This window comes from Helianthus annuus, chromosome 14 (assembly GCF_002127325.2).
Source record: "Helianthus annuus cultivar XRQ/B chromosome 14, HanXRQr2.0-SUNRISE, whole genome shotgun sequence".
NCBI lineage: Eukaryota > Viridiplantae > Streptophyta > Magnoliopsida > Asterales > Asteraceae > Helianthus > Helianthus annuus.
Genome location: NC_035446.2, coordinates 79,914,468 through 79,986,556, shown reverse-complemented (window position 1 = coordinate 79,986,556; position 72,089 = coordinate 79,914,468). Strand labels below are relative to the sequence as shown.

At 38.8% G+C, this 72,089-nt stretch overlaps 1 protein-coding gene, 2 long non-coding RNA genes and 1 other non-coding gene across 4 annotated transcripts; 3 read left to right on the top strand and 1 right to left on the bottom strand.

Annotated features, from left to right (window-relative positions):
- Positions 1–28,001: 28,001 nt before the first annotated feature.
- LOC118486967 lies at positions 28,002–28,108 on the bottom strand. Its single transcript, XR_004880134.1, has one exon. It is a non-coding gene; the product is annotated as a small nucleolar RNA R71 (small nucleolar RNA).
- Positions 28,109–38,566: 10,458 nt separating this feature from the next.
- LOC110910219 lies at positions 38,567–40,109 on the top strand. The gene is made up of 3 exons (XR_002575944.2): positions 38,567–38,753; positions 39,288–39,344; positions 39,853–40,109. It is a non-coding gene; the product is annotated as an uncharacterized LOC110910219 (long non-coding RNA).
- A 2,823-nt stretch (positions 40,110–42,932) lies between these two features.
- Positions 42,933–43,721, top strand: LOC110914118. Its single transcript, XM_022158937.1, has 2 exons — positions 42,933–43,127; positions 43,203–43,721. Exons 1-2 carry the CDS (start codon positions 42,933–42,935, stop codon positions 43,719–43,721), a joined length of 714 nt encoding a protein of 237 aa, XP_022014629.1.
- Positions 43,722–47,402: 3,681 nt separating this feature from the next.
- Positions 47,403–48,885, top strand: LOC110910220. The gene is made up of 3 exons (XR_002575945.1): positions 47,403–47,537; positions 48,072–48,128; positions 48,637–48,885. It is a non-coding gene; the product is annotated as an uncharacterized LOC110910220 (long non-coding RNA).
- The last annotated feature ends 23,204 nt before the right edge of the window (positions 48,886–72,089 follow it).

Sequence of the window (72,089 nt, the reverse complement as noted above, 5' to 3'; positions counted from 1 at the left end):
TAAATCTCCACTAACTGGGTTTGTTTTTTGTCCGACCTGGCACAAGTTTGTTGAGTTGGAGCTGATTACGTGGCGGTGATGTGTCTTTAACCTTCCTCTCCTTCTTTATAACACCAGACAAGTCCAAAACAAACCCTAACTTCCTCATAATCATCTGGCGAACTTCCGATGATCAACCAGTAATATAACCATTCTTACTCTTTAGTTTTCGTTAATTCACAGATTCTATAGAATCTCGTCGGGAAACTTTCATTTCTCCGGCAACACCGCTTTTATATCACAGCTTTTAACAGTTAATCGGTGATATAACTGTTTTTATCATTCAGATCTTTGTGAATTCACTGATTCGTTGAAGATTTCGTCGTAAACTTTCATTTCTCTTGCCACATAGCTTCTGTATTACAACTTTTAACGGTAAATCAGTTATATAACCGTTTTCTTGTTAAGATCTTTGTGAATTCACCATTTTTCTTTTTCGAAGTTGCTCAAAAAGATGTATTTCTTGAACAAAAATGCAAAGAAGCAGTTGAATTTGAAGAGTATTTTAATCAAACTCATTAAGAAAAAGGAACTGTTTCTAATACGAAAATGCAAAGAAGTTCTTGAAAAAGAAAAGGTTTTGAAATAAAAAGAAGATGAGCTGATACAAAAATGCAATGTTTTTGAAAAAGAAAATGAAATTTTAAAGCAGAAGTGTTCAGCAAAAATAAGAATGTTGGGTGTAAACAAACTAAGTCGAGTTCGAGCTTGTCTAGGTAGGCTTGAGCTCAGCTCGTTAACTTTAAGAAAGCCCAAGCTCGGCTCATTTCCATTTCCAAAGCTCAAGGTTAGCTTGAGCTCGACTAGTTATTTATTAGTTATAATTGTTATTACCTTTAAATTTATAATTGTAATTTTTGTAAATAATCATATAATATGTATCATTTAATTACTTTTATATTTTACATATATTCATGACCTACTCTTCCTAATATATATAGAACTTACTAGGGTTGGAAACAAACACGCCTTAACGAAATAAATGTTTGTTATGGAGTTAGGAGCTCGATTGTAAATAAGCCGACCCGATTTGTCAACCGAACAACTTCGAGCCAACCCCAACTCGGTTCAATAATTGCATTAGACTTTAATGTTCTTTTATAGATCTTCACTTTATTAATGTACGCATTTATAGTATTTAAAAGAAACTTATTTTAGTATACAAATTGTTAAAATACACAAAATAGAAAATAGTTAAAAGAAACGTATTTTGGGTGTACAGATTGTTTAAAGACAAGCTATAAGAAAGCATTAGTTTACAAATTGTTTAAATACACAAAAAGGGGGAAACACTCTTAAATACACCAAAGGAGCGCCAAAACCAACGAGCAGGGAAATGAGGGTTAATTAAAAATCATAAATTTAGATAATCGTGCTCTTAACTTCATGTTATTCTTGAAGATGGTGAAATCATATTGGGAAATGAGGATGAAGATGCTGACGAAAGGTTATAACCATAGCATTAAAGGTCAAAATCATCTTCTCTCTTTTCTAAACTTTACTACTAGCAAGTTTGATAGCAATATAAATAGAAAGATGATCAAATATGCTGATGAACTTTTTGATGAAATGGTTGAAAGGGATCCTCTCCTTCCTGTTCAGTCATTCAACAAGCTTTTGAGTTCAATTTTGAAAAAGGAGCATAGGGTTTTGATTCATGTGTTTAGAAGAATGAACATGATTAACCTTCCCATAGACATGTACACCTAAAACATGGTTACAAAAAGCTTGTCTGAGTTGAGAAGAGTCAATTATGGATTTAGCCTTGTTGGTTTAAGCTTTAAGTTAGGATTTAAGCCCGATGTGGTTACTATTGGGACATTGATGGATGGTCTTATAAAGGAAGACAGTCTTCTTGAGGCTAGTAATTTGTTTGTGAAGGTTTTTAATGAAGACATGTGTGAGCCATAGTCACATGGTTCGTGGTATGCTCCGGTACGAAAACGTGAAAGGGATCGCAATTCGCCAGGTCTCTAAAATTCGGTACGAGTGGGGGTAGGCTCATTTCGGATCGCGTTGATGCGATGTACCATAAAATGTGGTATGATGTACATCTTATGTTGAAGTTAACTATTAATAAGTTGGAGGCTCCTAAAAGCAAAATCTTGACATAGTTTGGATAAGCAATACCAACATCCTTCAAAGCAAGATCTAACATGAATGAAGAGAAAACTTGAAAACAAACTTGAAAGAATTTGGCCGGAACTCTTCAGAGTTGCTCTACGGATCAAATCGCTCCGAATTAGAGAAAATGGACTTAACCATAGTGTTCAGAACGTCGAAATTAGTAGAAAAAGTGTACCTTTGGCCGGAAAACCGGCGCCGGTACGTGCCGCCATGGTCCGCCGCCACAGCTCCGCCGTGTGGTGGCTGGATTATGTAGAGAGAGGTTAGAGAGAAGGGAGGTAGAGAAAGAAAGTGTTTGTGAAGAATGAAGGAGGTAGAGGTATATAAGGGTTTATATACCCAGGGTTTGGTGGAGTGGGTTTGAAGCCCATCAGCCAAGCCCATTATTCTTCAGCCCACCATTGTCTGCACATAACTCCGTTTCAGCTTGTTTTTGCGTCAGAATCCTCGTTTTCTCGCGTAAATTTCAATATATATTAGTTTATAAATTAAAAAAAAATATTTTTATGCTCAAAATATTAGTATTTTGCTAATATGGTATTAAATGTCGCGCACACATGCGCTGCGCGTTGATCTGCTTGCTGATTCTCGCCATTTTAATGACCCGAAAGTTACTGTAACTTATAAAAATACTTTTTCAATAATACATAAGTATTCTAAACATATTTATTATGATTAACGCACAGATTCTTGTTATCCCTTGCGTAGTGTTACAAGAACAGAGACACGGGGCCGTGTCAACCTTCCAGTATCTGGGAACTTGAAAACAGAAACTTTTTCTGAACACCACGGGCCGTGCAAACACCAGCACCGGGCCATGCTATTTTTCTGACCAAGCATTCTTTTTGTTTTTGTTCGCAGAAAATCACACAATTTTGTATAATTCGTAGGAGATACAGTTTGGTGCATAACCTTCACCTCCGACAAAGACATAAAAGTACCGCTTGACGAACCCGGGCACTTTTCGAGAAAAAGACTTCAAGCCAAAAACCGAAAAACAGCCTTGACCCAAACCCCCCTTATGGCGGATCAACATGTCACACCCTGGCTTTTGCGGAAGCGTGAGTTTATTTGGTGTGACTTCTTAATACCATAGCAACAATCACAACATGCTATATGATAAAAATATATGATGTTCATCCATTAAAATAATTAAAAATGCATAACATAGTGTCTAAAAACATCAACCACAAAATGCGTTACAAAACATTACTTGTTTAAAAACGAGTTCGTAAGACTCAACGGAAGACTAATTGACAAAACAAGGATAAGAGAAATGCAACTCGTCCAGGAAGGAGTTACACTTCCCAAACCCTACAACTTTGGATGACATCCTTATTAAGTACGCAGCTTTGCCTAATCATGCAACACTTGCCAGATCCAACTTAATTCCCTGAAATACATGTAGTTTAAAAAGTCAACAAAAGTTGAGCGAGTTCATGTGTAAGTCTTGTGTATATAAACCGTTTTAATATGTCTGTAAATAAAATAGTCCCTGGTATGTAGCAATAAGGAAAAACTGATCACCATTGGGTTGCAAATCCAGTAGTATATGTGAATGATACAGGAAGACTCAAACCTAGCAAATTTGTCTCCGGTATGAAGACATAGTCACTACTATGGGCCCCCGGCCTCATGGGTGTGGGCTCGCTACACCCAAATAGATCTATCACTCATGTCCCGTGGTCCTACGATGAGGATTAATGGCCTTAAGTGTCATGCCCACCACTCACTTGATCGCGTAATAAAAACCCTCCTTAAGCTAACAATACCATGTATAAAATGTCTGAAATAAATTGTAAACATGTATTCCACCCCCGAAGTATAAAACCGAAAACAGTAAAGGAATAGGGGGTCATGAACTCACCGTAGTGCGTCTTGACTCGAATCTTAACTCTTTCCGCTACACGACAACCTACAATGTACTAATGTCTATTAGACGAACGGGCCGTGCCTTGGCTTAGAGTTTAGTGTTTTGATTTGCGTTACTCAGGTATTATTTTGTTAAACAGTAATAATTATTTTAACTTCACTATCGTTCTTAGAAAAATAGTTAGACAACTATTTCGTATCTATTTTTCTCGAATATTTTACTAAGTGTTCTGATTCTCGGAAAATTTCGGCAGAGTCTCCTTTGTAAATAGAGGTGTCCATGCTTAATTAGCATATCATTTTCTTTTACATATATCCAGTAGTTCATTTTCAATAACCAAACCGACATATCGACATACAAAACGTTACTTACTTTATTTAGCTTTATTACTCGAAACCGGACTGTTTTCGAGGATTATTCTAAAATAGTTATCCTTTTCCAAAAATTCTCAAATTTTTACAGAAGGTCCTATATGTTCCGACTGCAATCAGATTTGTTACTTTCTGATTGCAGTTTACGGAATAATTCACTAAAAATAAACCGTAAGTCCGATTGACGAAATTTCCAGTTGGAGGGTCATCCTGACAACGGTGACCAACTACTGTAAATTTCCATGAGTCGATTTTACTCAGGTTTCAAGTTATGACTCCAAATATGACACACTTTTTCTGCAGTAAAAATGCAGCTTGAGCTGCTGTCCAAAAACAATCCCTTAAAATAGTAAACGGTTTCGAAAAATTACGATTCCAGTGCCATTTGTTTAGTTATTCCAAAATGCACATTTTAGGCTTCAAAAAATTAGTTTTTTCGATTTAAAATGGTCCCGTTATAAGCCTGTTGAAGTTGGCTGGAAATTCAACTCAGCAAGCTGTTTACATTGTAGAAGTGACTAAAAACGCATAAACCAAGACCCTAACCATGGTTTATTGATGAATAAATGTTCAAACTCAATCATGCTTTAACCACCCTAACCATCCAGATTTCAACTTCATACAACCCTTTTATCTATGGTTTTTATGCAGAATTTTAAAGTTCAACATTTTAGTGTTTAGCTTTTGTGTGCCATGAAATTTAAAAAACATAACAAGAACAAGATGGAACAAGGGTGTGAAGGGACTTACTACTAGCACAAGGCTAGGGTAACAATCTTAGGACAAAGATGATGGTGAAATGTTAGTGACAAAGGCTTGAACCAAGCTCCCTTGAAAGCTCTTCAACTTGCACTTCTATGGAGGAACTTCAAACTTGAAATGAGAGCTTGTAGTGAAGAAATGGAGGTGGTGAAGGATGGTGGTGGTGAATTCGGTTATGGGTTAGGGGGAGAGCCGAAAATAAGGGGAGGGGGAGGGGTTGAGTGAAGAGTTTGATGGTGATGATGATCTTCACCTTGGAAACATGCATCCTACAACTCCATAGCCATCATTGCATTGGCAGATTTTCGACCATCATACATCGCATAAACAGTTGTCCGTTGAGCAATTTGTGTCATCTTGTGTATATAAATTAGTTTTCCACTCTAGTCCCTGGTCAATAAGGATGAGTGATTATGGCCAAATCCAGCGTGAATGTATGCAGGGCGTAGCAAATTTGTCTCCGGTTACATAGTCACTACTATGGGCCCTCATTTCTCGCTCACCAGTCCCGTATATGGGATTAATTGTAGTGCTTAAGTGTGTGCAGCAGTGTTGAGTTATCCGCTCACTGTGCAACTATGCTTTGTGTCATGAGGTTTGTCACTAAGACTGTATAAATTGGAGTTTAAAGTAAGCTCGTCAGATGTAATCTCTTTCCAGTCATTAGCACATACCTTAATTAATTGTAGTATTCCTGTTAATGATTTGCGTTACTTAGGTAAAATAATAATTATTTTAACTTCACTATCGTTCTTAGAAAAATAGTTAGACAACTATTTCGTATCTATTTTTCTCGAATATTTTACTAAGTGTTCTGATTCTCGGAAAATTTCGGCAGAGTCTCCTTTGTAAATAGAGGTGTCCATGCTTAATTAGCATATCATTTTCTTTTACATATATCCAGTAGTTCATTTTCAATAACCAAACCGACATATCGACATACAAAACGTTACTTACTTTATTTTAGCTTTATTACTCGAAACCGGACTGTTTTCGAGGATTATTCTAAAATAGTTATCCTTTTCCAAAAATTCTCAAATTTTTACAGAAGGTCCTATATGTTCCCGACTGCAATCAGATTTGTTACTTTCTGATTGCAGTTTACGGAATAATTCACTAAAAATAAACCGTAAGTCCGATTGACGAAATTCCAGTTGGAGGGTCATCCTGACAACGGTGACCAACTACTGTAAAATTTCCATGAGTCGATTTTACTCAGGTTTCAAGTTATGACTCCAAATATGACACACTTTTTCTGCAGTAAAAATGCAGCTTGAGCTGCTGTCCAAAAACAATCCCTTAAAAATAGTAAACGGTTTCGAAAAATTACGATTCCAGTGCCATTTGTTTAGTTATTCCAAAATGCACATTTTAGGCTTCAAAAAATTAGTTTTTCGATTTAAAATGGTCCCGTTATAGCCTGTTGAAGTTGGCTGGAAATTCAACTCAGCAAGCTGTTTACATTGTAGAAGTGACTAAAAACGCATAAACCAAGACCCTAACCATGGTTTATTGATGAATAAATGTTCAAACCTCAATCATGCTTTAACCAACCCTAAACCATCCAGATTTCAACTTCATACAACCCTTTTATCTATGGTTTTTATGCAGAATTTTAAGTTCAACATTTTAGTGTTTAGCTTTTGTGTGCCATGAAATTTAAAGAAAACATAACAAGAACAAGATGGAACAAGGGTGTGAAGGGACTTACTACTAGCACAAGGCTAGGGTAACAATCTTAGGACAAAGATGATGGTGAAATGTTAGTGACAAAGGCTTGAACCAAGCTCCCTTGAAAGCTCTTCAACTTGCACTTCTATGGAGGAACTTCAAACTTGAAATGAGAGCTTGTAGTGAAGAAAATGGAGGTGGTGAAGGATGGTGGTGGTGAATTCGGTTATGGGTTAGGGGGGAGAGCCGAAAATAAGGGGAGGGGGAGGGGTTGAGTGAAGAGTTTGATGGTGATGATGATCTTCACCTTGGAAACATGCATCCTACAACTCCATAGCCATCATTGCTTAACTATGGTCCAATAGGAAATAAGATGGCAAAATCAAAAATCTAAACATAATATTTTTGTAATCATTGGCAGATTTTCGATGGGGGGGGGGTAAAGTGAAAATTTTTGTTAACTAATAGGTATTAAATTAGAAGGTTAAGGGTATTTTCAAGTATAGTGGGTGTATCTCATGTTTACATGGTGTATGGGGATTTTTGTGACCATAATTACTTAAAAATGATAAAATAATATTTCTGACAATATTTTCGTGTCTCGGGTAATGTCTGGTTGTTCGGTTTCGTATCGTTCCGTTAAAGCGTTTAATTGTCCCGTATAGCGTCTTTTGTGCATCTTTTTGTAACGAAATTAATTCCAACACTTAGGAAAGTGTCCAGGACCATTTAGTCAATACTCTGTATAATATGAGTGTGTTAAAAGCTGAATTGTTACTAAAAATGCGGAATTCTGTAATTAAATTGCGTTTTAGGCACTTTCCGGCACTCAAACTATCACCTAGTGACATAGTCTTATGGTCCTCATTTCCCTACACTCCATACTGGTGTAGTGTTTTATCCCTGGCCCATACTGGCCTAAAAATAGTATTTGTCTAAGTGCTGGCATTGTCAGCATGTGTCTGAGTTATCCGCTCACTGTGCTAACTATGCTTTGTGCATCAGGTTTGTCACTAAGAGTCTGTATAAAATAAATGGAGTTTAAAGTGTATGTAAAGGATGCACATGTATGTATGTAACATAAATCAGTAAGCAGTTTAAAGTGTCAGATGTAATCAAGCACAGTCATTAAGCACATAATTAGGGTTAATTAATTTGTACAGTACCTGTAATTATGCGGGTTGTCACATTCTCCCCCTGTTAAGAATATTTCGTCTCGAAATTTTAAGTTCTACTTCTAGTTGTAGGGTTCTTGGGGAATAAATGTGGGTACTTGGCCTTCATACGGTCCTCACGTTCCCACGCGAACTCTGGGCTGTGTCGTGCATTCCACCGAACTTTGACGAGTTTGACTCTACTCCGACGTGTCTTATTAATCTTCCAATCCGTAACCTCAACCGGTTCCTCAACAAAGTGGAGTGTGTCGTCGATATGAACCTCGTCAGCAGGAATGATAACCGTCTCCTGAGTTGGACTCTTTTTCAGTTTTGATACGTGGAATGTATCGTGAACGCCATTAAGCTCGGCAGGTAAGTCAAATTTGTATGCTACCAGCCCAATCCTTTGCAGGATTCTGAAAGGACCAATGTAACGCGGATTCAACTTCCCACGCTTTCCAAAGCGTGCCACACCCTTCCAGGGTGAAACCTTTAACAAAAACATATCCCCAACTTGAAACTCTAAAGGTTTCCTCCTTTGGTTTGCATAACCTTTCTGTCTGTCGCAAGCTGCCTCGATGCGTCTTCGAATCTGCGCAATCTTGTCTGTCGTCTCTTGGATGATTTCGGGGCCAACAAGCTGTGACACCTGTGTCACTGTGACCGTTAAACAAATTCCAAACCAATGAAATTTTGTGTTTCATACTTGAGATTTGTGAAAATATGTGTATCATTTGCACATATCAATTCTTGTTCGATTTCGGGCTTTAAATCGCTTTCTGGAAGGTTATACGCGGTCCGATGCGTAAATATAACCAGTTTAATGCAACAAACCCTCCGAAATAGTGAAATAGTCTTAACATACCTTAAATAACCTCTACATAACTTAGAAATAAGTTTTGGATGGTTTGGTATGCCGAAATCAAGTTTATTCGCATACAGGGACTAAATTCGACAAACTACGAAAGTATGCCGATTTGTACTGTAATGAACAATCTGGAACTTGACCATAAGTTAAAAACACCTTAAATATCCTTTACATAGCTTAGAAATAGGCTTTGAGGGGTTCGGTGTGCTAAAATAAACTTTATGCTCATTCAGGGACTAAAAGCGTCAAAAAGTGCATAAGTTTGCATTTTCGCGCATATTTTACGTTCTGAATATATCCGGACACCCAAAAATTTATGTTATCATTAAAATATTATATTTTAATGATTGGCATGATAAAATTCCATTCGTCGCTCAAATATGGATCGTTTTTGCGTTCGTTACGACTTCCGTCGTAATTAACCGAACAACGCAACCGTACGACCAAACGAACCGACATCCGAGATATTTTTGAGCATGTTTTGAGTTCCCAATACTTTAACTTCATTTTGGAGCCTTGAAATGAGGTTAACGGGGCTTAAACGTGTCAAAAATCAGCCGAAATCCATGTTTCTGAAGTGCAGGGACCTGTTTTGACATTTCTGTCAAACTTTCCTCAGGCGGGGCGCGTAAGGATCCTCCCTATCCTTACGCGGGCCGCGTGAAGTGCCTAGCGACCAGAAACTCAATTTTAGCAAACTGTTGATACTTCAGGGGCTGTTTTTGGCAATTTCCTTGTGTGGTGGCCAAGTTAACACCTTCCCATGTAATATTAGCTGGCTTTAACACATGTATGGTTGTGATTTATTGCTTAATGGCCAAGCAAAACACTTGTGATGATCCTAGAGCATCAACACAACTATAAATAGCAAGCCAACCTCCTCAATTCTTTGCTCATTCCTCTCATTTCTCCTCTACTTCTGCTTTGGAGCTCTCTCAATCTGAATTGGGACTTGTCTTCTTTGTAGAAAAGATAGCAAGGACTTGGGTGAGCCTTCTTTCATTCTTTTATTTGCTTTCTAGTCTAAATAGTCAAACAAGTGTTTGACTATCAGTTTGACCAGCCTTTGGTCAACGCAAAGTTCGGTTGAACTTTGCAACGTGATTGTAATCACGTTGGTTATAATCCTTAGTGATTATACCCGTTGATTACCACGTTCGCTAGATGTAGTGTCGAGTCAAAGTTTCGGTCAAAATGCGTTTTAGCACGCATTTTGCAACGGAACTACTTTAGTGTATCAAAACACTTCGTTTTGATACCAAATCAATAGGTTAAACATGTTTTGACATGTTTAACTCGACACTATTACTTTAGTGCTTGTTTAGGATCGTAAGGTAAGCGGTCTAAACAACCGCTTAGACTTTCGAACCCGACCCAATTGGTCGATCTTTAGAATCCGACCAAGCTTAGTTAGTGATCATAGTTTCTTAGGGAATAACCACTGAGGTTATACCTTATGATCACATAGGATTGGTTAGTCATTTGCTAGTTAGCTTGTATGCCCATAGGAAATGACCAAAATACCCTTTTGAAGCTAAGATCCGTATTTTGCCCATGTGAACTTATTTTTGACATATAATCTGATTTAGTAACATGTTTAGGGATAATTGGGCATATAAGACTTGGCATAGCACATAGTTAACCATCCGAACATAGTTTTACGCTAACGACGCCTTATAGTAGCTTATGTTACCATAATGTGTCGAAACGGGTCAAAAGCACTTAGGTAGACTTTCCAATCAGAATGTAAGGTCTATTAAATCATACCATACGAGTTTAATTACTCGTTTGATTTATAGAACCTCATTCTATCCTATCTCCCGATTTAGGTCCGGTTATTTACATAGTTACCTATATAGGGTGCCGTTTGATTCCCTGATCACTCTAGCTTTGCTTGGTTGTTGTTCAAGACTTCTAAGCACCCTCAGGTGAGTACATAGTCCCCTCTTTTACTGTTTTCAAACTGTTTTGGGGTGGAACACATGTGCCTACTTGATACTTTCATGTTTCTCATGTTTTTATATCATATACTTACTATGTTCAATAGTACACTATTAGTACACGATTTCATTATGTTTTGCTATGTATGTTCACTTAACATGCTAGCACATTGATTTCCATGTACTACATTTTGTCGCATATGCTCATCCAGCATATGGACACATTGTTTTACATTTTGAACCGTTGTAACCATTTGATTATGTGAACCGTTTGTAACCACTGATTGACATGAACCGTTTGAAATCTGTTTGAACCGTTGGGTTAGGGAAGTGATTAGGTAACGGGGCAGGTGTAATGTGTTAAAAGCATGGTGGATACGCCGCTGGTACTTCCTATATATAAGTGCTTTTAACACATTATATATCGTTGCGTTATCTAGATCACTTGGGCAATGGTTAACAAAACAAAGTTATATTACAAGGTATTTTTTCCCACGATATATATACTTTTCGAGTTTTTATTCCAAAAACGATTTACAATCTGGATTTAATTAAACAAATGTTTTGAAGTTAAGAATCATGGCTACGAGATTTTATAAACTGTAACCAATTTGATTTGAGTTGGTTATTTATGTCGCAATACTATACTTTTCAAAACAAGGTTTTTAAATAAGTATTGCAATATGTAAAACGAGCCATGAATCTGAAACTCATACAAAACCTATGTACTCGCCGGCATTTTTATGCTGACGTACCTATTTTCACATGTGTTTCAGGTACAATAGTTGACGATGCTTGATGATGATATTGGTGTACTCTCACATAGGAATGGACATGGCCTTAGCGACTTTAAAACTTGAAAGATAATAGTTGTATTTATCTAATTTGTATCAAAACATTTAGTTCAATAATGCAATAAAACAAAACTTTTTAATCCATGGTTGTGAAACAATGATTCTGTTACAACACTCCCCGACATTTCCGCCACGTTTTGTTGTTTTACGTGGTCGGGGTGTGACAGAAAAGTTGGTATCAGAGCCAATGGTTATAGGGAATTAGGTTATTAGTAATGCTTTGACCTAGACTATAAGCTTCCTAGGACCCTAACGCGAGTTTACTTGCGTTTAGTCATAAAACAATACCGTCACCTATCCTTAGGTGATAACCACAACGAGAACACAATAACGAATCCGCTTCGAAAATTAATCATCTGTTCTTGGATGATTGATTACTAGGTTTTGAACCTTCTGTTATAAGGTTTTGAACCCTCTGTTATATGGTTTTAAACCTTTCCGGTTTGATTCATCCTTGGCTTTGTGCCTTTTGAGTTTTCAAAATCTCGTCAAAGTTTGGGTCTAAATAATGTGAACACGTGCGAACTGGAAGAGTAAATGCCTGTACCCTGAGTTTTCTGTCTAAGGCTAGAGTGTTCGTACAAATCCGTAGTATCGGACCAGTCACTCTTACCTGGGAACTCTTGGGGTGAGTGTTGACTTATAGGCGAGCATGTCTTCAGTGATACATTATATTGACCTATTTACTTTGATTTGTCTCAGTGCCGTTTGTTTGTTTTAAGTAACGAACAAATGATCACAATCATTATGCCTTGTCAATATTCTTAACATCCAGTTTTGAATATCCAATGACATCCCACTAATTTTCCCTCATGTTTCTTTACCCTTTTAGAATATGCCTCCTTGGCGTGATTAAGCTCAGGATGCCGCCTTGGCAGCCTTAATCACTCAGCAAATCGCTGCTGTACTCCCGAACCTTATTACCCAGATAAATCAGGCAAACAATAACAATAACAATGTTCAGTGCACCTTTAAGACATTCAACTCAGCTAAGTCATCAAAGTTTTCTGGGTCCCAAGGAGCAACTGCACTTCTGCAGTGGTTCGAGAGTTTAGAGAGCACCTTCAGACATGTTCAATGTCCAAACGAGCGAAAGGTAGATTTGGCATCTAGTGTCTTTGAGAAACGAGCTTTGACGTGGTGGAACGGTGTGGTGAGAGATAGGGGTGCCGATGTGGCACCGGCTCAAACGTGGGAAGAGCTTCGAGCTCTGATGATGAAGGAATTTTGTCCTCGTCATGAGATCAGGGTCTTGGAAAGGGAATTTGACGATCTTAAGCAAGAAAGCGGTGAGCATCGAGCCTACACAACCGTTATGAGGAATTAAGTCTGTTATGCCCAAACATGGTCACACCTTTGGATAAGGCAATCGAAAAGTACATTATGGCCTCCCTGACTCAGTACAGGACATTGTGACTGGTAGTAATCCCACTACAGTTAGACAGGCCATTCAGCTATCCGCTACCTTGACTGAATCTCATATCTGGAAAGGTAAACTTTTCCGAAAAAGTGACAAGAAACCGGTTGAGGAATCGAAACCAAGGGATGAACAGACTGAATCCTCCAAGAAGTCAAAGAAGCGAAAGGCTTCTCAGAACTTCGCCGTGGTTGCTCACAATGATCAAGCCATTCCCAACCAACCAGCTCAACCCCCTGCTAGGAAGCCCTACAACGAAACTGCACCTTTGTGCAACCAATGTAGCCTACATCATCATGCTGGTGTGAAGTGCCGCACATGCCAAGTTTGTGGACTCATAGGCCATACAGCAAGAGTTTGCCCAGCTGCAGCTGCACCAAATCAAGCTGGCAACAATCCTGCTCAGGGTCGTTTTCCACCAGGTTCTTGCTTCAACTGTGGCGAGATGGGCCATTTCCGAAGAAATTGCCCAAGGCTTGCTAATGCAAATCCAGCGCAGGGATGAGCATCTGGCCGACGGAAAGACAACACTGCTTGGAAATAATCAAGCTTTTTGTATTATTTTCTTTTGTTGTCAAAGTCTAAGAAACAGTTGTTGCTGTTTATAAATAAAGCTTTTTATTTTACATCGCAATATATTGTTATGGTTGCATGTATAAACAATATATCCCCTACAACACCGACAATCAAGGAGTCGCATTCCTTGAAGAACAAACCTACCCCTAAATTTCTTCCATTTCATGATCTCTTGCGTCTTCCACAAAAATCCTAAGTACCCGTTTCCTTCTAGGAAATGAAGTACAAGGCGCAAGTTACAACTCTGGACAAATACCCAATCCTTGATAGGATACCTAAGGGTATTTCCGTAAGTCCTCAATTGTTGTATACATTAATTCGAATGTGGTGATTCTTTTGTAATCAAAAATCGAATTTTTGGAAGATCATCCTATCTTTTCAGATAGATGTTTGAGGATATTGAAGTCCATCGACTGGGTTCCTGGTATACCTCGAATGCCCATATTCAAATCGACGTCAAGTTTATAGCAATCAATAACAAGATAATAACAATCCAAGAGAAACATTTATGTGCCTATGTGTTTATATGTTAACCCAATCAATGATGTCTCAAGTTTGTTCAAATTCAATCCCTTTCACATCACAAAACAAACTGTGCGGACTGTGCAAGGAATTACGTAATTATGGAGGCCTACATAATTATGGAATTTAGTGCACAGAAACCACATCGAGTTCTGTCATGTGCCTTGAGTGAACCCTGTTCATTTCCAATTCTGATGAAGCACCCGTTGAAGAAAAATGAACTAGCTATTCATTTTTCACTTCTGAAAGAATATCCGTTGATGGAAATAAATATCCGTTTATTTAATCCTTCATTTCCGTTCTGATGAAGAATCCGTTAAGGAAAATGGATCATCCATTCATTTTCGCTTCTGAAGAATATCCGTTGATGGAAATGAATATCGTTTGTTAAAAACCTTCATTTCTAATTCTGATGAAACAACCGTTGAAAATGACTCCAATTGTTCATTATCGTTTCTAAAGAATATCCGTTGAAGGAAATGAACATCCGTTTGATTATCCTTTTTCATTTCCGTTTCTGAGGAAGCAACCTTTGAAAATGACTCCGTCCGTTCATTTTCGTTTCTGAAGAATATCCGTTAAGGAAATGATAGGATTATGCTTTGCATACCTCTAGTGGTTATTTGACACAAAGTCACAGACAGACTCCTACGAATAAATTTCGGGACGAAATTTCCTAAAGTAGGGTAGACTGTGACACCTGTGTCACTGTGACCGTCAAATAAATGCCAAACCAATGAAATTTTGTGTTTCATACTTGGGATTTGTGAAAATATGTGTGTCATTTGCACATATCAATTCTTGTTCGATTTCGGGCTTTAAATCGCTTTCTTGAAGGTTATACGCGGTCCGATGCGTAAATATAACCAGTTTAATGCAACAAACCCTTCGAAATAGTGAAATAGTCTTAACATACCTTAAATAACCTTTACATAACTTAGAAATAAGTTTTGGATGGTTTGGTATGCCGAAATCAAGTTTATTCGCTTACAGGGACTAAATTCGACAAACTGCGAAAGTATGCCGATTTGTACTGTAATGAACAATCCGGAACTTGACCATAAGTTAAACACACCTTAAATATCCTTTACATAGCTTAGAAATAGGCTTTGAGGGGTTCGGTGTGCTAAAATAAACTTTATGCTCATTCAGGGACTAAAAGCGTCAAAAAGTGCACAAGTTTGCATTTTCGCGCATATTTTACGTTCTGAATATATCCGGACACCCAAAAGTTTATGTTATCATTAAAATATTATATTTTAGTGATTGGCATGATAAAATTCCATTCGTCGCTCAAATTTGGATCGTTTTTGCGTTCGTTACGACTTCCGTCGTAATTAACCGAACAACGCAACCGTACGACCAAACGAACCGACATCCGAGATATTTTTGAGCATGTTTTGAGTTCCCAATACTTTAACTTCATTTTGGAGCCTTGAAATGAGGTTAACGGGGCTTAAACGTGTCAAAAATCAGCCGAAATCCATGTTTCTGAAGTGCAGGGACCTGTTTTGACATTTCTGTCAAACTTTCCTCAGGCGGGGCGCGTAAGGATCCTCCCTATCCTTGCGCGGGCCGCGTGAAGTGCCCAGCGACCAGAAACTCAATTTTAGCAAACTGTTGATACTTCAGGGGCTGTTTTTGGCAATTTCCTTGTGTGGTGGCCAAGTTAACACCTTCCCAAGTAATATTAGCTGGCTTTAACACATGTATGGTTGTGATTTATTGCTTAATGGCCAAGCAAAACACTTGTGATGATCCTAGAGCATCAACACAACTATAAATAGCAAGCCAACCTCCTCAATTCTTTGCTCATTCCTCTCATTTCTCCTCTACTTCTGCTTTGGAGCTCTCTCAATCTGAATTGGGACTTGTCTTCTTTGTAGAAAAGATAGCAAGGACTTGGGTGAGCCTTCTTTCATTCTTTTATTTGCTTTCTAGTCTAAATAGTCAAACAAGTGTTTGACTATCAGTTTGACCAGCCTTTGGTCAACGCAAAGTTCGGTTGAACTTTGCAACGTGATTGTAATCACGTTGGTTATAATCCTTAGTGATTATACCCGTTGATTACCACGTTCGCTAGATGTAGTGTCGAGTCAAAGTTTCGGTCAAAATGCGTTTTAGCACGCATTTTGCAACGGAACTACTTTAGTGTATCAAAACACTTCGTTTTGATACCAAATCAATAGGTTAAACATGTTTTGACATGTTTAACTCGACACTATTACTTTAGTGCTTGTTTAGGATCGTAAGGTAAGCGGTCTAAACAACCGCTTAGACTTTCGAACCCGACCCAATTGGTCGATCTTTAGAATCCGACCAAGCTTAGTTAGTGATCATAGTTTCTTAGGGAATAACCACTGAGGTTATACCTTATGATCACATAGGATTGGTTAGTCATTTGCTAGTTAGCTTGTATGCCCATAGGAAATGACCAAAATACCCTTTTGAAGCTAAGATCCGTATTTTGCCCATGTGAACTTATTTTTGACATATAATCTGATTTAGTAACATGTTTAGGGATAATTGGGCATATAAGACTTGGCATAGCACATAGTTAACCATCCGAACATAGTTTTACGCTAACGACGCCTTATAGTAGCTTATGTTACCATAATGTGTCGAAACGGGTCAAAAGCACTTAGGTAGACTTTCCAATCAGAATGTAAGGTCTATTAAATCATACCATACGAGTTTAATTACTCGTTTGATTTATAGAACCTCATTCTATCCTATCTCCCGATTTAGGTCCGGTTATTTACATAGTTACCTATATAGGGTGCCGTTTGATTCCCTGATCACTCTAGCTTTGCTTGGTTGTTGTTCAAGACTTCTAAGCACCCTCAGGTGAGTACATAGTCCCCTCTTTTACTGTTTTCAAACTGTTTTGGGGTGGAACACATGTGCCTACTTGATACTTTCATGTTTCTCATGTTTTTATATCATATACTTACTATGTTCAATAGTACACTATTAGTACACGATTTCATTATGTTTTGCTATGTATGTTCACTTAACATGCTAGCACATTGATTTCCATGTACTACATTTTGTCGCATATGCTCATCCAGCATATGGACACATTGTTTTACATTTTGAACCGTTGTAACCATTTGATTATGTGAACCGTTTGTAACCACTGATTGACATGAACCGTTTGAAATCTGTTTGAACCGTTGGGTTAGGGAAGTGATTAGGTAACGGGGCGGGTGTAATGTGTTAAAAGCATGGTGGATACGCCGCTGGTACTTCCTATATATAAGTGCTTTTAACACATTATATATTGTTGCGTTATCTAGATCACTTGGGCAATGGTTAACAAAACAAAGTTATATTACAAGGTATTTTTCCCACGATATATATACTTTTCGAGTTTTTATTCCAAAAACGATTTACAATCTGGATTTAATTAAACAAATGTTTTGAAGTTAAGAATCATGGCTACGGGATTTTATAAACTGTAACCAATTTGATTTGAGTTGGTTATTTATGTCGCAATACTATACTTTTCAAAACAAGGTTTTTAAATAAGTATTGCAATATGTAAAACGAGCCATGAATCTGAAACTCATACAAAACCTATGTACTCGCCGGCATTTTTATGCTGACGTACCTATTTTCACATGTGTTTCAGGTACAATAGTTGACGATGCTTGATGATGATATTGGTGTACTCTCACATAGGAATGGACAAGGCCTTAGCGACTTTAAAACTTGAAAGATAATAGTTGTATTTATCTAATTTGTATCAAAACATTTAGTTCAATAATGCAATAAAACAAAACTGTTTAATCCATGGTTGTGAAACAATGATTCTGTTACAACACTCCCCGATGTTTCCGCCACGTTTTGTTGTTTTACGTGGTCGGGGTGTGACACAAGCTGCCTATCACCCGCATCAGCCCAGCATAGGGGTGATCGACACTTGCGTCCGTAAAGAGCTTCAAATGGTGCTGCTCCAATGCTTGTGTGATAGCTGTTGTTGTACGAGAATTCGACCAATGGTAAGTGATTGTCCCAGCTACCACCCAGGTCCATTACACATGCTCTCAGCATATCCTCCAATGTTTGAATCGTCCTTTCACTCTGGCCATCCGTTTGTGGGTGAAACACTGTACTTAGGTTTAACTGAGAACCAAATGCTTCTTGGAAGGACTGCCAAATCCTTGATACGAAGCGTCCATCTCTATCAGAGATAATCGAGAGAGGCACTCCATGACGTGCAACAATCTCCCTCATGTATATTTCAACGAGTTTACTCGTGTTATCCTTCTCCTTGATCGGCAGGAAGTGCGCAGACTTTGTCAGACGGTCCACTATTACCCAAATTCTATCATGACCCTTGGGCGTGCTTGGCAATTTTGTGATGAAGTCCATGGAAATCTGTTCCCATTTCCATTTGGGTATTTCAGGTTGTTGCAGAAGACCTGAGGGTTTTTGGTATTCAACCTTTACCTTGGCGCAAGTTAAACATTTGCTAACATACACTGCGACATCGCCTTTCATCCTGGGCCACCAATAGAAATCCTTAAGATCTTGGTACATTTTATCCGCTCCTGGATGAATTGAGTACCGTGACTTGTGAGCCTCATCGGATATAACCTTTCTCAATCCTCCACACAGAGGAACCCAAATTCGTCTCATGAAACACAAGGTTCCTTCCTCGTTTGGTACCAACTGTTTCTCCATCCCTCGGAGGTACTCATTCTCGATATTGCCTTCTTTCAAGGCTTCTCTCTGCCTGGCACGAATGCGCAAAGAGAGGTCCGTCTGAACAATCTTATCTAAAGCCCTAACCCTTATGGGCTTAATTCTTTCCTTTCGACTGAGGGCGTCAGCGACTACATTCGCCTTCCCTGGATGATACTTGATTTCGCAGTCGTAGTCGTTCAATAACTCAACCCAGCGTCTCTGTCTCATATTGAGTTCCTTTTGATCAAAAATGTGCTGTAGACTCTTGTGATCAGTGAAGATTATACATCTTGTTCCATACAGATAGTGTCGCCAGATCTTCAATGCGAACACTACAGCGCCTAACTCCAAGTCATGCGTGGTATAGTTTTTCTCGTGAACCTTCAGTTGGCGTGAGGCATAGGCTATGACCTTCTGTCGCTGCATCAACACGCAGCCTAAACCCTGACGCGAGGCGTCACAATATACCACGAAGTCATCCGTGCCTTCGGGTAGAGCTAAAATCGGTGCGTCACAAAGCTTGTTCTTCAACAACTGAAACGCTTCTTCTTGTTTATCGCTCCAATCAAACTTCTTGTCTTTCTGAGTAAGTGCGGTGAGAGGTTGAGCGATTTTGGAAAAATCCTCAATGAATCTGCGATAATACCCAGCCAACCCTAAGAATTGTCGAATCTCGGTTGGCGTTTTTGGAGACTCCCAATTCTTGATTGCCTCGATCTTTGTGGGATCCACATGGATTCCATTTCCATTAACCACATGTCCAAGAAACTGAACTTCACGTAACCAAAACTCACATTTCGAGAACTTAGCGTACAACTTTTCCTTCTTAAGCAGCTCTAGAATAGCTCTCAAGTGTTGCTCGTGTTCTTCCTTCGTCTTCGAGTAGATCAAAATAGCATCAATGAATACGATTACGAACTTGTCGAGGTACGGCTTGCAGACTCAGTTCATCAAGTCCATGAAAACTGCTGGAGCATTTGTCAACCCAAACGACATCACCAGAAACTCGTAATGTCCATATCGAGTTCTAAAAGCAGTCTTGGGAATACTTTCCTCTTGTATTCTCAGCTGGTGGTAACCCGATCGTAGATCGATCTTCGAGTAGAAACTTGAACCTTGTAGTTGATCGAACAGGTCATCGATCCTTGGCAAAGGATATCTGTTCTTGACAGTCAACTTGTTAAGCTCGCGGTAGTCTATACACATACGAAAGCTACCATCCTCCTTCTTAACGAACAAAACTGGAGCTCCCCAAGGTGAGAAGCTTGGTCTGATGAATCCTTTATCCAAAAGCTCCTGGAGTTGCGTTGACAACTCCTGCATCTCCGAAGGTGCAAGTCGGTAAGGTGCCTTAGCCACAGGCACGGCGCCTGGAACTAAGTCAATGTGGAATTCGACTTGTCTTGGAGGCGGCAATCCTGGCAAGTCTTCTGGAAAGACTTCAGGATATTCCCTTACACACAGGAATGTCTTCGATCTTTGACTCAGCGGCCTCCTTATCAACGATATGTGCCAAGAAGGCAACACATCCTTTCTTCAAACACTTCTTGGCTTTCAAGCAGCTAATGATCCTCAATGGCGTATCGCGCTTTTCTCCATGAACTATAATCGTCTCTCCATTGGCCATTGGGATACGGATGGTCTTCTCGTGACAAACCACCTCGGCTTTGTTGCTAGACAGCCAATCCATCCCTATTACTACGTCGAAGCTTCCCAACACGATTGGCAGTAGGTCTAGCGTAAATTCGTGTCCTCCCAGTTCTATCATGCATCCCCTGATAACTTCACCCGTTTCAACTAGTTTCCCATTCGCCAATTCAATAGAGTACGGAATGTCTAACCTACTAGCAGCTAACCCAAGCATATTCTTAAAGTCTAACGATACGACTATAATCGGCACCAGTATCAAAAAGAACAGATGCATAGCGTTGATTTATAGGGAACGTACCAGTGACAACATTCGGATCTTGGCGCGCTTCCCTCGCACCAATGTTAAAAACTCGGCCTTGCGCTTGATTTAGCTTTGGGCATTCCCTTTTGAAGTGCCCAACGTCCCCGCAGTTGAAGCATCCTGGCCCTCGGCCATTCCCATTTCCATTCCCGCCTCGATTTCCGTTTGTTCCCCGGTTACCAACTTGATTCGGGGCATTTCCACGATTTCCGTTTCCCCTATTATTTCCTTGCGGCCTGTTTCCATTACCACGGTTGTTATTGTAACCCCTTTGGCCACCTTGGCCTGATCCAACCCAACACGTCTCCTTTGAATGGCCCGTCTTCCCGCAAGATTCACATTTCCTGAGTCGGCACGGGCCGGGATGATGGAACTGACATGTACCACACTTGGGCAGAGTGCCCATGTAACCCTTTCCTCTGTTTTCATCACCAGTCTTGGCCCTGGTCGGTGTGTTTGATTCGCTTCTCTTGCTACCGCTGCTGGTTCCTTGCTTGAAGTTGGAAAACTTCCGTCCCGACGACTCCACATGAGTCTCTTTCTTTTTCTGATCATCCTTTGAAAACTTGTTTAGCCTGATGGCTTCTTCAGCCAGCGAGATGCTCAAGTCGATGGCTTCAGTAATGGTTGCCGGTTTAGACGTTGTGACCATGCTCATAATCTGAGGTGCTAACCCCCAGATGAAACGTTCCACGCGCTTGAATTCGGGTGTGACCATGTACGGCACTACATGGGACATATCATGAAACCTTTGAACATACTCAGCGATTTTTGGACCTTCCATCCTTAGGTTCCAAAATTCGGTTTCCAATCTCTGGATCTCAGCTCTGGAACAATACTTCTTGCGCATCAGCTCTTTCAATTCAGCCCAAGTCATGGCGTACGCTGCAGCCTCTCCTAGTGTTTGAACTTGGAGATTCCACCATGAGAGGGCACCATCAGTAAAGAGCCCTTTGATGTACGTAACTTGCTGTCCCGGTGCGCATTTGCTCATTCTTATCGTTGTCTCCGTCTTTTCGGTCCAACGAGTAAAAGCTACGGCACCTCCAGTGCCATCGAAGTTTTGCGGCTTGCAATCTAAGAATTGCTTGAAAGTACACCCTGTACAAGCAATGTCATTTATAGGAATTATTAGCAGTCGCACAAAAATCGTCCAAATATAGTGTAATGTGTCTCCCATGATTGATCATTACCATTCGGAGGGTTGTTGTTGTTGTTCGAAATGTTTCCACTTGAGTCTCCTTGAGAAGCAGCATACTGCGCAATTGGTGCAACGATGATTCCTTGCAGTTCTGCCTGGTTAGTCGGCATGCGTGCGTCGCGTCGAGGAAGCATTTTCTAGAGGATGTTCCATATTGGTCAGGTTATAATAAGTATAATAATCATACGTATACATAGTAACATTCATCGTGCACATAACATCTCATGTCATAACCATCACAAATAATCAATAATGCATGGAATTAAAAGGCTTGTGATTTAAGTTTCATAAACAAATCACCAATACAGTTTCACAATTTTACCATATGCCAAAATATGCTAAGGGCTACATCACCCTTGTCTGAGTACAATAACAAATAAATCAAAAACCAAAATCGTGGTCTCGAAAAGGTCTTCATAATCATGGCTCTAGCGTTGTCTTCCCACTAAGAGTAGCCGGTCTGTAGAAGATCTGGAATCCCTGTTGCCCCGAGTATCCCTAAGCTGATGGTGGAGGAGGAGGTGGGAAACGGGAGAAAATCAATCGGCGCAACTGCACCAAGTCCTCCTCAAGTGCATAGGCAAAACACAACACGAAAGCAACCTGTCGATCGAGAGGGAGGAAATGAACGTCTGAATCCTGAGATGATGGAAAAGAAGTGTGAGATGCTGAAAACAGAGTCTGACAGGGGCAGGGAGGATGTGGAGCTCTCTCCAACCGCTGGACACATCGTCTCAAGGCGTCCTGCTGTAACTGCAGTGACGTGAGCGTGTCCTCTATAGAGTATCCGACATGGAATGGATGATAAGGGTCGGATACAGGCATGGCATGGGGTGCTGACCATAGGAATGGTTCATCCATCGGGGCTGAAACCAGAAGTGTAGTGTGTGGGGTAAATGCAAATTGTGAAGTGGTATGGGGAAACTGGGTCACGAAAGGTGCAGAAGATGACACGGGTGGAACAAAATCTGGATAAGGGACCTGTGGTAAGAACTGTCTATCCCCTAGCATGAATGGGGTGTGGCCGAAGGGCTGACTCGACGATCCCTCCCCAGGTTGGGGCAGAGGAATGTCCTGAAGGAAAGTGATAGGAAGGTCAGTACCATGGGTACCAGATGTGGACGGAGGAAACAAGGGAGCATCGAGTGGTACAGCGATGGGTGTGGGAGGGGGAGTGACTGGGACTACGTACGGAGGGTAGTCATCCTCCTCAATCCACCCATTGCTGGAGTTAGCGTATCTCGGGTCAATGTGGGTAGCAAACGGTGCCAGGTCATCAAAAATCGCCATGGGATCGGGTATGGGTGCTACATCTGGTATCTCAACGGCTGGTGGTGCAACAACGGGTGCCTCAATGACAGGAACAGGGTCAATGGCAAGAACGGGCTCGGAAATGACTGGAGCGGGCTGATAATCAGCAAGCATGGCAGGAATCGGATCATCTGGAAGAACAGGAGCCTCAGCAGGCTGCTCCAACTCCATCTCCTCATCAGCGTCCATGCGAGGAATGTAACCGAATCCCAACGGTGGGATATGAGAAGCTATCGACTCAAAGGAACCTGAAGCGGACGAATCTGACTGAACCTCCATATCAGGAAGCTCGACCATGGGAATAATAGGATCAACAACTGGGATATCAATAAGCTGAACACCGTCCTCCATCGGGGCCCCACCATCCTGGTCTCCCTCCGGGGGACCCTCGATGAGTAGGTCAATGTCACCACCGGGTATCGCGTCGAGAGGATGTTCCTCAAAGGGAACTGCAGCGAAGGGGAGAGGGGCAGGGATTGGGACAAGGGGTAGATCCTCTCCTGGTGGGCCATCAGCTAGGGGTACGTCGTCTCCGAAGATCGGTAGGGCGAACGGCTGGAAATCGTCTTCATCGGTGCTTGTGGTGTCTGAGGTGTAAACTCCTGAGTCTGTGGCCATCTCGTCATCAGAGGTAAAGGCCATCGGGTCACTCGCGTTGGATACTCCACTACCGGACGATGCCATGGTGTCTGTAACACAACCACAACATATGCACACAAATAAGGTAAGCATGTAAACCAATAACAATAAAATCATGTATACATCTTAGTCTTCCCAGGCTATCCCACCCAATCTCTAAGACTGAATTTTCCTAGTCTCTCAGACTAACTCCCTGGTCTCTAAGACCAACCTCCCAGTCTCTAAGACTCAAATTTTCCCCAGCCTCTAAGGCTAAACTTCCCCAATCTATAAGATTGAACCCCTCAGTCTCTAAGACTGAAATCTCCCTCAGCCTCTAAGACTGATACAAAAAATTTTAAAAATGTATTTGTGCCCCTTTTGTTTGTAAAAATGTTTGTGCCCTGGATCTGGACTTTTAGTGTATGCAAATGTAAAAACGTTTGAAAACATTTTCGTGAGAGCCCTAGTGATCATAGTCTAGACTCGAGAAGGAATCCTAGTTCGCTATGATCGAGGCTCTGATACCAAGCTGTCACACCCTTGCTTTTGCGAAAGCGTGGGTTTATTTGGTGTGACTTCTTAATACCATAGCAACAATCACAACATGCTATATGATAAAAATATATGATGTTCATCCATTAAAATGATTAAAAATGCATAACATATTGTCTAAAAACATCAACCACAAAATGCGTTACAAAACATTACTTGTTTAAAAACGAGTTTGTAAGACTCAACGGAAGACTAATTGACAAAACAAGGATAAGAGACATGCAACTCGTCCAGGAAGGAGTTACACTTCCCAAACCCTACAACTTTGGATGACATCCTTATTAAGTACGCAGCTTTGCCTAATCATGCAACACTTGCCAGATCCAACTTGATTCCCTGAAATACATGTAGTTTAAAAAGTCAACAAAAGTTGAGCGAGTTCATGTGTAAGTTTTGTGTATATAAACCGTTTTAATATGTCTGTAAATAAAATAGTCCCTGGTATGTAGCAATAAGGAAAAACTGATCACCATTGGGTTGCAAATCCAGTAGTATATGTGAATGATGCAGGAAGACTCAAACCTAGCAAATTTGTCTCCGGTATGAAGACATAGTCAACACTATGGGCCCCCGGCCTCATGGGTGTGGGCTCGCTACACCCAAATAGATCTATCACTCATGTCCCGTGGTCCTACGATGAGGATTAATGGCTTAAGTGTCATGCCCACCACTCACTTGATCGCGTAATAAAAACCCTCCTTAAGCTAACAATACCATGTATAAAATGTCTGAAATAAATTGTAAACATGTATTCCACCCCCGAAGTATAAAACCGAAAACAGTAAAGGAATAGGGGGTCATGAACTCACCGTAGTGCGTCTTGACTCGAATCTTAACTCTTTCCGCTACACGACAACCTACAACGTACTAATGTCTATTAGACGAACGGGCCGTGCCTTGGCTTAGAGTTTAGTGTTTTGATTTGCGTTACTTAGGTATTATTTTGTTAAAACAATAATAATTATTTTAACTTCACTATCGTTCTTAGAAAAATAGTTAGACAACTATTTCGTATCTATTTTTCTCGAATATTTTACTAAGTGTTCGGATTCTCGGAAAATTTTGGCAGAGTCTCCTTTGTAAATAGAGGTGTCCATGCTTAATTAGCATATCATTTTCTTTTACATATATCCAATAGTTCATTTTCAATAACCAAACCGACATATCGACATACAAAACGTTACTTACTTTATTTTCAGCTTTATTACTCGAAACCGGACTGTTTTCGAGGATTTTTCTAAAATAGTTATGCTTTTCCAAAAATTCTCAAATTTTTACAGAAGGTCCTATATGTTCCAAAATTTATTATGTAAAAATATTGGGGTCCAGTTTGTTAACTATATTTTATAGAAAATCATTTTCCCGACTGCAATCAGATTTGTTACTTTCTGATTGTAGTTTACGGAATAATTCACTAAAAATTAACCGTAAGTCCGATTGACGAAATTCCAGTTGGAGGGTCATCTTGACAACGGTGACCAACTACTGTAAAATTTCCATGAGTCAATTTTACTCCAGTTTCAAGTTATGACTCCAAATATGACACACTTTTTCTGCAGTAAAAATGCAGCTTGAGCTGCTGTCCAAAAACAGTCCCTTAAAAATAGTAAACGGTTTCGAAAAATTACGATTCTAGTGTCATTTGTTTAGTTATTCCAAAATGCACATTTTAGGCTTCATAAAATTAGTTTTTCGATTTAAAATGGTCCCGTTACAGCCTGTTGAAGTTGGCTGGAAATTCAACTCAGCAAGCTGTTTACATTGTAGAAGTGACTAAAAACGCATAAACCAAGACCCTAACCATGGTTTATTGATGAATAAATGTTCAAACCTCAATCATGCTTTAACCAACCCTAAACCATCCAGATTTCAACTTCATACAACCCTTTTATCTATGGTTTTTATGCAGAATTTTAAGTTCAACATTTTAGTGTTTCAGCTTTTGTATGCCATGAACATTTAAACAAAACATAACAAGAACAAGATGGAACAAGGGTGTGAAGGGACTTACTACTAGCACAAGGCTAGGGTAACAATCTTAGGACAAAGATGATGGTGAAATGTTAGTGACAAAGGCTTGAACCAAGCTCCCTTGAAAGCTCTTCAACTTGCACTTCTATGGAGGAACTTCAAACTTGAAATGAGAGCTTGTAGTGAAGAAAATGGAGGTGGTGAAGGATGGTGGTGGTGAATTCGGTTATGGGGGAGGGGGGAGAGCCGAAAATAAGGGGAGGGGGGAGGGGTTGAGTGAAGAGTTTGATGGTGATGATGATCTTCACCTTGGAAACATGCATCCTACAACTCCATAGCCATCATTGCTTAACTATGGTCCAATAGGAAATAAGATGGCAAAATCAAAAATCTAAACATAATATTTTTGTAATCATTGACAGATTTTCGATTGGGGGGGGGGGTAAAGTGAAAATTTTTGTTAACTAATAGGTATTAAATTAGAAGGTTAAGGGTATTTTCAAGTATAGTGGGTGTATGTCATGTTTACATGGTGTATGGGGATTTTTGTGACCATAATTAATTAAAAATGATAAAATAATATTTCTGACAATATTTTCGTGTCTCGGGTAATGTCTGGTTGTTCGGTTTCGTATCGTTCCGTTAAAGCGTTTAATTGTCCCGTATAGCGTCTTTTGTGCATCTTTTTGTAACGAAATTAATTCCAACACTTAGGAAAGTGTCCAGGACCATTTAGTCAATACTCTATATAATATGCGGAATTCTGTAATTAAATTGCGTTTTAGGCACTTTCCAGCACTCAAACTATCACCTAGTGACATAGTCTTATGGTCCTCATTTCCCTACACTCCATACTGGTGTAGTGTTTTATCCCTGGCCCATACTGGCCTAAAAATAGTATCTGTCTAAGTGCTGGCATTGTCAGCATGTGTCTGAGTTATCCGCTCACTGTGCTAACTGTGCGTTGTGCATAAGGTTTGTCACTAAGAGTCTGTATGAAATAAATGGAGTGACTGTATGTAAAGGATGCACATGTATGTATGTAACATAAATCAGTAAGCAGTTTAAAGTGTCAGATGTAATCAAGCACAGTCATTAAGCACATAATTAGGGTTAATTAATTTGTACAGTACCTGTAATTATGCGGGTTGTCACACAACACACTCTCATGGATTACCTACGGCTTACGGTCGGTAATCTTGGAGCCGCTATTAACCCTCCTAATGTCGACGCTAATAACTTTGAGCTTCGACCACACTTAATCCAGATGCTCCAAAATTCCGTCACTTTTCATGGCCTATCCGATGAAGATCCCCATTTACATATTACCAACTTTTTGGAAATATGTGACACCTTTCGGATCAACGGAGCCTCCAACGATGCTATTCGGCTTCGTATGTTCCCTTTTTCCCTTAAAGACCGAGCAAAAGGTTGGCTAAACACCCTCCTAAGTCGGTCCGTACACACTTGGGATGAACTTGCCCAAAAATTTCTTTACAAATATTTCCCTCCCGCTAAAACCCCCAAACTCATGACTGAGATTAACACCTACTCTCAAGAAGACGGGGAATCATTGTACGAGACATGGGAAAGATTTAAGGAACTATTAAGGAAATGCCCACAACACGGTCTTGAACGTTGGCAACAAGTGTCCACTTTCTACAATGGACTCTTACCACACACAAGGCAACTCCTTGATTCTGGCTCCGGGGGACTACTTGAGAATCGACGTCCCGAGAAAATATATAATCAAATTGAAGTACTTGCTCAAAACAGTTTTCAATGGCACACTCCTAGGGGCTCAAAATCCACAACCCTGGGCGCCCACAAAGTGGATGAAACCACTTCTTTGCAAGCCCAAATCAAAGCTTTAACTACTAAAATAAAGAAACTTGAATTAAACAAAATGGCTTCGGTTATGGCTTGCGAAGGATGCGGCAGCCCCCATGAAAACTGGAGTTGTATGAAAGATTTATAAAATCAAATGGAAGTGGTAAATAACCAGCCACGACCATCGGGAGCTCCAAGTAACTCTTTCACTCCTGAGTGGCGTAATCATCCCATCTTTAGTTGGAGGGAACCAGGAGTAATAACCAACAAAATCAAAATCAAAATCAACGATCTAACTTTCAACAACAACCCTGAAATGAGCAACAAGGTTTCCAACCACAACAACAAAGAGGAAGAGAAAGGTTTGAAGATCTCATCACTCGCCTTTTCTCTGAATCCGATAAAAGGTACTCGGAAAGGTTCATACGAAGCGGAAATTAGAAATCAACGGGCTAGTGTTCAAAATATAGAAAAACAAGTAAGCCAACTTGCCAAAAATTTCGCCGAGAGACCACAAGGAACCTTACCTAGTAACACCGAAACAAACCTAAAAGCCCAAGCAAACATAATCACCCTAGGAAATCGGAAGGTAGGACCTGAAATTGAACCAACCCCACAACAACCCGATCCAATCCCCATTGAAACACCCATTACCAATAACCAATAAAATACTCAACCCCAAAATACCGATATAACCAAACCACCTCCGGTCCCTTACCCCGGCCGTTTACTTCACATCAATCTCCCTTTTGTTGAAGTCCTCACTCAAATGCCAAAATACTAAGTTCATGAGAGACTTCTTCACTCACAAAAGGAAGATTGAATCCATTCAGCAAGTCACCATAAGTGAAGAATGCTCGGCGACACTCCTCAACAAGCTCCCCCAAAAGAAGATTGATCCCGGAAGCTTCACCATTCCTTGCTCCATTGGTAGATCACCAATAAGCAATGCACTAACAGACTTGGGGGCTAGCATTAATCTAATGTCGGCCTCTATGTTCAACAAACTTGAGTTAGGTATGCCACATCCTACAAGGATGAGCATTCAACTTGCAGACAGGTTGGTGAAATACTGTAATAAGCGATTTCCTATTTTATTTTATTATATGGGGGGGGGGCGGGGAATAGAGCACGGTCCTCCCAACAGCCGGAGTGATCGCACCCCGGGAGCCGCTACCCGACCAAACTAGCTTCGCGGTGAATTCCTCTTGCCGAGTTCTTACCCTGGGCGACGTATGCCACTCCCAAGACTCGAACCCGGTACCTCTAGGAAGAGGTGGGTGTCGGTGGCCAACTGGGCTACCCCAGTTGGTTAATAATATAGTATAATTGTAATAATTGATTTCTTAAAATAATATTTATTAAATATAATATAAACTTATCATTATAAATCTGATTAAATAATGACAATATAATAAATTAGTTATCAAATTAGAAACTTTTAACTTTAGAAGCATGACTAAAAATTTAATTTACGAAAAAAGGAATAACTAAGTTAATAATAAAAGAATAACCTAAAGTTATGTTAACGATAACATTAACAAAAATTGAATAAGGACTAATTACAATAATACAACACTTAAGTTTGATTAAATAAGAATAAAAGTAATAACATAGTTTTGTAAAAAGCAAAAGTGAAATAGTAAAATTGGTTTGTAACTCTTACGAATAAGATAGAGTAAAACTCAATAAGGAGGAGGTGGATCTTTGGAGAAGTGTCTATGCTTTTAACCTACCAGCTGTCCCTCCCTATGTTTAACTTCATGGCAAAGGACAAAGGTAACTTAGCCAGAAAGCTTTACGACCTTACTTACCTCATATATATACACCTGTATGTCCCACATCTATTTAGACTAACATCAACTAAGAAGCGATGAAACATATACATATGTTCACTATCACCGCTCCCACCCTGTAGCCAGCTTCCAAAAATCTTGGAAACACGACGTCACCAAGAAACCGATATTGTTACGGCGACCTTTTTGTTATCTCGATTACATCTCATCTCCAACATAAGGTAAAACATAACCCCGTATACTTTCATTTAGGTTTTTATATATACATGTACTAAACCTAATCCATAAATTAAATTGTAAAGCAAAAATGGCGTCTGCGTTCTTTCAATGTTTCAAACAAAGAAGATGATATAATACATTATTATATTACATTTGTTAAGATGGGTCAGTTCACTTTAGTATAACTTGATGGCTTTATTTTGATACTTAAAAGTTATTTTATATGTCTATGTATAATATTATATTCATATTCATATTACAAATTGGTGATCATACTTTAGTCTTTTATATACCTACTTAATTATTAAAATATATCAGTTTTAAATTTTACTTACTAGTCTTTAGAATTTTGTTTTATAAGTATGTAAAACCCATTTAATATATCTTATTCAAAAGACAAAAAAAATTGTTAGTTTTGTTATTAAATTATACTAGTATTTCTGACTAGACATTTTTACAACATCTTATAGATCAATAACCAAGTACAAAATCAAGCAAATGAATATTACGTATGATTTGTATATACACAAATTTAGTTTCATCTAAACATGTAACTTACCTACATATGTGTGTCTATATAAATTTATTTGATCATTGTATGGATGAAGTTAACATTTTCAAATAACTAAAGGTTTAAAATTAATAATTCTACTTTACGTATAAGTTTTGTAAATTCAATGAGACAATTTAAACCAACAGACACTAAGAACTCTAGCATTTTTAACGGGATATACGTATATGTAGATTATTACAAATATTGTAGATTATTATGTTACCCAAATCATTCCCTTTTTCTGTGAGGATAACCAGAGACCCATCATTGTGGCATAAAATGATGTGGCACCATCCATGACGGTGAGTTGAGTTCACGACGTCTCTTTTGTTTTAGTCTACGGACTTCTGTTTAGAGCAGTGTTGTAAAAGTCGGCCTACTCGGCCTTGTACTCGGACTACTCGGCCTTGTACTCCGACTAGTCAGCCTTGTATTCAGAATACTTCGGACTTGTACTCGGCCTACTTAGCCTTGTACTCGGACTACTCGGCCTACTTGGCCATCTACTCGGCATTATACTTGGTGAGATTTGAACTTCAAACATGTTTCATTTTGAATTATACTCATTTCAACATGAATTATGCTTCTTTTAACACACACACACACACACATATATATATATATATATTATACACCAATTAATTTTCTTTGTATTTATCATGTTCGCGTACTCCCCGAGTACTCTGATTACTCCCAACTCCCCAGTCGGCCGACTACGGACCGCCTAGCGACTTTTGCAACACTGGTTTAGAGGCGTATGGATCAATCCTAGGAAAAAGTAAATGAAGTCTGATATTTGGTGAATGGTCGGTGTGATGTTCCCACACTCCTTCCATGTCTAGATACATAGGCTAGCTACCCTGTATCAACCTCTGTAATAAAATGAACCTTCTAGACTTCGGGTAAATCTGTCTATCGTATTCTGATAATATTTGTTATATTTATTTAATATATTTTGAATTACGAAAACTTAGCGTTTTTGCCAAAACAAAGGATTTTTGAAGAACTTAGCCTTTTTCTCAAATAAAATAAGCCTTTTTGTTTCCCTCTATCCGTGCACCGGGCAAAACTTTCAAATTTTGCTCAGACGTACGTTTTTGTTTTTTCTTCTTTACGTTAGGTTATCAAGACAATCTGGGACGGGATACAGAAGAGTGCTCGAGTATATGAAAAATACATCGTAGAAATAAATCTATTAAATTAGACATCCTATTTCCATTAAGTTGTTATGCCTTGTAACACTTTCAAGTATATATGGAATTATGTTTTTGATCTGACTCTGTAATAGTGATACGTCGATCCATTCCGGGTTGGGGTGTTACAAATACCATCAACGTGTCATAGAAAATCTATCGGAGAATTTGTTTTTCCGGCCGACTTTGTTATCTTAGACATCGAAGAGGACACTGAAATCCTGCTCATATTAGGAAGGCCTTTCCTTGCCACCGCAAAGGCTATGGTGGATATGAGCGACGGGAAACTAACATTCAGGGTTGTTAAAAAGGAGATCAAGTTTGAGGTGGGACAACGAGCGGAGGATGATCCAGTCAAATACCTCAAAGCGATTGACTCAAGCCTAGACGACGCTCTTCAACGATACAACTCAGGATGCGAGTCATCCCGCTTGGGTAACATTTGACCGACTTTGGGTCTAGCCAAGGACCCTTATAAACATGGCGCACCATGGAGGCATTCCATGGACTATCCATTAGTTAAGTAGTTTTCTAAGTTTAATTGTCTCTTTTAAGTTTTATCTTTGTAGGAATAAAGCACGCTCAAAAGAGGATGATGGACGATGAAAAATGGATCCCATGCATATAAACCAGAACCACCCGCTTTAAAAACTGCAAATCAGTGTCCGCAGCACGGGGCCGTGCCACCAGGCACGCCCCCGTGCTCAACTGTCTGATGTCCAAAAAGTTTCTGCCGAGAAGGTGGCACGGGCTGTGCTCACCCAGCATGCCCCCATGTCCACTATACTGTAAGTCTTCTATTCAACATTGTTACCGGCACTTTGGCCACGGGGCCGTGTCCCCATAGCACGCCCCCGTGCTACAAGTGCCAGTAACAAAAAAAATGTTATTTTTACCCACTTTTTACACATTTAATAAAAAACTCCTATTTGGTACACATTAAGGACAATGTGTAATTTAAGTGTGGGGGGATGGGGAGGGGGGATGATAAAACCTTGAATCGTTTGTCCTAAAAACAAGCCTTACACAAAACTCGCCTTGGAAGCTAATCACCCCAAACTTTTTCAATTTTTTTTTATTTTCTTTTACTTATCTTGGTTTAGTTGGGTAAAATAAGTTCTAACAATTATATTTTTACTAATTTACACCTGATAGAGTCATGATAAAAAGAACCGATTAAGAAAATTATAAAAACGGGCATACCAAATCTTTATAAAATTTGATTATATATACATTTTTACACTATAACCCCTTTTTCACAAAAGTGAGTTTTGAGCCTTTACCGAGCATATAAATACACATCTTTATTAATTGCTCAATTTTCGTTTCTTGTGTGAATAGTCCGTTTGGTTCTTACAAATCTAGAACTTACCAAAGTAATACGTTCCAAGTCCTTACCGACGAAAATCCAAGTAAATGATGGAGGCATTAGGATCAAACTCATTTGTCACTTCAAACCCTTATTTTCCTTTCTTTAACCAAAACCATCCCCCTAGATAAACCCCTTTGAGCCTTAACCCTTTCATTTCTAAACCCGCAACACCCACATCCACAATCTTTTTTATTCACACCCTTTTATTTTTGTAAAGAGATTGGTTATAAAAATTACAAGTATGGCTCAGTTTCTAACTTTGGAAAAAAAACCAAAGTATTTTTTTTGGTTTTTTTTTTTGCTAAGCCACAAAGCAATGGAAAAATTGATACTTTTTACGCCTTTCGCCATTTTTACCAAACACACCTACCCAAACCACAACCTACCCTTTAAAGCCCTCTTGATATTTACAAGGGTTAAACGCCAAAATGTAAGAGGTTTGATTGTGTTTCAAGCCTATAGTAGGAGTAAGTTCCAAACCGGGCACAAACATTTTCACTTAAACAACTTTGGCCGAGTGTTGAGTGACCACTTGTGAGGTGTGTAAATTTGTATATAACTAAATGAAATTTTATAAAGGCATGTTATGCCCAAAACAAATAATCTTTCTTAATTTGTCTTTTAAATAAATCATGACGAATAAGATTGTAAATAAAATAAAAACAAAATAAATTTAGAACTTGGATTCCTGACACTCTAAAAATAAGCCCAAAACCTTCTCTTCTACCTATTCCGTTTGGGTTTGTAAGCCACATTATAGAGTTTTGCTTGAGGTCAAGCAAAGATTCAAGTGTGGGGGTATTTGATTTGCATAAAATACAACATATAAATTATATCAAATACGGCGTAAAATCAACTCCTTTTGAGTACTAATGTTGGAAAAAACATGTTTCTTTGTTCCTTTTTAATTTACAGGGTCAGAAGAGCTTAAACGCACAAAAGGAGAAAAATAACATAAAAAACCAACGTAATTACAAAGAAGGAGGATTGACACGACTCGCCAAGCCCCCATCCACATCCAAACCAACAAAATAACAAGATCAGAAGCTCTGGCACGGGGCCGTGCCCACCAGGCATGGGTCGTGCCCAGTCAAGATTCTCTGCAAAAGAAAAGAAAACAACAAAAGACAAACTAGATAGGCCAACACGGGGTCGTGCTAAGGCAACACGGGGCGTGGTCAACCCTTAGATTCAAAAACATTTGAAAAACAAAAATTCAAAAATATTTTGTTGCATTTATGGGAAATGAAATAAATTTTCACTATGTGGATTAAGTCTGACTCATGTAAGACCAATATTTAAATGGTCAGACTCTAGAGCGATATGTTGGTAGGCTTTATCCTGATGGCTGGATTCTTTGACTGGTTCTGTGCAGAACACTAAACCTTGGTCTTACGAATGTGGTGGTTTGGATAATTTGTTGGTGATTGAGCGTTTCGTTCGCCACATATTTATAGATGATTTTGGTGAGGTTTCGTTTGTTTTTTATATATATTTTATTGTTTTTTGTAGTTTTTGATGGATAAGCGGTGACGATTCTCGCTGTGTTGTCATGTCTTTTGTTTCTGTTTTTTGGATTAACATGATTTCATATTTGATGGTGGTGTGTGATAGGTACGCTCTGCATAGATAAATAATACTTTGAATAATACTTGAATGTGGGTTTGAGGATTTGATGATTTGTGACAGTTCACGATGGTGGTGGTAGGTGTGGTGGTGGAGTGGTGGTGAAGGTGCGGTGGTGGAGTGGTGATGGTGAGGTGTAGGTAATTATTTTTATATATATTATATATAAAAAGTTTATGCATTAAATACTTGTTCCTTGTACTCATATGCATATAAGACTTGTACTTTGTGTGTAAATGACCAAATTACCTTTATAGTTAACAAACTTGGTGGATGGTGTTAGAAATTTGGACTCAAATGGTTAAGAAAATTGGTTATAGGGACTCAGGGCGTAAAACATTTTGATTTTGGACTCACGTGGTTAAAACCTGTAAAACACAGGGACTCAAAAAGAAATTTACCCTAATATAAAATTGAGTGAATTTCAAGTTTTGTCCCTTATCTTTATAGTGAAGTTTAGTCGGTGTACTTTATCTTTCAAATTGACGAGTCTTGTACTTAATGTTTTAAAATCTTGCACGTTATGTCCTTTAGCCCTAACATAGTTAGATTTTTCTGTAGGGTATTATTGTCATTTCACTTTTCAAGGACTAGTTGTGTAAATAAATTAAATACCTAACCATTAAAAAAATAAAAAATTAGATATATCTCTCACCTCTCTCTCTCCCATTTACCACTAACATCCACCATCTACCATCACCACCACCATCCACCTCACATAACCTGCTGCTATAACCACTACCCACCACACAACACCTATCTCTCATCACACCAAAACCCAAAACCCAAAACCAACACCACGGGATGAAAGATCGGTTGGCCGGGAAATCGTTTGGCGGTAGGTCTGTTTTTTCATTCGAAACCAATGTTCTCTCCATTTTAACTTTGTCGAATTCCTGCAAAAGAAAACTCACAATTTTAATATATCTAATTCAAAAACATCAGATGGTTGAATATCAAACTCTTAAACTTAATCATCACCAAAAATCAAACAACAATAATCATCTCTACATCCAGTATCATCATCAAATGTATCAACTGTGACAACCCTCATAATTATAGGTATCCGTACAATTAATTAATATTAAATTTGTGCTTAACGACTGTGCTTAATTACAACTGTTGATATAAACTGCTTTATGATTTCTGCATCATACATACATGTGCATCACACTTCATGCTGTCACACCATTTATTACACACAAAGTTTAGTGACAAACTTGATGCACGAAGCACAGTTAGCACAATGAGCGGATAACCCAGAAATATACTGACAGTGCTAGTACATAGACAGACAATGTTTTGAGGCCAGTATGAGCCAGAGACAGGGTACTACACTAGTATGGAGTGTAGGGAAGTAAGAACCATAAAACTGCGTCACTAGGAGATGGTTTCAGTGCCGAAAAGTGCCTAAAACTCACTAAAAATTGCAGAATTCTGCATTTATTAACAAAAATTCAGCATTGTAACATGCTAGTAAGGTGCAAAAATATGGCAAAATGGTCTTGTATGCTTTCCTAAGTATGGGGGTTTCAAAGGGTCACAAAAAGTTACAAAAAGAACACTATACGATATAACTTAACACTTTAACGGAACGGTATCTAACCGAACAACCGGACATTACCCGGAACACCAAAATATTGCTAGAAACATTGTTTAATTATTTTTGTGCTAGTCATGATCCCCGAACACCCTAACTCCCACTAAAATATCTAGTAAACTAACTAAACTAACTATATGGTTGGTTTTGGTTTATAATCTAACTAGTAGTTACATGTTACACATAGACCCCCTCCCCCTAGCCTAATCGGCCATCACCACCACCATACCTCTTAGATTTTATCTAATATTTTATTTAGATCTTTGCTTGAGTTCTTGAACATAATATTGTGTGAAGAGATTATAAGTATGGTGCTCTAAGATCTCCATCATATCATTCATATCTTCACTCAACATTACCTCGGTTGGATCGTCGTGTGACCCTAAACAGTCATTCTGAGTAGTTCATCATCAGATACAAAGGCGGAATCAATATAATTGATGTCAAACAACTTGTTCCTTTCCAATTATCTTCTTATATTGATTTCCTGAGCTTTTTACAAATCAAATGACAAACGGACAGCACCGCGGCTCAGATACGATGACTTAATTCCGTATGAAATGAATATGGACAACATGTATTTATAGGGTTGATAATTCCGCACGAAATCATCCCAAGCGAAATTAAGAGTTCAAGCGAGATTAAGTAATTCCATGCGGAATTACTAATTCCGTGTGAAACATCTAATTCCGTGCAAGATTCTATAATTCCGTGCGAAATTACACAAGTGTAATTTCGTGCGGAATTACCCTAAAATACTTTTTCTCGATTTCCGTGCCCTGATCTATCTAGTACAATACAAGACTCAACAAAGACGAAGTTAACAGACATCAGTGCACCAACAGACTCCCCCTTGGATGTTGACGAAGTCTTTAGCATCCTGTCTTCAGTCTTTAGTCTTGATCTTTCGTTCTCTGCCATAATTGTATTTGACATTGTAAAAGCATCCTTCAATATTCTATCTTCAAACTTTAATCTTCAATCTCCCCTTTGAATGTTGATCCAGAATTTTGACTCCCCCTTTCGCAGACTCCCCCTCTCGATAAGCTGGGATTTCAATTCTGGTTCAAACTTTAACAATTTCTTTGCCATGGGGATCTTGATTCCTATTTCATGTTTCTCAAACATATAACATTACAATCTATTCAAACTTAGACTTCTATTTAACTGCTCATCAGTTTTATAAATCCACTTAAGTATTCAGGTCTAAGTTAATGACCCTGATTACTCAATTTATCTACCAAGTCCAACTTAATGACCTTGGTTGATCTGTGACAAAAATAAACTGATTTTTGTTCAACGTTCTCAAATATTTTCTGAAAATTACAAGTTTCAAGTTAATGAACTTGTTTTGACTTTTCATTTTCTCAATTAACATATTAAGCCCCAACTCATCATCCAGCTTAGAATCTTTCTGCATCTGCTTCAATCTTCTGAATCTGAAGATCAACTCCCCACTTTGGATTGTCGGAAAATAAAGCAGAAATGAAAAATCTTTTTGGATTTTAATAAAGTTTCTAAACTAGAAAATGAATTACAGGAATTAAATGCAGAATGTAAACTATTTACAAACATATTTTTGATGAGCGTGTTAGGGAATCATATCAGCTAATGACAAGTTACCAGCACCGTTAAGCTTGATTAACATACTAAGTCTTAAACAATTCACTTAGATTGTCGATATGCTTGTAACACCCCAAATTTTGTATGACATGTCATAATGTTTAATCGAAATACTTTAGCGATAAGAAATGGTAGACATGAAATTTTACCATTAATAAGATTTGTAGCATTTTAACAAAATCTAAAATCTTATAATTAGGCATGAAAGATTATTAAGTTAGTAAGTAATAAAGAGAAAAATGTCATGTTATAATAGTTAAGGGGTTAAAATGAAAAGTGTGTAATTAAAACAAAAAAAAAAATATGTCAAGTATGTATGTGTGTGGTCGATCGTGAGAAGGCCAGGAGAAAGTTCTCCATCTCAAAACCCTAAGATACTAAATTCCATCAAATTGAAAAGGGAGTCAAGGATTTTTCAAATGCATGAGCCAATAACTTCAACTATCAAAGTGTTCTTGACATCTAGTAAGTGTAATTTCATGATTTGTTCACATTTGATGAAGTGGGTTATGTATGATATATGATGTTTGTATGAAATCGAACCTAGATGTTGAATGATAGGAACAAATATGAGTTATATGATGTGCTATTTAGATTTTACTAGTAGTTGGGGCAAAACCCACTTGGGATTATGTATGGTAGTAAAAATTTAGTGAAAGTTGTAATGTTGATGTTAAACTCAGGTTATAGAAGTGTTTTGATGAGTGATTTGATTTGAATCAGATGTAGTATGGTTACGATTGTTGATCTATTTGATGAAGTTAGGATGAATGTGTTATAAATACTTGTACATCATGCTTATTAGAATGTACGCACGCCATGTGTTCGATGAAATGTCTAAATTAATGAAAGTGTGTTTTTGTATGAAAGTTTGTTAAGTTGATGAAATATGATTATGGTCGGAGTGCGTATGATTTATAAACATCATAATAGTATGACAAAGAAAATGAGAATAATGAAATTTATCGAAAGCTAAGTATATGAAGTTGTGATGTATAGGAACAAAGAAGGAAGAAGGCGCAAGTCACTCGAAATCACAAGCATCTCAAGATCGCTGTAAGTTCATATGAACTTAATTCTTCTATTATGTAGTCTACGGATGTTATATTAGCTACTTAAACCTTAGTGTTAAGGTGTATGTTTGTATGTTTGCTTATAGAAGAGGTTGTGGTATGTTTTATATTGGAAAAATGGATAAGTAATCAAAGAACATGGGGTGTTTAATGACTACCCAAATGGGTCGTAAATTGTTGGGAAGGTGGAATGGAAAAGACTAGAAAATTACTTGTGGATAATGGGTCAAAATGGTGAAAGCATGTTTAATGAAAGGAATGTATTAAACCATTGCGGATGGTTTGAGTAGAATATATGTTAAGTGTTTCTTAAAGAAATGTTGAAGAGCATAAAGAAATTTATGCTAGAAGGATAAGAGAATGAAATGTAGTATGGTCGTTGACAAGAAGTAATGAATTTATTAATGGGTCAGATAATGGTAGTTGGGTAAAGGATTTGTTATTACATATACATGTAGAACTAACAAATGTCTTGTTGTTATGAATGATAGGTAAATCCCAGGCTTGATAGTGGCGCTTTCGGACCGAACACACAATGTCGACCTTTTTGCATGCTTCCGGTTCAAGTTGTCAATTATGAATGGGTCAAAGTTTTCATTTTGTAATATGATGTCAAACTTGGGTTTAGTATGTTAGTAAGTAGTTTGGATTTCTAAACTTTTTGTTGTAGTATGTACAAAATAGTTATGGTGAACCTTTTATGGTCACGACTTTGTTATTTTGAAAGTGTCGTAGTACTTAACTAAAATGATGTTGTTAAAACAGGGGGAAAGGTCCTTAATACAAACAGGTCATGTCAAAATTTTTGTAAAATTTCATGAACTTCTATGTTCATAGTCGAATGAGAAAAGTTGGGCGTTTCAAGTTGGTATCTGTAACAACTCTCACTAACATCAATACGTATTATGCTAATTGTCTAGTAAGGAAACCCTAATTGACAAACCCAAGTAATTCTGCATAAACCCTAAAATTTTCATAACAATCGGAATTAGGATCAGGGCCCCTAAAACTCAAGAGGGTTAAACCCTAATTGATAATTATCCTCCAAATACGTTGTCTAAATTGAGAATTCTTAAACTGTCGACTCACCAGGCCTATACCAGTGACTAACCTACCCTACCCTAAATTGACACCCCAGGCGATACGCGGCACGTACCACGAATTCTTCCGCGACTAGCGGGAGGCGCCAATTTCGGTATAAATAGAGGGCCTTGGGACTTGAATTCTGACACTGAAACGACGTAAAAATTCCAAACGTACGCTGAGTTATCGTAGGATCAGTCCAACAACACACACGATTCACGAATCGCTGCCGCAATCAGGGTAATAACTCAATCGCTATTACGATTCAACGTCCGGTCGATTGTAACTATCCAACGATTGTTTGAGTGCTGCTCAAATTGAGTTTATACTTTGTTATTTGTCGTGATTTCGACTTGAATATTTGAGTATCGTCTGAATCCGGACTATGCTCTGTTATTCGTTGTGAATCCGTTGAATATTTAAGTATTGCACTTTGTTAATCGTTGTGAGGGTTTAATCTCGTGAATTGTCGTAACTGCTGTATTAGTTACTAACCCGTTTGCATGTATTGTGAATTAAATTAGGTTAATCAAGGCTAATCAGCAAAGGTCTGCTTTGAGTTCTGGAATAAGGAATATAGAGGCCTGGTATGTTTGATCTGTTTGATCAAGAGTAGTATAGGCAGGCTTATACTCTGCTCGTTAAATCTTCAATGTGAGTCATTCTCTTTTTATAAACTGTTTTACAATACTCCAAATTATTTTCCAAAGTTATAATTACAGGGATTAAGTCTTTGTAGTCTTCAATTACAGCCGGTATATGGGGTATTGTGCACATTACTATTGTTTTTATCAGTTTAGGTGGGCGTACCTAAATCATGATACACTTTTAGGTGAACGGACCTAAATAGTGATTTACGTCACTTGTGGGTGAACGGACCCAACAGTGATATGACCACAGTCACCGAAACGAGTCGAGTGACAAAAATACTGTGGGTAGTTGGTTGACATATAGAAACACTGTAATCGCTCTTAATACTGTAAATTATAACTAAATATCGGTTACATAAAAAGAATGATTCACTCAGTATTTCCCCGCTGACAAAACCTTTTTCAAACATGTTTCAGGTGATCTGGTGTAATCCAAGAAAAGTGCCGTGAAGCACTATCAGCTTAAAAGAGTGGCTCAATGTAAATAAATAAAGAAACATGTTTTGAGAAATAAAGATTTCCCTGTGAAATCATCTTATTGTAAATTACGGGGTTTTATCCCTAAACTTTATGTAATAAAGTAAACGAGCATTTTTAGTATTAAAAGATCCTGTATTAAAAGACTTCCGCTGTCGCCTAAAATAAATACCACAGGATTCCTGCCTCACGGCTCTTGAACCGGGTCAAACCGGGGCCGAGGGCCTTGACAGTATCAGAGCCTAGGTTTGAGGGATTTAAGCATCAAGTGCTTGAACTCAAACTGAAAGCTCGTGAGAAGTGTGTGTTCGATCCGCGGCGCAAAGCAAGTAAGTATTTTAAAAGTTGAAATTTTTGCATTACGGATAATTTAATTACGGAATGATATGGAATGGTTACGGGATGTTGTGGAAAGATGTGGGTTGAATCAGATCAGTTTGGGGGTTAGAACGGGTCAAATGAAATGGGAGCTAAACATTAGGTTATATCAGATCTGGCGCCGCACACAGTTGTGTCGTTAAGTGACACAGCTGTGTGGACCGTTGATGCTTGTTGCTGAGATCAGGGTGTGTGGCAAGGCTGATACAGCTGTGTGACTTTGTACTCAGATAACCAACACAGCTGTGTCTGGGCAAAATTTACACAAACTTCATATTTTCTTGAGTTTTCCGCAATGAATCACCAACAAGCTTTCCAAAACTACAATATTCAAATAAAACACAATTAAATGTCGATTCAATCGAATTTATAACCAGAAATATATAAAATGGGGGATAAAAAGAATAAAAAAAGGTGATACCAAGGTATATGGGATAAAGAATACTATGAAGTTGGTTGTCGGAAACGTTGAGTTTCCAAAGAAAGTTTAAGTATGATTTAGTCGCGAGTAATTTCTTTTACGTATTAGAAAGAATGAGAGCTACGTATCACTAGTATGGTTATATGATAGAAAGGATGAATGAATGTTTAAAATAAAGAATGATACGATACGATCGTCAATGACGATAAGGCATGAAGTATGAATGATGAATGGAATGTGTCATGATAAAATGATGTTAAAACATGATGGTGGGAAGTATGAAATGAAATCTAATGAAGGTAATAAATGCTTTATGAAGATGGCTGATGTGGTAAATGTAAATGATGACGATGAAGCACGCCGAAATGAAATGAGAACAATGATTGTGGAAGAAGTAGAGAAAGCGATTGAAGCTGGTATTCCTTGACTAGCTCAAGAGGTGGAAGGTCAAGTATTGGGGGTAATCGATACTCTAGTAACGTCCAAAGTGGAAGAACTAAAAGAGATGATTAATGAACTACAAACAAAGAAAAGTACACGAAGGTGCACGTACAAGGAATTCATGGCATGTAACCCCTTGCCGTACAAATGGGAACTTGACCCGATAGCTTGTCAAAGATGGATTTCAAGCACCGAGGCAGTGTTTGTAAGAAGCAGATGTGAAGTGGAGGATCAAGTGGTGTTTGCTACGGGCCTCCTACAACTCCAAGCAAAGGATTGGTGGGACACACATTCGAAGGAATTGGGGGATGACAAAGTACAAACATTAACATGGCAAGAGTTCAAAGAGCCATTTCTGAAATATCATAGCCCATAATCCGCAATTGATAAGATTCAAGAAGACTTCTTACGTCTTCGACAAAAGGATGAAACGATCGACGAAATAACGAATAAATTCCTCGAGAAGGTGAAATTTTGTGGGGAGATAGCGGGGACTGAAAGGTTGAAAATCATACGTTATCATGCTATGTTAAAGGCTGAATATCGAGAGTTTGTAAATCCCTCCAAGTGTGCAACGTTGAATGAATTAATTGACTGGGCAAGAGATAGGGAGATCGAGTTAAGAAGGCAAGTTGAACGGGGAGAGAAAAGGGTGGCGGAGAAGCTCACCAACACAAACCCATCGAAAAAGGCAAAATATCAAGATCAAAACAGGAAAGGGAAGACAAGTAGTGGGATTCCGACTTGCAAGACATGTGGGAAGCATCATTCGGGTGAATGTTTGTTGGGAAAGAAAGGATGCTATAAATGTGGGCAAGATGGACATCCGTATTATAGGTGCCCCGAAAACTTAAAAGCGTGTTACAATTGTAACCAAACGGGGGCAAAGAAAGATGGAAAGAAGGATTAGTCTTCTAAGGCTCGTGGGAGGATGTTCCAGTTAACCTCGGATGAAGCTAAGACTAGCCCGGATGTGGTCTCAGGTATATTCTTGGTTAATTCTATGCCTATGAATGTATTATTTGATTCCGGGGCTAGTAGATCGTTTATTTCTAATGAATTGTTAGTTCATCCATCGTTTAAGCTTGAAAAGATGTTAGTACCCCTAGAAGTGGAAGTTGCTGATAGTAAAAGCTATTTGTTACATGATATTTGTAGAAACTGTAAGATCTTAATCGAAGATGAGGAATTTAATATAGATCTTGTCCCGATGTACATGGGGGAATTTAAAGTAGTTGTAGGAATGGATTGGCTGGCCCAAAACCATGCTGAAATTCAATGTGAAAAGAAAGTCATTCATGTAGTAACCTCGGGGGGGAAAACGGGTAAGTGTTCAAGGAGATAGGGTCATCAAGTCGAAATTGTGTTCCATAATCAAAGCTGTTAAACATGTGAAGAACGGAGGTAAGGCGTATCTATCTTACGTGATTGACACTAATCGAGGTGTCCCAAAGCTTGAAGATGTGAAAGTAGTGAACGAATATCCGGATGTGTTTCCGGAAGATTTACCGGGGCTTCCGCCCGAACAGGAAGTAGAATTCAAAATAGAGCTTAACCCGGATGCAAAACCGGTAGCTAAAGCTCCTTATCGGCTGGCCCCGACCGAAATGAAAGAATTGATGACGCAACTTCAAGAGTTACTCGATAAGGTTTTCATTAAACCAAGTGTTTCACCATGGGGAGCGCCCGTATTATTCGTGAAGAAGAAAGATGGTTCGATGCGAATGTGCATCGACTATCGAGAGTTGAACAAGTTGACGGTGAAGAATCGTTACCCGTTGCCCCGAATTGATGACCTATTCGACCAGTTGCAAGGGGCAAGTTGGTTTTCAAAAATCGATCTGCGGTCGGGTTATCACCAACTACATGTACGAGACGAAGATGTGCTGAAGATTGCGTTTCGAACGCGGTACGGGCATTACGAGTTTTTAGTAATGTCCTTTGGGCTAACGAATGCACCAGCTGCGTTTATGGATCTAATAAATCGGGTATGCCGACCTATGCTTGATAAATATGTAATCGTTTTTATTGACGATATACGAATATACTCCCGAAGTGAAGCAGAGCATGCTTCCCATTTTCGTGATGTATTGGAAACGCTTCGTAAGGAAAACTTGTATGCAAAGTTCTCAAAGTGCGCCTTTTGGCTTAGAGAGGTACAATTTTGGGTCATGTGATCGATGCGGATGGTGTCCATGTGGACCCGTCCAAAGTAAATGCGGTAATGAATTGGGTAACCCCGAAGAATCCAAGCGAAATAAAAAGTTTTATGGGTTTAGCCGGATATTACAGAAGATTTATCCAGGATTTCTCCAAGATAGCTTCACCCATGACGAAATTAACAAAGAAGAGCGGAAAGTTTATATGGGGCGAAGAACAAGAGAAGGCGTTTCAGACCTTGAAAGAAAAGCTTACAAATTCTCCCGTGTTAACACTACCGGATGGAACAGATGATTTGCTAGTATATGCAGACGCCTCCCACCAAGGTTTAGGTGGCGTGTTAATGCAAAGGGGTAAAGTCGTTGCTTATGCTTCAAGACAACTCAAGCAACATGAAAACAATTACCCAACTCATGATCTAGAATTGGCGGCAGTCGTGTTTGCCTTGAAGATATGGAGGCACTACCTGTATGGGGTGAAATGTACTATTTACTCAGATCATAAAAGCCTCAAATATTTCTTCGAGCAGAAAGATCTTAATATGAGGCAACGAAGATGGTTGGAACTCATTAAGGATTATGATTGTGACATTCATTACCATCCTGGAAAGGCTAATGTTGTGGCGGACGCTCTAAGTCGAAAGGAGTACCCGCCCCCGATTCGGGTAAAATCTATGAAGATGGTAGTCACACCTAAACTCCTTTGTGAAATCCGAGAAGCTCAAACAAAATCTTTAAATGCTGGCGACCCAAAGAAAGAGAGGACGAAAGGATTTATTCATGTATTGGAAGAGAATGCAAATGGTATGAAAACGAGGTATGACTGAATTTGGATACCTCGGGAATGTGATGTGAAAGAATTACTATTGAATGAAGCTCACAAGTCTCGGTACTCCGTTCATCCGGGAGCTACAAAGATGTATCGAGACTTGAGGATGAATTATTGGTGGCCGGGAATGAAAAGAGACATTGTCAAGTATGTTGCTAAGTGTTTGACATGTTCTCAAGTAAAAGCCGAGCACCAAAGGCCGTATGGAAAGTTGCAACCCTTGGAGATCCCTGTGTGGAAGTGGGAACATGTAACGATGGATTTGGTGACTAAGCTTCCCAAGACAAGAAAAGGGCACGATGCAATATGGGTGGTCGTTGATCGACTGACCAAAAGCGCACATTTCTTACCTATTCGGGAAGCTTATAATTCAGAAAAGATGGCAGAAGTTTATATGAACGAGATTATATCCCGACATGGGGTTCCGGTGTCTATAGTATCCGATCGGGACACCCGGTTCACATCTCGTTACTGGAGGAAGTTTCATGAAGAATTGGGGACCCAGTTACATATTAGCACCGCCTACCATCCTCAAACCGATGGTCAATCGGAACGAACTATACAAACATTAGTTGATATGTTAAGGGCGTGTGTCATGGATTTTGGGGGAAGTTGGGATGATCATCTACCCTTGGTAGAGTTTTCATATAATAATAGTTATCATAACAGCATAAAAATGGCCCCCTACGAGATGATGTATGGAAGGAAATGTAGGACTCCGGTTTGTTGGGGGGAAGTGGGTCAACGAGAACTTGCGTCAAAAGTAGTAGCCAAGACGAATGAAAAGATTGATATGGTTAGATCAAGGATAAAAGCAGCGCAAGATAGACAAAAGTCTTATGCGGATCGATGAAGGCGACCAATTGAGTTTCAAGTGGGAGATCATGTGTTACTAAAGGTCTCTCCATGGAAAGGGATAATCCGTTTTCGTAAACGCGGGAAGCTAGGTCCTCGATACATTGGGCCATTCAAAATACTCGCCGGGTCGGGGCGGTGGCGTACCAGTTAGAATTACCACCTGCGTTGGATGGAATTCATAACACTTTTCACGTATCGCAATTACGGAAGTGCCTAGCGGATGAGACGACATACGTGCCTATAGAGGATATTGAAGTGGACGAGAAGTTGAATTATGTTGAAAAGCCCGTCATAATAAAAGATTTTAAAGTGAAGCAACTCCGCAACAAATCCGTTCGACAAGTGTTGGTTCAATGGCAACACCGGAAGGGATCGGATCTCACGTGGGAAGCGGAGGATGATATGCGAAAGCAATACTCAGAGTTATTCGGTATGTATTTTGGTTTCGGGGACTAAACCTTTTTAAGGGGGGTAGACTTATAACACCCCAAATTTTGTATGACATGTCATAATGCTTAATCGAAATACTTTAGCGAAAAGAAATGGTAGACATGAAATTTTACCATTAATAAGATTTGTAGCATTTTAACAAAATCTAAAATTTTATAATTAGGCATGAAAGATTATTAAGTTAGTAAGTAATAAAGAGAAAAATGTCATGTTATAATAGTTAAGGGGTTAAAATGAAAAGTGTGTAATTAAAACAAAAAAAATATGTCAAGTATGTGTGTGTGTGTGTGGTCGATCGTGAGAAGGCCAGGAGAAAGTTCTCCATCTCAAAACCCTAAGATACTAAATTCCATCAAATTGAAAAGGGAATCAAGGATTTTTCAAATGCATGAGCCAAGAACTTCAACTATCTAAGTGTTCTTGACATCTAGTAAGTGTAATTTCATGATTTGTTAACATTTGATGAAGTGGGTTATGCATGATATATGATGTTTGTATGAAATCGAACCTAGATGTTGAATGATAGGAACAAATATGAGTTATATGATATGCTATTTCGATTTTACTAGTAGTTGGGGCAAAACCCACTTGAGATTATGTAAGGTAGTAAAAATTAAGTGAAAGTTGTAATGTTGATGTTAAACTCAGGTTATAGAAGTGTTTTGATGAGTGATTTGATTTGAATCAGATGTAGTATGGTTACGATTGTTGATCTATTTGATGAAGTTAGGATGAATGTGTTATAAATACTTGTACATCATGCTTATTAGATTGTACGCACGCCATGTGTTCGATGAAATGTCTAAATTAATGAAATTGTGTTTTTGTATGAAAGTTTGTTAAGTTGATGAAATATGATTATGGTCGGAGTGCGTATGATTTATAAACATCATAATAGTATGACAAAGAAAATGAGAATAATGAAATTTGTCGAAATCTAAGTATATGAAGTTGTGATGTATAGGAACAAAGAAGGAAGAAGGCGCATGTCACTCGAAATCACAAGCATCTCAAGATCGCTGTAAGTTCATATGAACTTAATTCTTCTATTATGTAGTCTACGGATATTATATTAGCTACTTAAACCTTAGTGTTAAGGTGTGTGTTTGTATGTTTGCTTATAGAAGAGGTTGTGGTATGTTTTATATTGGAAAAATGGATAAGTAATCAAAGAACATGGGGTGTTTAATGACTACCCAAATGGGTCGTAAATTGTTGGGAAGGTGGAATGGAAAAGACTAGAAAATGACTTGTGGATAATGGGTCAAAATGGCGAAAGCATGTTTAATGAAAGGAATGTATTAAACCATTGCGGATGGTTTGAGTAGAATATATGTTAAGTGTTTCTAAAAGAAATGTTGAAGAGCATAAAGAAATTTATGCTAGAAGGATAAGAGAATGAAATGTAGTATGGTCGTTGATAAGAAGTAATGAATTTATTAATGGGTCAGATAATAGTAGTTGGGTAAAGGATTTGTTATTACATATACATGTAGAACTAATAAATGTCTTGTTGTTATGAATGATAGGTAAATCCCAGGCTTGATAGTGGCGCTTTTGGACCGAACACACAATGTCGACCTTTTTGCACGCTTCCGGTTCAAGTTGTCAATTTTGAATGGGTTAAAGTTTTCATTTTGTAATATGATGTCAAACTTGGGTTTAGTATGTTAGTAAGTAGTTTGGATTTCTAAACCTTTTGTTGTAGTATGTACAAAATAGTTATGGTGAACCTTTTATGGTCACGACTTTGTTATTTTGAAAGTGTCATAGTACTTAACTAAAATGATGTTGTTAAAACAGGGGGAAAGGTCCTTAATACAAACGGGTCATGTCAAAATTTTTGTAAAATTTCATGAACTTCTATGTTAATAGTCGAATGAGAAAAGTTGGGCGTCTCAATGCTGATCCTCTTAAATTCTCATACAAACTTCAATCTGTTCAGGATACGATTTAGGTGAATTAAGGACTTAAACTTATATGTGTGTACCACCTCTTGAATATACTCCCGTATCCAGATCCCAATATTCAGTCTTACAGGTGAGTATACCACAGATGATATATGTTAAAGGGTTAAATGCGAAACCGTGAGAGCTCAGGTTAGAACTTCCGTTCAGCAAAGAGATGACGGTTCGACTTTAGGTGTGTTCCCTTTAGAGAATCTTTTCTTCAAAAGCTCATGATTAACATTTTGCAATGTTTCATCATTTTTTATGCTGAGGGCGATGCTATATTTCAAGCAATGAAGAAAGTATTATACGGGCACTAGGCCATTGCTTTCGCAAAATCAGAAGTCCCGGGAGATATCACTGAGTATAAAGACCTAGTATCTCAGAAAAAGGGACCTTTCAAACAAGATTTTAGGGGTTACCTATATATCCAAGATTTGTTCCCCACAAAATAAGCAAGTTTGAATTTTAGGTTTATATCCCAAACAAGATTTACTAAATGTATAAAACCTATCGACACATCATCAGCGAGACTGTTTAAAAACTTTAAAACATTACATATCTTTAGCTCACCGTAACTGTCAAGCCAATGTACTATCATTTTCCCTTTTTACACAAACTCTTTTTCAGTTTTCTATTGTTTTTGGATTTTGAAATTTTCTCATGTTTTTGGATTTTTGAATCTTTTTACTGTTTTTGGATTTTCTGAAAATATAATACTCAGCAAATTGTTCTCAAGCTCAGCAATGTAGTTAACTCTTTCAAACGTGACAATGCCATTGGATAACGTTCCTTCACCGATTATCATACCACCTTGATTTCCTGCGAAACCCACGTAACCTCCATTAAAACCATGAACATCGTACAACAGGGTCTTCTTCCCTGTCATATGCCATCGCGAAACGGATCTTGGAAGCTCCTGCACATTTCAAAAACACTTAGTTAGTTTTAGATGTCACCCAAGCCTCTAACGACTCAGGTAACTGGACATCAAGGACTGTTCTTTTAGTGATCAATGGTGGAAAATTCTTATCATTGATCTTCAAGCTTTCTTTAGTCCCAACCTCAACCTCTTTGTATAAGAAAAAATCATCTTTCCGAGGTTGACCAGATGATTGGTCTTTCTTTTGAACATCTTTCTACTCAGAATTTTGCATTTCTTTCTCAAGTTTCACATAAAAATCCAAAGGAACATTCATCTTTACCGGTGTGGTAGAAGATGATTGTTTTTCCGACTCTGAAACCTTTGGTTTTGGAGAACTTGTTTTCTTTTCAACCACTTTTGGCTTCCATGTTTGTTGAGATGACGCAACCCTTTTGTAAAACTTGTTATTTTTAGTTACCACACTTTTAATAGGTTTAGTTTTGACTTTGATGTTGTCATTTTTCAAAACCTTTTTCTCAACAACTATTGGAGCTTTTCCTTTCACATCAATTTTCCTTTTCTGAATCTCAACGACTTCAGTCTTGGGCTTCAAGTTGGTACACTTTCGTGCAATATGTCCAACTTGATTACATTTGAAGCATGTTCGGGTGTCAACTACCCGACTTGTGCCTTCAGACTGAAGCTGTGAGGCCTTCTTCTCAAAGAACTCTTTGTTTGATTTTGAAAAGATTTTAGATTCTTCATCCAAAAGTGAACTCGAACTCGAACTTTTTACAAACAATTTCTTCTCAGCAAACCTTCTGTTTTGAACATTCTTTTTCTGATAATTCTTACCACCCTGATAACCACCCGACCATCTATTTTGATTGTAGTTATGAAAACGCGGTGGAACAACAGGCTTTTTGTAGTAAGCTTTATCTTTTTCAAAATTCATTTGCCTTTTTGTCTGATTTAAACCTTTTACTTCAGACAAATTCATTTCAACCAATTTGAACACATTTGTCAATTTAGCAACATTAACATTCCCCAGTGGAAACTCAGAATCCGAATACAACTTATCCGATCTCGACATCTTGTACATGACAAGAGTAGGTTCTTCATTTAAGTTGGTTTTGGATTTTGGTTTTGGAATGTATTTGTCCAAGAAACATTCATCTTCCTCAGTAGTGCCGCTTTCAATATCAAAACATTTTTAGCCATGCTTTTAACAATTTCAGATTGGACACTATCTTCATCGGATGATGAATTGAAAGTAACATCAATTGACTCTGGAAGTTTCACTTCATTAACATCTTCATTATTAACCAACCCTGATTGTTTCTTTGAATAGTTGTTTAAAACTGGTGGTGGAACCTGGTGAAACCCAACCCGGTTCCATCAAAATATACATCTTCGCCTGCTTTGTTCTTTCCAATGGGTTTAGGAACAATATGTTGTAAAACAAAGCTTGCGGAGTTGTAACTGGTTAATTTCAACTGTATGCGTTCATTTTCAATTTTAGCTTCTTGAAACTGAAGCTTCAACTTAGCAATTTCATCCAGTTGCTGGTTGATTAACTCCTCTTTGACTCTAAGAACACCGGTTAGTTGAAGATATATGTCTTACTAGAATCTTTAACCGTTCGTTTTAGCTTCTCAAATTTTTCTGAGATTTGACGATTTTCAAGAATTAATTTTTCATTTTCTGTTCTAATTCTTTCTAAGTCATTTTTATCGTTTTCGATTTTCTCAGTTAATTCTTTTAGTTTGTCATTCGAAGCTTTTAACAGTTTATCACAGTTCAAGATCTGATCTTCAACACTTTTGACTCTACTAGTCAGTTCTTCAACCTTCTTACCACTAAGGTAAGCAACTGTACTACAAACTTTGCACTCTTTCATGCAATTTTTGCAGTTGTTCTCAGATTTACCATTCTTACCTGACACCTGTGTATTATTTGAACTGACCTTGTTTTTGGACTCAGTTCCAGAACCAGAAACTACCTCTAGTTCTTTTGCAGCCAGAACATTGTCAACCATTTTCTTCAAGTTTTTAGCGGTGAATTCTTGTGATGTATCGATAATCCCATCATCAGTCTTCTTTGGCTCCGGTTCTTTTGCTGTCTCTTTTTCTTTTTCTTTCTCAACGGCTTCTCCTCCTCCCCACCATTCTCTCTGTCTGGCTTCTTCTTCATCAGCAATTTGTTTGGTAAGAACTTCAAGATCAACAATATCTGGATCCACTGCTATGTTACCATAAGGATCAAGATAACATTCTCTATCAGGATCCCATCGCCTTGCTTTCTTTGCTTCCATCCATGTACGATAGATTTTGCTTTTCATGAAATGAGCTGTTTCCCTCCTGTTCACATACTTCACTTTTTCAGATCTGTTATCTTTAAACGGAACAATCTTTGTTGCTGCAAAGGCATAACCAACTGCGTCTTCCTCAGGCAAAACATCACTCCAATCATAACCTTCATCGTCATGAAAAACTGCAAGTGCCCTGGATTTTTCTTTGGGTGCCTCCTCTATCTGCTTCATCCTGGGAGGTTCTGCTTTATTCTGATGATAGATAGCTCTCTTGTAATAATCCTCTTGAAAAGGATTTGCATTATCATCAGTGTAAGCATTTCTGCACTCACGTTTAAAGTGACCTTTCTGTTTACACTTGAAACATGTCACTTTTGACTTGTCAAAGCCTAACTTGGTAGACGGTCCACCAATAGACTGTCTTCCGGTAATCTCCATGAATCGCTGCGCTCTTCTCACTGCACTTGCCATACACCACCTTATATCGATGAACTCCATCTTCTCAGGATCGATCTGATCGTAATATTCCTTTGTTAGGTTGGTGTTGCCTATCTTTCCTGCAACGAGACTTTCGTACGATTCCAACACAGACGCTAAAAACACCATCTGTTGCTTAGCAGATTCTTCACTGAAATTCTGACCATTCTTCAGATCAACAACAATGTTGCATTGAAAGAGATTCTTTGATGCAAATTGATTTGAAGTATTTGACGAAGAACCACCATGGTAGCCACTGCTAGGAGTTTCTTGATTCACTGTGTTTGAACTTTTTGCTGAAAAGGCAGTCTTTGGAGATGCAGTCTTTGGGATCATATTGCCTCTGTAATACAGCTCCACATTCTGCTGATAAGATGTGTTATTGACTTTGTTGAATTTTTTGATCTCCAATTCATGGCTTTCCAGTCTTTCTATAAGCAGATCAACCTTCAAATCAGCAGGCTTTATCGTATTCTTCAGCATCAATGCAAAATATTGCTAGTCTTGCTCATTCGGTAGCGCGTCAAACAATTTGTCTACCAGCTCTTCTTGAGTGTAAATGATGTCATGTCTAGCAAGCTCCATCTTGAGATGCCCAAATCTCTCAATCATCTTGGAAACTGACTCGTTCTTTAAACATCCAAACAAATCAAACTCTTTTCGTAACAGTTTCTTTTTGTTCTTCAATATTTCAGCACTACCAATACATTTAATTTTTAATTTTTCCCAAAGTTCTCTCGAATCTTTGTATTCGATCAGTGCGATAATGTCATCTCGGACAGATTGGTGAAGTAGAGCAATACACTTCTGTTCAGCAACGTATCTTTCAATCTGATTTTCCTCTAGGTTCTCGTAATCATCTCTCCCCATATCAAATCCCTTTTTCAAACTTCTCCAACTGGGATACGCAAACGCTTTAAGCCATTCTTCGAATCTGGTAGCCCACCTGCTGTAATCTTCAATAGCCATCAACTTGGGCGGCTTATTGTATGTTCCGTATGCACTGTCTACGCTCATAGCATCCTGAAGAATTTTCTTCGCACTCGATGTTGGTGTAGTTTCATTCGTGTTGCTTGATGTGCCATCTCCCGAACTACCGGTAAATGCAAACACGTCACTGAATGGATTCATGAAATCATCCATCTTTCAAGTACCTGAAACAGTCAACAAACACTTAGAAAAATTTTTGAAATTTTGAAAATTTGCACTTTCAAACGAATTAGTTCGAACGGAATTGCATCAAACGGAATTCCACTCAAACGAGATTACAGACTTCAAACGGGATTATCAATTTCAAACGAAATTATAAAGAGATATCTAATTCCGTGCGGAATTAGATTACCTTCAAACGAAATTAAGTTTTTTGAAACGAAATTAGATTCTTTGAAGCGGAATTAGTAATTTCGTTTTCAAGCGGAATTTGATTCCGTGTGAACTTGGCTTCTATTTTCAAGCGAAATTAAGATGTTGAAACTAATTCCGTGCGGAATTAGTGATCCAGTTCAAACGAGATTATGATGACATCAGCATTTTCGAATATGTTTTCAAACGGAATTACACTTTTTGTCCAATTTTGATCAAATTAAGGTCCAATCCTTGCAAGGATTACTTAAAACTGTTTTTTCGCTTGATATATGTGAATTTTAAGCTATTTCAACCGTTAAATTTTGTTTAAATCAGAAAAGAAGGTGTAGAAGTGATAGAATCTGATAAAATCAAGCTGAATTGGTATGAACTCCTCGTCCTGAGCTCTGATACCACTTGTTGGATCGTCGTGTGACCCTAAACAGTCATTCTGAGTAGTTCATCATCAGATACAAAGGCGGAATCAATGTAATTGATGTCAAACAGCTTGTTCCTTTCCAATTTTCTTCTTATATTGATTTCCTGAGCTTTTTACAAATCAAATGACAAACCGACAGCACCTCGGCTCAGATACAATGACTTAATTCCGTATGAAATGAATATGGACAACAGCTATTTATAGGGTTGATAATTCCGCACGAAAGCATCCCAAGCGAAATTAAAAGTTCAAGCGAGATTAAGTAATTCCATGCGGAATTACTAATTCCATGTGAAACATCTAATTCCGTGCAAGATTCTTTAATTCCGTGCGAAATTACACAAGTGTCATTTCGTGCAGAATAACCCTAAAATACTTTTTCTCGATTTCTGTGCCCTGATCTATCTAGTACAATACAAGACACAATAAAGATGAAGTTAACAGACATCAGTGCACCAACAACCCACTCCTCTCTCTCCCTCTCGGCCATAGAAGGTGCCGCCACCACCACCACCTTGTCACCACCATTAATCCATTTTCAAGCTTAATTCAAGTGTTAGAAGGTGATGCATGGAGCTTGGAGCTTGAAGATCTTGAAGAATCCTTATCACTTGCTTTTACACACCAATTTTCATCATCTTTTCACAAGTGTAATTGTAGACCGTTTAACGAAATCTGCACACTTTTTACCAATCAAAGAGAAAGAGAACACGAGCAAACTTGGTGAGATATACCTGAGAGAGATTGTTGCACGGCATAGAGTATCTCTCTCGATTATCTCTGGTAGAGATGGAAGATTCCTGTCAAGGATCTGGCAATCCTTTCAAGAAGCTTTTGGTTCTCAGTTGAATCTGAGTACGGCATTTCACCTGCAAACAGACGGACAGAGTGAACGAATGATTCAAACATTAGAAGACATGTTGCGAGCTTGCGTAATGGATTTAGGTCGAAATTGGGACACACACCTACCATTGGTTGAATTTTCATACAATAATAGTTATCATGCAAGCATTCAAGCTGCACCGTTCGAAGCTCTCTATGGGCGCAAGTGTCGATCACCATTATGTTAGGCTGACGCAGGTTATAGACAGCTTGTTGGTCCGGAATTGGATCAAGAAACAACGGACACGATTTTCCAGATCCGAGAGCGCATTAAAGCAGCTCGCGATCGTCAAAAGAGTTATGCGGATCGAAGAAGGAAACCACTGGAATTTGAGGTGGGAGATATGGTTTTGTTGAAGGTTTCACCCTAGAAGGGTGTGGCACACTTTGGGAAACGTGGGAAGTTGAATCCCAGATACATTGGTCCATTCAAAATCCTGAAAAGGGTTGGTTTGGTTGCATACAAGTTGGATTTACCTGCTGAACTTAATGGTTTTCATGATACATTTCATGTATCCAATTTGAAAAAGAGCCCAACTCAAGAAACGGTGGTCATTCATGCCGACGAAGTTCGTATCGACGACACACTCCACTTTACTGAAGAGCCCGTTGAGGTTACTGATTGGAAGGTTAACAAAACACGCCGGAGTAGTGTCAAGCTCGTCAAGGTTTGATGGAATGCACGACATGGCCCAGAATTCACGTGGGAATGTGAGGATCGCATGAAGGCTAAATACCCACATTTGTTCCCCCAGACCCCTGCATCTAGTAGCAGAGCTTAAATTTCGGGACAAAATTTTCTTAATGGGGGGAGAATGTGACAACTCTCATAATTACAGCTATCCGTACAATTAATTAATATTAAATTTGTGCTTAACGACTGTGCTTAATTACAACTGTTGATATAAACTGCTTTATGATTTCTGCATCATACATACATGTGCATCACACTTCATACTGTCACACCATTTATTACACACAAACTTTAGTGACAAAGTTGATGCACGAAGCACAGTTAGCACAATGAGCGGATAACCCAGAAATATACTGACAGTGCTAGTACATAGACAGACAATGTTTTGAGGCATGTATGAGCCAGAGACAGGGTACTACACTAGTATGGAGTGTAGGGAAGTAAGAACCATAAAACTGCGTCACTAGGAGATGGTTTCAGTGCCGGAAAGTGCCTAAAACTCGCAAAAAATGCAGAATTCTGCATTTATTAACAAAAAATCAGCATTGTAACATGCTAGTAAGGTGCAAAAATATGGCAAAATGGTCCTGTATGCTTTCCTAAGTATCGGGGATTCAAAGGGTCACAAAAAGTTACAAAAAGAACACTATATGATATAACTTAACACATTAACGGAACGATATCTAACCGAACAACCGGACATTACCCGGAACACCAAAATATTGCTAGAAACATTGTTTAATTATTTTTGTGCTAGTCATGATCCCCGAACACCCTAACTCCCACTAAAATATCTAGTAAACTAACTAAACTAACTATATGGTTGGTTTTGGTTTATAATCTAACTAGTAGTTACATGTTACACATAGACCCCCTCCCCCTAGCCTAATCGGCCATCACCACCACCATACCTCCACACCATACCTCTTAGATTTTAAATAATATTTTATTTAGATCTTTGCTTGATTTCATGAACATAATATTGTGTGAAGAGATTATAAGTATGGTGCTCTAAGATCTCCATCATATCATTCATATCTTCACTCAACATCACCCCACTCCCACAACTCCTCTTTCTCCCTCTCGGCCATAGAAGGTGCCGCCACCACCACCACCTTGTCACTACCATTAATCCATTTTCAAGCTTAATTCAAGTGTTAGAAGGTGATACACGGAGCTTGGAGCTTGAAGATCTTAAAGAATCCTTCTCACTTGCTTTTACACACCAATTTTCATCATCTTTTCACAAGTGTTCTTCCCTAGCTTAAAGCTAGTAGTAAGACCTCTCATAACTCTTGTTTACTCTTATTGTTATGGTTAAATGATGTAGTATGATGAAATATAAGAACACTAAAGAACATGAACTTAAAGCTTGAAGATAAAGTTTATATAAAGATAAAATATGGTGAAATATTGTTAGTGTGAAGTTGTTTTGATTAGGTTGATGAATACTTGTTGATTTCTTAATGATATGATGTTGATCATCATATGGAACTTGTTAAAGTATGATTAAAAACATGGTTTAACAAGTTAGAAGGTGATTATGGGTTGACATGAAGTAATCATCTTCTAGATTAAACATGAACTTGAAAGAAAATAATTTCTTGAAATATAAGTAAACAAAGTGAGTTGAAAGATCATGACTTTTACTTACACTTACACCATTTTTGGAAATAAAATAAGTGTAAGAACACTTTATTTGCAAGAAGAGTTCAAAAGAATAAATTTTGTAAAATTTGTTCACAAGTTGTTAACACCGATATTCTTTAAAAATGAGATTTTTAAAGGGATGAATACACTTTGCAAGGTAACTAAGGCCACTAAACGCCTTACCAAGTTACTACACGTTTTAGGGAAAGATCAAGTTCATGATATTATGAAAATCAAATAGTTTTTGCACTTGGTGAACATAATATGGTTTAGTGATTTGTTGTTGATTGATTTGAATGATTTTTCGAAAAGAAAATGATATGCTAATAGCATGGACACCTCCATTTACAAAGGAGACTATGGCGAAATTTTCTAGAAATTCCAACACTTAGAAATTATTTTCTAACAAGTGTTTACAAATATGTTTTAACTTTGTTTTTCAAAATAAACTTCGCCATAGGTTTTGTTACAAAAATACAAAGTGTCGGAGGTTGGTTTTCGTGAATAAAAGTGGATAAATATATATTTAGAGTATATATTTTATACTAAAACGCTTGTGTGAATATTTTTTTTTTGATTTGTGAACTAGTTATATTATTTTAGGGTAAAATACTATAACTTATCAAAACACCATTACATTTACAACTCCAGAATAATACCAAAAATTACAAGGAATAAATATTTAAGTTACACGCTTGTTATCGTGGAACCAAACGCTAAAACGTAACTTATGAAATATTCCGGGAAACACTTTTACAAATATATTTTTGGTAAATATCATTTTGGAGACAAGGAATGGAAATATATTATTTCTGGGGAAAATATGTATATTTTGGAATACATTATTTTTGACAAAGAAATTCAGACTCGCTTTTGTTCAATTATAAATAAATAACCACTTTAATGGAGATTTATAGCATCATTCAAGTAAATACAGATTAAGATCGTAAAAACATAAGCTTGTAATATAGCTACACCTAATTCCAGACCGGTTAATGCAAGAACTATAAATAAAGGACCAAGATCCCTTATAAAATACAAAAGATCATTCATACATAGCATAGTCCAAGCGAACCCACAGGACACTCATGGAATGGTATTGTTACGTAAATATTTTCTAAAGCGAGACTTAGAAATATATTTTCGGAAATTATAAATACAATAATACAAATACATGTATAAACACCCCATCCTTGGGAAGGAAATACGGAAATTAAAATACTTGAGAAGTATTAATACAAAAATATTGGTTAAATAATTATTCCAAAACTAAATATAATTCAAAGTTAAAATAACTATTATTTTAGCAAATAATTATACTTGGAATAATATTGGGAAACACAAGAAAACGTAACTCAAAAACCCTCATACTAATCAAAGGCATGGCCGGTTCGTCTAATAGACATTAGTACGTTGTAGGTTGTCGTGTAGCTGACAGAGCTTGAGTTACGAGCAGGAGACGCACTACTGTGAGTTCATGTCCCCCTTTTCTTTAAACTGTTTTGTTTACTTACTTCGGGGGTGAAATACATGTTACAAAGGGATACTTACAATACTATTGGTATGATTAGCCTAGGAAAGAACCATAGGTCATGTGATAGGGTAGGCGGATACTTGGGACCATTAATCCTCGTATCAGGACCGAGGGGCATGAGTGATAGATCTATTTGGGTGTAGCGAGCCCACACCCATGAGGCCGGGGCGGCCCATAGTGGTGACTATGTCTTCCAGCTGGGAGCCCGGTACAACTTTGCTAGGTTTGAATCTTCCTACACCGTCACACATATCAGTGGCCTTGCAGACCATTGGTGATCTTTTCCTTGTTTGCAATCATATCGGGACATACATACATTGTTTACACAGGTTTATACATACTCACTTACACATGAACTCGCTCAACTTTTGTTGATTTTTCAAACTACATGTATTTCAGGGAATTAATCGGATCTGGCAAGTGATGCATGTTAGTCAAGCTGCGTACTAAATAAAGATGTCATCCAGGATTGTTGGGTTCATGAGGTGTAACCTCTTCCTGGACGGGTTACATGTCTCTAAACCTCGTTTTATTGAAAGTCTTTTGTTAAGTCTTATGAACTCGTTTTAAAATAGTCATGGTTTGTAACTTATTTTGGGGTTGATGTTTCAAGACAAGTATGTTATGATATTTTTCTAAACTATATTAATGGATGAACATGTCGTATTTTTATCATATAGCATTGTTATGATTGTTGCTATGGTATTAAGAAGTCACACCAACTTAACCACGCTTCCGCAAAAGCCAGGGTGTGACAGCTTGGTGTCAGATCCTCGATCATAGCGAACTATGATTCTTTCTCGAGTCTAGACTATGATCATCAGGGCTCTCACGAAAACATTTTAACATTGCATACACAAAACGTCCAGATCCAGGGAACAAACATTTTTACAAACAAAAGGCACAAATACACATTTCAAAATTTATGTTTATAATTCAGTCTTAGAGACTGAGGGAGTTCAGCCTTAGAGGCTGGGAAGGTTCAGTCTTAGAGACTAAGGGAGGTTCAGCCTTAGAGACTGAGGGAGTTCAGCCTTAGAGGCTGGGGAGGTTCAGTCTTAGAGACTGAGGGAGGTTCAGTCTTAGAGACTGAGGGAGGTTCAGTCTTAGAGACTAAGGGGTTCAATCTTAGAGATTGGGGAGGTTTGGTCTTAGAGGCCAGGGAGTTGGTCTTAGAGACCAGGGAATTAGTCTTAGAGACTGGGAGGTTGGTCTTAGAGACCAGGGAGTTAATCTTAGAGGCTGGGAGGTTGGTCTTAGAGACCAGGGAGTTAGTCTGAGAGACTAGAGAGTTCAGTCTAAGAGACTGGGTGGGACAGTCTGGGGTAGACTAGGTTGATTACTTGCTTACATTGTTGTGACTTACATGCTTGCTTGATTACATGTTGATATATGTGCATATGTGTGGTTGTGTTACAGACAGCATGTCATCTTCTTCTGATACTGGAGTGTCAGACACGTTAGACCCTATAGCGGTAGTGTCAGATGGCGAGATTATCCCTGAGTACCGACGAGGATGATTTCCATCCATTTGCCCTACCGGACTTTGGAGATGACATGCCTTTAGCTGATGGTCTTTTTGACGGGGATCTCCCTCTTGTTCAGATCCCTGCTCTTCTCCCTCTCGCTGCAGTTCCTGTTGAAGATCTGCCATTTGACGCGTTATCTGATGACGACATCGATTTATTCATCGAGGGTCCCCCGGAGGGTGACCAGGATGGCGGGGCCCCGATGGATGACGATATTCCACTTGTTGATATTCCGGTTGATGACCTTGTTGTCCCTGTTGTCGAGGTTCCTGTTATGGAGGTTCCTTCTGATTCATCTGGTCTAGATTCTTTTGAGTCAGTGTCATCTTCTACTCTCCATGCGTTGGGGTTACAACGATACCCCACAGCCACCGATACCGACACTGCTATGTCTGAGGCGCCCGTTCCGTCGTTGGGTTTTGGGTTCATCCCTGGTTTTCAACATGACGATGATCAGGATGTCGAGTTTGAGGACGAGTTTGACCCTATTTTTTCACTCGATCACGATTCAGACCAGCAGGTCGAGTTTATCCCCGAGGAGCAGCCTGCTGAGGCTCTTGTTCTTCCTGATGATCAGCTTCTTGACGTGCCCGCTGATCATGAGCCTGCTTTAGCGGATCCTCTACCTGTGCACGACCCTATTCCTGATGATGCACCCGTCGTTGCACTGCCCGTTGTTGATGCACCAGTCGTTGCACCACCCATTGTGGATGTTCCAGTCATTGTGCCACCAGTTGTTGATATACCTGTTATTGTTGCACCTCTGCCCGACCCGGCCCCTGTGTTTGTGGACCGTGCACCTTTTGCCACACACATTGATCCTAGATATGCCGACACCCGTAACGGGTGGATTGAGGATGACGATGATTATCCTCCTTTTTTTTTATCAGTCACTCCCCCTGTTGCGCCTGTCTTTGCACCCTTTGATGTCCCACAGTATCACCCTCACGTGTCAGACGTCCACCGCACAGACTTACCCATCACTTTTCTCCAGGACATACCTCCTCCCCGTCCAGGGGAAGGACCTTCTACTCAGCACCACGATCACGTACCGCCTATGACAACAGCCTTTCCATTTATACCCCCTTTTGCACCTGCTGCACACACTGCTTTTTCTTCGTCAGCACCCACGGGCGAGCCATTTATGTGGTCCTCGCCCAATGTCATGCCTTTGTCAGACCCATACCATCCTTTTCATGTTGGATATACGACGGATGATATACTTATATCCTTGCAGTTACAGCAGGATATGTTGAGCCGGAGAGTCGCGGAGCTTGAGAGGATCTCGCGTCCTCCATCTTTTGTTGATCCATCACAGTCTGCTTTTCCACCTGCTCCATTATTTCCTTATCCCGATTATCACATCCAATTCCTGACGATGGAGTAGCAGATCGCTTGTTTATTGCGTATTGTGCATGCCCTCGGGGAGGATTTGGTGCATCTGCACTGTTTGCTTTTCATTCCTCCTCCTCCTCCCCCATCAGCTTGAGGATTTTTTGTTTGTTGCAGGTATCATGATTTTTATGAGAATTCAGCTATTGAGCCTGACTGCACAACATTTTGAAGACCACATTATGACTTATGACTTCTGATATTTGACTTTTGGTTGTTGTATATTGTTAGATGATTCAGAAAAGGGTGATGTGACCCTTAGTCCCTTTTGATGTACGATACATTTGTAAAACTTGTAAACAGTATTTGTGGTCTGGTTATATGATAGCTCAATCGCAGTATTCTCATTACATGTGTTGTTGTATTATTTGTTTTGTGTTATGTCATGGGATGTTATGCGTTATTGTGTTAATGAATGTTATTACATACGCGTATTACGTACTCATTATACTTATTACAACTTGACCAATACAATCTTCTTATAGAAGATGCCTCCAAGAAGGGAAAACCGTTTACCCATTACTGAGGCCGAATTGCAAGCAAGAATCTCGCACGCAATAGCAGATTACGAGGCCTCACGCGTCGAAACTAGCGGGGGTACCTCAACGAACAACCCACCAAATGGTAATGTTTAAGTCGCTTGGGACACATTACTTTACATTTGGTTATTTCATGTGCAATTGCTAATACTTCCTGTGAACAACATTACTTGTACAGGCTGTACTTTTAAGCAATTTCTAGACCGTAAACCGCTTAACTTTGATGGCACCGGGGGTGCAGTGGCGTATGTTCGATGGACGGAAAAGACCGACTCAGTGCTACAAATGAACAAATGTGCACCAGAACAGTAAATTACCTACATTTCCGGACTGTTCACTGATGGAGCACTTTCATGGTGGAATCTCCAGGTCCAAACTCTAGGAGAGGCTGCACATACGTTATGACTTGGACCGAGCTGAAAGAGCTCATGCGTAAAAAGTATTGCTCCAGGGCCGAGATTCAGAAGCTAGAAACGGAGTTTTGGAACCTTAAAATGGACGGCCCGAAAATCGCCGAGTATGTGCAACGATTCCATGATCTGTCTCATGTGGTACCATACATGGTTACGCCTGAATTCAAATGCGTGGAGCGTTTCATCTGGGGGTTGGCACCTCAGATTATGAGCATGGTTACATCATCAAAACCGGCAACGATTACTGAAGCTATAGACCTGAGCGTGTCTCTGACTGAGGAAGCTATCCGGTTAAACAAGTTTTCAATCTCTGGCCCCAAGAAAAAGGAGACTCATGTGGAGTCCTCGGGAGAGAACAAACAAAAGTTCTCCAACTTTAAGCAAGGTACCAGCAGTTCAAACAAGAAGGGTGAGGCAAGCGCACCGGCCAAGGCCAAAGGAAAGGGATATATGGGCACCTTGCCCAAGTGTAACGCATGTCAGTTGCATCACGAGGGACGATGCAGATCTGAAAAATGTGAATCTTGTGGAAAAGTTGGTCACTCAAAAGAAACATGCTGGGTTGGTACTGGCCGTGGTGGTCAAAGGGGTTTTGGTAACAACAACCGTGGAGGTAATGGAAATGGAAACCGCCCACAAGGAAGGAATGGTGGAAACGGTAATCGAGGAAATTTTGGAAATCAAGCTGGAGTGGGAATCGCAACCAAAACAATGCTCAAGGTGGTAACGAGAATGGTCGAGGACCAGGGTGTTTCAATTGTGGAGACGTGGGGCACTTTAAGCAGGAATGCCCAAAACTCAATCAGGCCCAAGGAAGAGTGTTCAATATCGGTGCAAGGGAAGCACGCCAGGACCCAAATGTCGTTACTGGTACGTTCCCTATTAATCAACGCTTTGCATCTGTGCTATTTGATACTGGTGCCGACTATAGTTTTGTATCGCTAGAGTTTAAGAAAATGCTTGGGTTAACTTCTAGTAAGTTAGACATTCCATACTCAATTGAACTGGCTAATGGAAATGATTATTCAAACGGACCTCTCATTGCGCATTCGTGTCGCGCAGAGAGAAGCTCTTAAAGAAAGGAACATTGAGAATGAGTATCTCCGTGGGATGGAGAAGCAGTTGGTACCAAACGGGGAAGGAACGTTATGCTTCATGAAACGAATTTGGGTTCCCTTGTTTGGTGTTTTGAGAAACGTTATTTTCGATGAGGCTCACAAATCTCGGTACTCGATCCATCCAGGAGCGGAAAAGATGTACCAAGATCTAAAGGATTTCTATTGGTGGCCGAGAATGAAAGGCGATGTTGCGGTATATGTTGGCAAAAGTTTAACTTGAGCCAAGGTAAAGGTTGAATACCAGAACCCTTAAGGTCTCTTGCAACAACCTGAAATACCCCAATGGAAATGCGAACAGATTTCGATTGACTTCATAACGAAATTGCCAAGGACGCCCAAAGGTCACGATACGATTTGGGTAATTGTAGACCGTTTAACGAAATCTGCACACTTTTTACCAATCAAAGAGAAAGACAACACGAGCAAACTTGCTGAGATATACCTGAGAGTGATTGTTGCACGGCATGGAGTGCCTCTCTCGATTATCTCTGATAGAGATGGAAGATTCGTGTCAAGGATCTGGCAATCCTTTCAAAAGCTTTTGGTTCTCAGTTGAATCTGAGTACGGCATTTCACCCGCAAACAGACGGACAGAGTGAACGAACGATTCAAACATTAGAAGATGTTGCGAGCTTGCGTAATGGATTTAGGTGGAAGTTGGGACACTCACCTGCCATTGGTTGAATTTTCATTCAATAATAGTTATCATGCAAGCATCAAGCTACACCGTTCGAAGCTCTCTATGGGCGCAAGTGTCGATCACCATTATGTTGGGCTGACGCGGGTGATAAACAGCATGTTGGTCCGGAATTGGTTCAAGAAACAACAGACAAGATTTTCCAGATCCGAGAGCGCATTAAAGCGACTCACGATCGTCAAAAGAGTTATGCGGATCGAAGAAGGAAACCTCTGGAATTTGAGGTGGGAGATATGGTTTGTTGAAGGTTTCACTCTGGAAGGGTGTGGCACGCTTTGGGAAGCGTGGGAAGTTGAACCCCATATACATTGGTCCATTCAAAATCCTGAAATGGGTTGGTTTGGTTGCATACAATTTGGATTTACCTGCTGAACTTAATGGCGTTCATGATACATTTCATGTATCCAATTTGAAAAAGAGCCCAACTCAAGAAACGGTGGTCATTCCTGCCGACAAAGTTCATATCGACGACACACTCCACTTTACTGAAGAGCCCGTTGAGGTTACTGATTGGAAGGTTAACAAAACACGCCGGAGTAGTGTCAAGCTCGTCAAGGTTCAATGGAATGCACGACATGGCCCAGAATTCACGTGGGAATGTGAGGATCGCATGAAGGCCAAATACCCACATTTGTTCCCCAAGACCCCTGCATCTAGTAGCAGAGCTTAAATTTCGGGACAAAATTTTCTTAATGGGGGGAGAATGTGACAACCCTCATAATTACAGATATCCGTACAATTAATTAATATTAAACTTGTGCTTAACGACTGTGCTTAATTACAGCTGTTGATATAAACTGCTTTATGATTTCTGCATCATACATACATGTGCATCACACTTCATACTGTCACACCATTTATTACACACAAACTTTAGTGACAAACTTGATGCACGAAGCACAGTTAGCACAATGAGCGGATAACCCAGAAATATACTGACAGTGCTAGTACATAGACAGACAACGTTTTGAGGCCAGTATGAGCCAGAGACAGGGTACTACACTAGTATGGAGTGTAGGGAAGTAAGAACCATAAAACTGCGTCACTAGGAGATGGTTTCAGTGCCGGAAAGTGCCTAAAACTCACAAAAAATGCAGAATTCTGCATTTATTAACAAAAATTCAGCATTGTAACATGCTAGTAAGGTGCAAAAATATGGCAAAATGGTCCTGTATGCTTTCCTAAGTATCGGGGATTCAAAGGGTCACAAAAAGTTACAAAAAGAACACTATAGGATATAACTTAGGATATAACTTAACACTTTAAAGGAACGATATCTAACCGAACAACCGAACATTACCCGGGACACCAAAATATTGCTAGAAACATTGTTTAATTATTTTTGTGCTAGTCATGATCCCCGAACACCCTAACTCCCACTAAAATATCTAGTAAACTATCTAAACTAACTATATGGTTGGTTTTGGTTTATAATCTAACTAGTAGTTACATGTTACACATAGATCCCCTCCCTCGTAGCCTAATCGGCCATCACCACCACCATACCTCCACACCATACCTCTTAGATTTTATCTAATATTTTATTTAGATCTTTGCTTGATTTCTTGAACATAATATTGTGTGAAGAGATTATAAGTATGGTGCTTTAAGATCTCCATCATATCATTCATATCTTCACTCAACATCACCCCACTCCCACAACTCCTCTTTCTCCCTCTCGGACATAGAAGGTGCCGCCACCACCACCACCTTGTCACCACCATTAATCCATTTTCAAGCTTAATTCAAGTGTTAGAAGGTGATACATGGAGCTTGGAGCTTGAAGATCTTGAAGAATCCTTCTCACTTGCTTTTACACACCAATTTTCATCATCCTTTCACAAGTGTTCTTCCCTAGCTTAAAGCTAGTAGTAAGACTTCTCATAACTCTTGTTTACTCTTATTGTTATGGTTAAAAGATGTAGTATGATGAAATATAAGAACACTAAAGAATAATACCAAAAATTACAATAAATAAATATTTAAGTTACACGCTTGTTATCGTGGAACCAAACGCTAAAACGTAACTTATGAAATATTCCGGGAAACACTTTTACGAATATATTTTTGGTAAATATCATTTTGGAGACAAGGAATGGAAATATATTATTTTTGGGGAAAAATATGTATATTTTGGAATACATTATTTTTGACAAAGAAGGTTACGTAAATATTTTGTAAAGCGAGACTTAGAAATATATTTTCGGAAATTACAAATACAATAATACAAATACATGTATAAACACCCCATCCTTGGGAAGGAAATACGGAAATTAAAATATTTGAGAAGTATTAATACAAAAATATTGGTTAAATAATTATTCCAAAACTAAATATAATTCAAAGTTAAAATAACTATTATTTTAGCAAATAATTGTACTTGGAATAATATTGGGAAACACAAGAAAACGTAACTAAAAAACCCTCATACTAATCAAAGGCACGGTTGGTTCGTCTAATAGACATTAGTACGCTGTAGGTTGTCGTGTAGCTGACAAAGCTTGAGTTACGAGCAGGAGACGCACTACTGTGAGTTCATGTCCCCCTTTTCTTTAAATTGTTTTGTTTACTTACTTCGGGGGTGAAATACATGTTACAAAGGGATACTTACAATACTATTGGTATGATTAGCCTAGGAAAGAACCATAGATCATGTGATAGGGTAGGCGGATACTTGGGACCATTAATCCTCGTATCAGGACCGAGGGGCATGAGTGATAGATCTATTTGGGTGTAGCGAGCCCACACCCATGAGGCCGGGGCGGCCCATAGTGGTGACTATGTCTTCCAGCCGTGAGCCCGGTACAACTTTGCTATGTTTGAGTCTTCCTACACCGTCACACATATCAGTGGCCTTGCAAACCATTGGTGATCTTTTCCTTGTTTGCAATCATACCGGGACATACATACATTGTTTACAAAGGTTTATACATACTCACTTACACATGAACTCGCTCAACTTTTGTGATTTTTCAAACTACATGTATTTCAGGGAATTAATCGGATCTGGCAAGTGATGCATGTTAGTGATGTGCTAAAAATGGGTTAATTAAAACAACTAAAATTACCCTAATTCTAGACTCACTAAGCTTTAAATTTATAAAACTAAGACTCGATCTAAACCCTAAACCACACAACCGGCAAGTGAACCGATCAATGTAGTAAAGCTAAAGCAAGTCCGAGTATCGAACCCACGAGACTCTACTGATTACGCTACGACTCTATCTAAACTTAGACTGACACGACATAACTAAATTGTTTATTAATTTGGGGGGGGGGGTTCCTAAATATCCTAAATAAAATAATAAAATAATGCTAGAAGACTAGACACGAACTCGAACGAAGGTTTTGACCAGTGGTGATGAAGACTACCTAGGCTAGACGCAAGCTAAACTCAGAATGGATTCCTATTCGATAATTTTGTGGTGTGGAACCGGGATCTTTAAATGCTAAACCTATTAAGACACCACTAAGCCCCTCAAACACTCTCGAGGCGATTCTTGTGGCACTACCTAGGATGTTATGCTCACCGGCTTTCTAGATTTTCCTTTCAGTCCTCTAGTTTCTTGAAAGTGCCTATGTAAGACGCTCTACCTTGCCGCGCGAACGTCTAAAGCAACTACGGGTTTTAATCTTGGTTTAATAGACAATGGAACGTTAAGGACTTATAACCAAACCGAGACCTATTAATACCCTCGAGCCTCACAACGACGAGTTTAGCAACACACTTGATTTTATTAAATTACCGAATATTGTTTCTAAGGTTACTTACGCGTTTTCACCCTAAAGGATTAATGACATATTACGTGATATAGACACTCACCTAAATCAAGAACCCTAATATAACCCTATTTTGTGATAAAGACCGTCACCAAGGATTATATGAAACAAATATCAATAATAAGATAATCACAAGCACACATACGCACCAAGTTAAATTCCCATAGCATTTACAATGCAAGAAAGATCCACAACCACGACAAAAATCAAATAAAAATCCAAACTTTATTATGCCATAGTCATTAACCTAGGTAGTTTACGGTTTTTAGCCGGAAAACATATTCAAAAACATAAATAAAGTCATGCTAAATTCTGAATTCATCATGCAACAAAATATAAACGAACGAAAACAAAGAAACAGGAGGTTTAAACCCGTAATCTCTACTCCCGAGCGCTCCAAGATGTTACCCGATGATTCCAAGCAATACCGTAGCCTTCAACAGCCTCCAAAAGTCGCCTTAGAACTCCAAAATTCGTATCCCTCAGATGTTAACGTTTTTCAAACTTTATAACCTTCAAACCCTAAATATCCATGCAAGGCACATACTGTTGCCGACATAGGGTTTTCACGCGGCCCGCGTATACTGTAATGGTAGGTCTACGCGGCCCGCTTCAATGCTTAAAACTGGCAATCCTTAATGATAACTCTCGCGGCCCGCGTAAATGGATGGCCTAAGTTGATGCGGGCCGCCTGAACTTAAATGATTCTGAACTTTTCTTTTTAAGTTAACGCGGGGCGCGTAAGGATGCTTGTAAGCTTACGCGGCCCGCCTGGAAGCTCCAGAACTGCATTTTCGCTTCGTTTCAGCTCCCGACTCCTCGATTTCCGTTCCAGCCTTCCGCCTTTCCAGATTTTGACTCGTTTTCGCTCCTTTTGGCTGTAAAGACCTGGAAACACAATTAAATCAAAAGTATGTACAATCTATCTAAAACCGACACTAAAAACGAATAACTAACGACTAAAACCAATGCGAATACCGATGTATTTTACAATACATCAGTTAGTCAAGCTGCGTACTAAATAAAGATGTCATCCAGGGTTGTAGGAAGAATCACCTTCAACATAAGAAACTAGTTATTAAAGTCATTAATACAAAACCAAATAAAAAGTGCAAAAGATTAAAAATAAAAAGTATTACACTAGACATTTGTCTTCACCAAGTGATGTAAGAGACTTAGGCATGGCCTTTGATTGTCAAGAACTCTTACGAACAATCTTGGATCCCGAGACGACTCACACACTCTATGATGGACAATGGATGATGATGGTGGATGATGGTGTTGTGATGGTGGTGGGTGAAGTGTGAGAGAGGTGGTGTGCCAAGGGATGAGTTGAAATGGCTCCAAGCACTCCTATTTATAGGCTGAACAGAAGCCTGGGCACGGCCCCGTGCCTGTCTGACACTCTCTCTCTCTCTTCATTAATTGTAATTCGCAATTACAATAAATGCGCCTGCAGTACTCTGACCACGCCCCCGTGTCCGCTGGGCACGGCCCCGTGGTGGGCAATAGAAGCTTCTATAGGTTTGTCTTTTATGCTGCTTCTTGGGCACGGCCCCGTGCTCGCTGAGCACGGGGCGTGTTCAGTCTTCTATCTTCTTTGTTTTGCTTGGGAGGATGCTGTCGAGGGGTCGGGCAATCCACTTTTGTTCCTTTTCTTGTATTTATGTTAGATTTTGCTGTCTTTTTGCTTCTTTTGTTAATTTGAGCTCATTTAATCCTAAAAATACAAAAGGAAGACAAATGACACACTTTTTCCAACATTAGTACTAAAAAATGGTTAGTTTTATGCCACAATTGATATAATTTATATGTTGCATTTTGCGTGTATCAAATACCCCCACACTTGAATCTTTGCTTGTCCTCAAGCAAAACTCTTTATAATGTGGCTTTATTCACTCCCAAATGGAATGGGTAGAAGAGAGGGTTTTTGGGCTTGTCATAGAGTGTCGGGATTTTCCAAGATCGTTTAGGTTTTATTTTTATTTATTTACAATCCTATTCGTCATGATTTATTAAAAACATTTCATAAGATAAATTATTTATTAAGGCATAACATACCTTTTTAAAATTCCATTTATATACAAGTTCACATACCTCACGGGGAAATCACTCACACACGGCCGAAGGTGTATTTTTAGTGAATCACTCGAGAGCGGCATGGAACTTATTTCTACCATAAGGTTGCCAAGCAATCAGTCCTCCTCCTTTTTAACTTTATACCATTGTAAATATCAAGAGGACTTTTTGGGTGAAGGGTTAGGCTTGGGCTAAAGGTGGGTGGTTGGGTTAGTGGTTAGTTGAAAAGGGTGAAAGGCGTAAAAAGCTGTCGGTTTGCGTAAAACATTTTGTTTTTGTGACTTTTTATTTTTAATGAAGTATTTATTCAAACAAGCTTTTGTTTGAGGAGCTTTGTTTGTTTATTTCCAACTTCATCATCAATATATATATATATATATATATATATATTAGAAGAGTCACACGAAAACCAAGCCTTAAAAGTAAGGGGTAAAAAATGAAAAAGGGGTTTTGGTGGGTAAAAGGGTTTTGGGTTAGAAATGAAAAGGTTTAGGCTCAAAGGGGTTAACTAGGGAGAATTTTTGGGTAGGTGAAAAGAAAAATGAAAATAATGGTGTTGAAAGAAAAAGGGTTAGTCCTAATGCCTCCATCATTTACTTACTTGGGTTTAAGTTGGTATGGACCGGGAATGAATTATCGTGGCAAGTTCTAGAGTCGTAAGAACCAAGTGGCTATTAACACAAGAAACGAAAAATGAGCATTTAGCGTAAAGATGTATATTTGTATGCTCAATAAAGGCTCAAAACTCACTTTTGTGGTAATGGGTTTTTACGTGATCAAGTATATATAATCAAATTTTAACTAAGCTTGTCATGCCGTTTCATAATTTTCTTATGTTGGTTCTTTTTATCACGACGCTATCGGTTGTAAATTTGTAAAAATATAACCTTGTTAGAATTAGAATTTCCAACTTAAACTTAGACAAGTAAAAAAATTGAAAATTTAAAAAAAAAAAATTGGGGTGATTAGCGGTTCCAATAGAGTTTTGTGTAAGGCTTGTTATTAGGACTTGCAAAATTCAAGGTTTTAGCATCCCCCCTGGCACTTAAATTACACATTGTCCTCAATGTGTCCCAAAAATAAGTTTTTAGGTTGATGGAATGTGTAAAATGGTGTTAAAAGCAAAATTTTATGTTACTGGCAGTCTGGACAAGGCCCCGTGTAGGTCGGACACGACCCCGTGTTCAACTGCCAGTAATGAAAACTTACAGAAGATGGACACGGGGGCGTGTTGGCTGGGCACGACCCCGTGTCTGGCAAAAAATCTGCAGAAAAATAAACAAACAGCAG

Excerpts from the sequence above, each read along its gene's own strand:
- LOC110914118 (XM_022158937.1), top strand. The coding sequence starts at position 42,933 with ATGGCATGTAACCCCTTGCCGTACAAATGGGAACTTGACCCGATAGCT. Across the intron at positions 43,128-43,202 it reads AGGAATTGGGGGATGACAAA|ATTCAAGAAGACTTCTTACG; the intron begins GTACAAACATTA and ends GCAATTGATAAG.